The sequence below is a fragment of the Camelina sativa genome, chromosome 2 (genome assembly GCF_030686135.1).
Source record: "Camelina sativa cultivar CO46 ecotype springtype chromosome 2, ASM3068613v1".
NCBI classification, from domain to species: domain Eukaryota; kingdom Viridiplantae; phylum Streptophyta; class Magnoliopsida; order Brassicales; family Brassicaceae; genus Camelina; species Camelina sativa.
In genome coordinates, this window is record NC_141881.1 from 19222961 (window position 1) to 19289497 (window position 66537).

The 66537-nt window shown below is 36.1% G+C and overlaps 9 protein-coding genes, 1 long non-coding RNA gene and 3 pseudogenes across 14 annotated transcripts; 8 read left to right on the forward strand and 5 right to left on the reverse strand.

The window, feature by feature from the left end:
* Positions 1-673: 673 nt before the first annotated feature.
* Positions 674-16384, forward strand: LOC104725563 (nuclear pore complex protein NUP205). Of its 2 annotated transcripts, none has more exons than XM_010444246.3 (45): positions 674-1190; positions 1283-1378; positions 1627-1701; positions 1804-1908; positions 2011-2121; positions 2960-3119; positions 3639-3724; positions 3826-3948; positions 4046-4273; positions 5012-5101; positions 5475-5618; positions 5870-5986; positions 6079-6285; positions 6549-6650; positions 6772-6909; positions 7323-7453; positions 7540-7659; positions 7843-7966; positions 8079-8276; positions 8964-9082; positions 9281-9431; positions 9578-9690; positions 9768-9849; positions 9936-10022; positions 10160-10237; positions 10438-10641; positions 11070-11162; positions 11235-11348; positions 11448-11618; positions 11735-11790; positions 11874-11946; positions 12018-12208; positions 12333-12459; positions 12538-12615; positions 12688-12852; positions 13431-13595; positions 13679-13816; positions 14497-14640; positions 14772-14876; positions 15009-15098; positions 15217-15348; positions 15443-15543; positions 15653-15772; positions 15882-15999; positions 16084-16384. In XM_010444246.3, exons 1-45 carry the CDS (start codon positions 1050-1052, stop codon positions 16162-16164), a joined length of 5592 nt encoding a protein of 1863 aa, XP_010442548.2. In that variant the 5' UTR covers positions 674-1049; the 3' UTR covers positions 16165-16384. The 2 variants fall into 2 exon arrangements, with proteins under 2 accessions (XP_010442548.2, XP_087341965.1); XM_087485839.1 differs by having other exon boundaries at positions 701-1190; positions 15012-15098.
* A 2095-nt stretch (positions 16385-18479) lies between these two features.
* On the reverse strand, positions 18480-20751 carry LOC104725585 (transcription factor bHLH137-like). 2 transcript variants are annotated; one of them, XM_010444265.2, is made up of 8 exons: positions 20208-20649; positions 19959-20102; positions 19798-19863; positions 19631-19699; positions 19465-19548; positions 19242-19352; positions 18987-19113; positions 18480-18861 (listed from the first exon to the last, which is right to left on the reverse strand). In XM_010444265.2, exons 1-7 carry the CDS (start codon positions 20547-20549, stop codon positions 19036-19038), a joined length of 894 nt encoding a protein of 297 aa, XP_010442567.1. In that variant the 5' UTR covers positions 20550-20649; the 3' UTR covers positions 18480-18861; positions 18987-19035. The 2 variants fall into 2 exon arrangements, with proteins under 2 accessions (XP_010442567.1, XP_087341951.1); XM_087485825.1 differs by lacking the exon at positions 18480-18861 and having other exon boundaries at positions 18867-19113; positions 20208-20751.
* A 721-nt stretch (positions 20752-21472) lies between these two features.
* LOC147948861 (uncharacterized) lies at positions 21473-22336 on the forward strand. Its single transcript, XM_087468936.1, has 2 exons — positions 21473-21836; positions 21987-22336. Exons 1-2 carry the CDS (start codon positions 21473-21475, stop codon positions 22334-22336), a joined length of 714 nt encoding a protein of 237 aa, XP_087325062.1.
* Positions 22337-27143: 4807 nt separating this feature from the next.
* On the reverse strand, positions 27144-30052 carry LOC104752510 (chaperone protein ClpC1, chloroplastic-like). Its single transcript, XM_087485850.1, has 9 exons — positions 29743-30052; positions 29508-29623; positions 29303-29422; positions 29040-29225; positions 28693-28914; positions 27845-28062; positions 27678-27753; positions 27507-27596; positions 27144-27404 (listed from the first exon to the last, which is right to left on the reverse strand). The coding sequence occupies exons 1-9, from the start codon at positions 30035-30037 to the stop codon at positions 27159-27161; spliced, it is 1569 nt and encodes a 522-aa protein (XP_087341976.1). The 5' UTR covers positions 30038-30052; the 3' UTR covers positions 27144-27158.
* Positions 30053-30587: 535 nt separating this feature from the next.
* LOC104752518 (chaperone protein ClpC1, chloroplastic-like) lies at positions 30588-35660 on the reverse strand. The gene is made up of 10 exons (XM_087485843.1): positions 35419-35660; positions 34238-34817; positions 33917-34032; positions 33689-33808; positions 33411-33596; positions 32707-32922; positions 32390-32607; positions 32226-32301; positions 32055-32144; positions 30588-31963 (listed from the first exon to the last, which is right to left on the reverse strand). Exons 2-10 carry the CDS (start codon positions 34809-34811, stop codon positions 30770-30772), a joined length of 2790 nt encoding a protein of 929 aa, XP_087341969.1. The 5' UTR covers positions 34812-34817; positions 35419-35660; the 3' UTR covers positions 30588-30769.
* A 1222-nt stretch (positions 35661-36882) lies between these two features.
* Positions 36883-38400, forward strand: LOC104725605 (uncharacterized). Of its 2 annotated transcripts, none has more exons than XR_015580674.1 (3): positions 36883-37143; positions 37235-37556; positions 38265-38400. It is a non-coding gene; the product is annotated as an uncharacterized LOC104725605 (long non-coding RNA). The 2 variants fall into 2 exon arrangements; XR_757941.3 differs by lacking the exon at positions 38265-38400 and adding an exon at positions 37837-38235.
* Positions 38401-40358: 1958 nt separating this feature from the next.
* On the reverse strand, positions 40359-41130 carry LOC104752525 (glutathione S-transferase T3-like). The gene is made up of 2 exons (XM_010474691.2): positions 41106-41130; positions 40359-41011 (listed from the first exon to the last, which is right to left on the reverse strand). Exons 1-2 carry the CDS (start codon positions 41128-41130, stop codon positions 40359-40361), a joined length of 678 nt encoding a protein of 225 aa, XP_010472993.2.
* A 2626-nt stretch (positions 41131-43756) lies between these two features.
* LOC147948862 (uncharacterized) lies at positions 43757-51392 on the forward strand (annotated as a pseudogene).
* LOC147948863 (guanine nucleotide-binding protein subunit gamma 1-like) lies at positions 46762-49729 on the forward strand. Its single transcript, XM_087487603.1, has 5 exons — positions 46762-46917; positions 47467-47519; positions 49386-49430; positions 49507-49549; positions 49637-49729. The coding sequence occupies exons 1-5, from the start codon at positions 46810-46812 to the stop codon at positions 49727-49729; spliced, it is 342 nt and encodes a 113-aa protein (XP_087343729.1). The 5' UTR covers positions 46762-46809.
* Positions 51393-52271: 879 nt separating the features above from the next.
* Positions 52272-53018, forward strand: LOC147948864 (secreted RxLR effector protein 161 pseudogene; annotated as a pseudogene).
* A 1219-nt stretch (positions 53019-54237) lies between these two features.
* Positions 54238-55981, forward strand: LOC104725611 (protein MHF1 homolog). Its single transcript, XM_010444288.3, has 4 exons — positions 54238-54567; positions 54943-55014; positions 55501-55581; positions 55662-55981. The coding sequence occupies exons 1-4, from the start codon at positions 54441-54443 to the stop codon at positions 55814-55816; spliced, it is 435 nt and encodes a 144-aa protein (XP_010442590.1). The 5' UTR covers positions 54238-54440; the 3' UTR covers positions 55817-55981.
* A 597-nt stretch (positions 55982-56578) lies between these two features.
* LOC147948865 (uncharacterized) lies at positions 56579-58257 on the forward strand (annotated as a pseudogene). Its single transcript, XR_015580655.1, has 5 exons — positions 56579-56726; positions 56841-56917; positions 57067-57714; positions 57773-57955; positions 58049-58257. The product of XR_015580655.1 is annotated as an uncharacterized LOC147948865 (transcript).
* Positions 58258-58890: 633 nt separating this feature from the next.
* On the reverse strand, positions 58891-59496 carry LOC147948866 (uncharacterized). The gene has a single exon (XM_087468959.1). The coding sequence runs from the start codon at positions 59494-59496 to the stop codon at positions 58891-58893; it is 606 nt and encodes a 201-aa protein (XP_087325085.1).
* Between the last annotated feature and the right edge of the window lie 7041 nt (positions 59497-66537).

A 66537-nucleotide genomic window follows, 5' to 3' on the forward strand; every position in this document is an offset into this window, starting at 1 on the left:
GCTTTTACATACAAACTAGGTAACAACCCGCACAATGTGCGGGATAAATCTATACAAATAAAATTAGAGTAATGAGTAAAATTATTTTTTGGGATCTAAAATTCATTTGTGTAAAACCAAAATATATAACTAAGTTTTTTTTTATTTTGTTTAAATTTACATTTATTTCAAATATGTTTCACCGTGAAATATTATACCAATAATATTTAAATAGTCAATCCCTTATAATAATAATTACTGTGATAATTTAAATTTTGAATTTTAAATATGTGAATAGTAATCATATTTTTTAATAGGTGAATAATTTCAGGTTTTGAAAATGTTTTAAATATAATAATTATATATTTTAATAATTAAAATAATTATGAGAATGGTTCATATATATTTGAAAATTGAAATATTTTGTTAGATGTTTGATTTTTTAAATTAATTAAAAAGGAATATTTTTTAATAATTAAATGGTACTTATATGTAAATATCCACAAAAAAGAGAGCAATAAATTCATTAGTGTCTCGAGCTTTCTAACCACAATACATCAGCATTTTCTTGAGAATGCTTCTCTATTAATATATAGGAGATAGACTTGGTCTGCAGCGGTCTGCTGTCCGCCCTATTTTTGGGCATACTAAAATGCTGACGGATTTGGCCGCCCTGACCGTAGTCACCATTCATACCCTTAATAATATTTTGAGGTTTTTCGAATATTTTTTCTCGGAGGTCGTCTGTAAATATAGAGATTAAAAGCTAAATGAAAAAAAAGAAAAGAAAAAGAAACCGATTGGAAAAAAAAAGGCCACTGTGTCATTTTGAAAAACCCTAATCGCTCCTTCTTCGTTCTCCTCTGTTTTCTCGGATTCAAATTCAAAATTCGTATATGTCCATGGAGTAAACTCGACATTGAACTACCTACACACAGAGTCGAGTGCTTCGGCCATATCGTTGGAATCGGAATCGGGCGCTTCCTCTGCGCTTCCTCTTTCTCCTTTTCTCCGAGAAAACACCCAAGCTATTGTCTTCACTTCGCCGCCGGCAGACCTAGAATCATAAAATGGTGTCGCCGAAAGAGTTAGTGAGCATAGTACACTCTTCGCTACTCGGAACGTCCCGGCCAACTCCAACGCAGCGTATCGAACTCACTCATGCCATTCGCAACTCATTTCCCTCTATTCAGAATCTCCTATTATTCTCGGTACTTGCTCAATTTCATAGTGCACTCGATGCGTCTCTTTCAATTTTCTGGGTACAGTAACGAATATTTTTTCTCTTTCTAATCTCTGGTAGCCTCCGAAGCCGTCGGACAGAGCGCAAGTTCAGTCCCGAGAAATTAGACTCCCGGATTCGCTGCCTATATCTTTGGATGACCAAGATGTTGCTATTGTAAGTGTTTCTTTCGAATTTGGGAGACGAGTGTTTGTTTCTGAGATATTCTTGGTCTAGTGGATGTTAAGATTTCAAGATTCTGATATGAACATAGCGGAGTGTATTCTGTCTTGATGATTTGTTAAATCTACCAGTGGACTTACAAATAACCTTTTGGCTTCTGTTTAACTTTCATCATCTTAAGTTTAGCTCCTATGGCTGCTATTGACTCTTTGTTCATTATCTTATATCGTTACTGATTGTAGAGCTTGAAACTGAGTGATGAGCTTCACCTAAATGAGATAGATTCTGTTCGTCTGCTTGTGTCTGCAAATCAGGAGGTTCGATTCCCTTCACTTTGCTTCTACTCTCATCTCTTAGCTTTTAAAGCTCTGGAGTTATTTTCTGCGATATTTTCTTATATTTTTGTCCTATGTTTTTAGTGGGGCTTAGTGGGACGGGACCCACTTGAGATTCAACGGCTTGCTACTGGACTATGGTATACAGGGAGAAGAGATCTTACATCAACGTTATACACACTCCTGAGGGTAGCTTACTCTCTCGTTTTATTTCTGGCTTTTATTTTATCTTCTTCTAGTGTTCGTAGCGTTAATGCGTTATCACACATTACCATTTTTCTGGTTGAACAGGCAGTTGTTCTGGACCAGGGGCTTGAACCTGATCTTATAGCTGACATTCAGGGACTCTTAGAAGAACTGATCAAAACTGGGCTCAGACAACGGTTGATTACTCTTATAAAGGTACTAACCACTAAGGTTCTTTTGAGATACATCCTCAATTGGTTTCAAACTCAAGACTTCAGTATATATGTAACTAAAATAACTTCCCACTTTGCTGCATGAATTTATTTTTAAGAACTTATCTTATTGACAACCGTTCTCATTACTGCAAAGACTAATTCTCTTTTTCGTTGAATATCCATGAGCATATCTGTATAGCTACAAACATTTCAATCTACATTTCATTTGTTTCTCATGATCTTAGAGGTAAACAACCTTTCTCCAATTAGTAATTGAATATTCATTTTTCAAATGTGTAACTATAACTTATAGTCACATTGAACCGTTGTGCTAACATACGGTATTGAGACCATTACAAATTTTGTCCGCATCAAGAAAATGGTTGTTTGCTGTTTTTGGCAGCTCTATTATGTCATTGTTGTTACTTTTTAAAATTGTCAACTACACGAGCTTCATAGTTCAAGACACTTTGGTATCTTGTATTTCCTATATAATATTCATCTTTGAGATTCGTTTTCTATATTGTCTCTTAATTCAAAGACAGTTGCCATTACCTTTAGTGTACCATTTGTCATTTACTTCTCACTTTGCATTAACATCAACACTCTGATGTACCTTGACTTCGGATTAAAGTGTTCACATCAAACGAGTCAAGAAAATTTAAAGATTTACTTTTGCAACTTCAAAAAATCAGTGATTGTCCCCCATCCATGTCCATTGTCTTCATAGCTGAACATTTGTAGCAAAAGCATGCTCTAATCTAGTGAAAAATATTAGATGTAAAATTTCTTTTAGATGATCTTTATGACTTGTCATGATACAAATTCGTTATTGTTAGGAACTCAATCGGGAGGAACCTTCTGGATTGGGTGGGCCCTTATGTGAGCGATACCTTATTGACTCAAGAGGTGCTCTTGTTGAACGAAGAGCTGTTGTTCATAGGGAAAGACTGATTCTGGGACATTGCCTTGTTCTTTCAATTTTGGTTGATAGACCTGGTAAGCCTGTTTATTGCTTATAAAGCTTTTGTGCGAAGATTAACAATGCTTCTTGTTATAGAGTGTTTCAGTTGTTGGATACAGTGCTTTCGTTAATGGTTTGATTTTTTTCATGAAAAAGACAGCATAAGTTCCATTGTCCACCATAGTACGTGAAATTATTGATATGTGGTTTACACATTTGCTAGGACACTTCTAATGCCAGACTAGTCAGATCATTTGGTCAATGTGCTGTGAAATATATTATGTTTATTATATATATATATCGTTTTATGTGTGTGTAATTATGCATTGAACATTTTTGACTGAAGTTGAGTATCATATGTGAGTATGGTGTTTGGTATACATCCTCCATTATTCTGATCTCATTTATGAGATTTTTTAAAAGATACTACTTTTTAATAATTAATAAGTTGTTTATTAATAGGATTAAAACACTCTTGTTGTATTATATCTTATGTTATTGCTCTAGGAGATTTCTGTTTCATATTCATTTTTCTAACAAGTTGTTTATTGCAGGTTCGAAAGATGTAAAGGACATATTCTATGTTTTAAAAGACAATGCAGCTCAATTAACTGAAGGAAATGACACCATAAGTTCTCAGGTTCATGCTAGTACTGTTCATGACATAGTGGCTTTTTAAGCTTTCTTCATTCCCTGCTTAATGTGTTAATTTCTGATAAATGGTTGTTATCTTTGTTGCAGATTACTTTTAGTCTTCTGTTTTCTCTCATCATCACCTTCGTATCAGATGCAATCAGCGGACTATCTGATAAGTCATCTATGATATCTCAAGATGCTTCGTTTAGGACAGACTTTCAGGATATTGTAAGACGAGTTGATACATTTTTCTTTCGCTTCTTATCACTGTCACTGACACTCGAAAACACACTTCTGCCTTTCTTACGTCCTGATCACCTTTCAGGTCATGGCTTCTGGCAGTGACCTCACTGCTGATGGGTTCATTGGTGGCATAAGGCTTGCCTGGGCTGTACATTTAATGCTGATATATGATGGAATATCTGGAATGGATACAATTCCCACGGCTTCAACAACAGATATGAGGCACATATGCTCCTGCCTGGAGTCCATCTTCTCAAAAAATGTGTTTCAGTTTTTGCTAGATAATGTTCTTCGAACTGCAGCCTACCAGGTACTTTCATATAAACGTTATCCCAAGTTTCTGTGTGCTCAGTTAATGTCCATCTAATTCGGGGTGCCTATCTGGATTCACTGTTCACTTGATATTACTTGACGAGCTAGTGGAAGAATTTTTAGGCTACTGGAAGAGTTACCTTGATTTCCCAGCTAGTGATGACATGTTTAGCTCCTTAAACTTTTCTTGAAGTTTGAGTCAAAATTATCTCTACCTTGGCTAATAGAATTTTGTATTGATTGAGCTATTATGCATGAAACATGGATCAGAAAAAGAGCTATTTTGTAAAGGTGCATATGGTGTTTATACTCTTTCTTCCTGAAAACTGTAGTGTATATTGTCTGTTTCACTATAATTAATTTATGTGTAGGCTTGTATGGATGCCATTTTATTCCTTCATGTATACAGTCTTTCCTTGATTAGTCATTCCCAAATGTGAGAGTGTTCCCATTTCTTTATGCTGATTGTTCTGCTTCTAATCCCATTATATATTTATTAATTATATATTTATTAATGATTTCATTATTGAGTATATGATTTTACTTTATTAGTATTCGGTGGGTTCCTATTTGGATGCTGTATTCATTCTTGTTAGTCTCTAGGATGTTGCTAAGTCAGATATCAATTTTAAGTCTCTTTCAGGTTTTTTATTATGATCTTTGATTTTCCTGACTCAACCCTTCCCTCTTGTATTGGTCTATCAATGGTTGACAAGTTGTTACTTGCAACATGCAGAATGATGAGGAGGACATGATCTACATATATAATGCTTATCTGCACAAGTTAGCCTCTTGTTTTTTATCTCACCCAATCGCAAGAGATAAGGTTTGTTAAAAAATTCACACTAAAGAAATTCTACTTAGCATTTGTGTATTGATTATACGTTGGTGATCAAAGTTTGACCGCTGCAAGTTTATCATGTAAAGCTTGTAATTTTTTTCCGTACTTCATCGTCTGATATGATGAAGAATTGGTAATATCTGCTTTTCATTCAGAGGGAGAAACTTTTTGATCTATCATCTGGATCGCTATGGGATATGAGTTTCATAAAAACTTCATCAATGGCTGAACTTTAAATCCTTGCTACTTTTCTGATGTTTTGATAGTCTAATAAGTTGAGTAGATGAGCCAAGATGAGATATACAATAGCTTATCCATATGTTTATCTCCTGAGTCACCTGCCATCATTATTTTTCAGGTGAAGGAATCAAAGGACATGGCTATGAGTGTTTTAAATTCTTACCGAACTTGTGATTCACTTGATGGTAGTATGCAAACAGAAGAGGCTGAGAAGCCACTGCCCTTCATTTCTCTTATGGAGTTTGTTAGCAAAATTTATCAGGTTGAGAACGACTACCAAATCGAGCAGTTATTTCTTTATCTTGTTTTTTTTTTTTGTTATTTTACACAAAATGTTTGAAAATAAGTTTGCTTGGTATTTTGAATTTGAGTTCTGTTGATATGTTTTTTGGTGACTTATTTCTTTTTCATAGCACATGTGAGCATTCAGAAACCATGCCGGTCATATCTCGTTTTACATGCCATATAGACCTGTTTTTGTTTTTGTCTTTTGATCTTTACAACCTTTTACAGAAAGAACCTGAACTACTCTCTGGGAATGATGTCTTGTGGACATTTGTGAATTTTGCTGGAGAGGACCACACGAATTTTAAAACTCTTGTGGCTTTCTTGGAAATGCTGTGTACCTTGGTATGAGAAGTCTTTACATTGGTATTTTGGTGGGACCTCATTCACTTGGTTACTGATTGAGTATCCTTGCTGTCATCTTTATTTAATTTCAGGCTTCCACTCAGGAAGGTGCGTCTAGAGTTTATGAGTTGCTCCAGGGTACATCATTTCGCAGTATAGGATGGCCCACTTTGTTTGATTGTATAAGAATTTACGATGATAAGTTCAAGCAGTCTCTTCAAACTTCTGGAGCCATGATGCCAGAGTTCCTGGAGGGCGATGCAAAAGCTCTGGTTGCATATCTGAATGTACTTCAGAAGGTTATAACTATATTCCAAATATATTCTGTTTCAACTTTCATTCCACGTGTAATATTCTTATACGGTGCTTTTTTATCTATGAAAATTTCAGCTTGTATTCCTAGGAATTGGGGTTAACTGCGTATTGTTTCTAGTCTGTGAGTTCCTAGGAGGGGAATGTGTTGTTTAAATGTCCTTGCAAATGATTCCTTGTCTGTGAAACTGATCTTTGAACTTTAGACATTTTTTCTATGCTCATTAAATCTATTTTTCATATTTCGTAGGTTGTTGAGAATGGTAGTCCCGCTGAGAGGAAAAACTGGTTTCCTGATATTGAACCATTTTTTAAGCTTCTTGGTTACGAAAACATCCCTCCATATCTAAAGGTCAGTGGCGTACTACTGCAGATTCTTCTCCTTATACTGTGGACTCACAAATGATAGGTGGAATGCATCTGGTATCGCTATCTGTATAACTTGTGTTCATGGTAACTTTATTTTTCTGTAGGGTGCTCTTAGAAAGACCATTGCTGCTTTTGTTTATGTCTTTCCTGAAATGAGGGACACTATCTGGGCTTTTCTTGAGCAGTATGATCTACCTGTTGTTGTGGGATCACCAGTTGGAAAGAGTGACCAACCTTCTCAGGTAAGTGCTTCAAGGGGATAGTTAGTAGATATTTAACTCTACTTCTTTAGTTAATATTTCTATTATTATTGAGAATTTATTATAATTTTATGTTTCTGCATTTATTTTCTAAACATTTTGTACTTATGCGTTAAAGAGGGGCTGTCATGTTGCAAAGATATCATTGTTTCGCTATGTAAAGTTGGTGTTAGTAACACAAAAAAAAAGGAGTATTTGTCTTTCCTGCAACAACTTCATGTGATGAAAGTTTCCTTTGTCAATTATTTCGCTAAGACTCTCATAACGCATTGTGCTATGTTCAGGATAGCTGAAACTTGTAATATCACGTGTTTTTTGATGCTGGTTTTGCTTTTCCAGGTGGAGAGTATCTTTAGCGATCTTTAAACCTAATGCCAAAATCCGTTTATATGCAGGTCTATGATATGCAGTTTGAGTTGAATGAAGTGGAAGCAAGGAGAGAACAATATCCGTCAACAATATCCTTCCTTAATCTTATAAACGCTCTGATTGCTGGAGAGAAAGATATGACTGATCGTGGGCGTAGGTAGTAGCTTTAGATTGTTGTATATCTCCATGACGCATTAGTCTTTGTAATTTCTTGGTCTAATGTTTATATGTATACTTTTGTAGATTTATTGGCATCTTCAGGTTTGTGTATGATCATGTATTCACCCCTTTTCCTCAGAGGGCATATTCAGATCCTTGTGAGAAGTGGCAATTGGTTGTGGCATGCCTTCAACATTTTCACATGTAAACTCCTGCTTCTGTTTTCAATAATCTGCTCTGTCTTGCGAGTTTTAGCAGAAATGATGACATGTTTCTACTTGTTTAACTTCCCTTAGTGTTACTACCTTTTGTAAATTCCATCACTTTTTATTTAGGGCTCTAATAATGTTGAAGACTGGATTAACATTTTTCTGTATTTCACTTCAGGATCTTAAGCATGTATGACATTCAGGAGGAGGATCTTGATGGATTTACTGAGCATCCACAGTTTTTGGTGTCGGTTGAAACATCATCACTGCAAATGCAGCTACCAATTATAGAATTACTTAAAGTACTAACTTAACTTTTTGATTTATTTTTCTTGATCCACAGGCAATCCTCATCTCAAATAGGCATGCAGTATACAGTATATAATTTGTTCCACGTTTTTGTTTGTTTGTCAGGATTTCATGAGTGGGAAAGCTCTTTATAGGAACCTCATGGGTATTCTTCAAGTTGGAGTCAATTCCATCATCAGCGAGCGAGTGAGTAAAACTTATGGGAAGATCTTAGAAAAGGCTGTACAACTATCTTTAGAAATCTTACTGCTCGTATTCGAGAAGGATTTGCTTGTTTCCGATGTTTGGCGTCCGCTGTACCAGGTATTTGGCTGTTCTTAGGTATATCTGAGCTTTCTTTTTTATATCGCCAAGTCGTTCAAACTCCTTAATATGTGGTAGAGATTGTTATATGTGAGAATGCAGTTATATAAGTTTTTTTTCCTTAGAAAAAGTATTGGTCTACATGAATGCGCTGTCAGAGCTTTCTAGGACCGTAGGTTTGCATTACTCAGTTTAGGTATTTACCAATCTATACGTCCAACCCCATACAAGAACGTGTATTATAGTAAATTCACAACATTATCGTCAAAAATTTAAGTAATCCTTTGTCTCATATCAGAATCACATTCTATTTTTGTTATCCACAATGAATGTAAGTATCTTGTAGTGCACCATTCGATTTAGGTAACTAACTTCATGTCAAAGATGAAGTATAGAAAGCGTAGGAAAATTTCTCTATTGTTGTCAATCATAAGCTACTAGACTAATAGCAACTAAATAGTATTCTTCCCTCCAACCTTAAGTTAATTTATTTTGACCAATATTGGGTTGTGTGGTGTAAAATGTGAAACTGGACTCTATTGTTAATTTGGCTATTGCGTGGAAACTTTTGGTATTAGTGATAGTTTGAACAACAAGTTTTTCTATAAAGCACAATCAGCATGCCTTCCCTGATTTTGTGTTAAGGCACAAGATGGTCAATAATGTTAACTTTTGTTATTGCTGCAGCCTTTGGATATAATTCTCTCACAAGATCATAATCAAATTATTGCCTTGTTGGAGTATGTCAGATATGATTCTCTTCCTCAGATTCAGCGATCTTCAGTCAAAATCATGAACATTTTAAGGTGGTAACAAATTTCGTTTGAGACATCTCTGTAGTTTGTTTAACCAAATGTAACTTATTTTCTCAGATAGCATTAGTAAATACCATTATAAACTGCTTTCAGCTGTTTGATCGCTTTCCTTCGCTTTGTATAATTAGTGTAACCTTATGTTTTGATATAATTTACATGGGTTTTAATTAATGATACGCTTGATAACAGTTCTCGCTTGGTTGGACTTGTTCCAATGCTGATCAAAATTGATGCTGCGAATTCCTTGATCGAGGATTATGCGGCCTGCCTTGAGGTACGACTTGAAGAGGGTGAAGTTGTAGAGAACAGTTGTGACGATCTGGGGGTCCTTATTATGCAGGTTAGTTTCATTATTTGACTGTTTAGCTTAATAGAATATCAAACTATGTGCACTATGGCTTGGGTTTTATATGCTGTCTTTCATCATGATTGATTCTTCCGTACCTCTAATATCATCTCAATGGTATGACTTTTTCACATTTGTAGCTTCTGGTTGATAATATCAACCGGCCTGCACCAAGTATCACACATTTGCTTCTTAAGTTTGACCTTGATGCCCCCGTGGAAGGGACAGTTTTGCAGCCTAAGTTTCACTACAGGTTTGATTGAAATTTGTATGCAGAATCTTATGTAGAACTTTCAACCTATAATCTCATTTTTGCTTTGCAATCTGCAGTTGTTTGAAGGTCATTCTTGAAATGCTGGAGAAACTTCCAAACCCTGATATAAACTTCTTACTCTTTGAGTTTGGCTTTCAGGTGGGACATGCTGATACCGGATGTTTTTTAAAGCAAGTGAAATTCTGTTTGTTCTATTGTCTTACAGTAACTTTTTCCTTTTGCAGCTTTTGTGCGAGTTGAATTTGGATCCATTAACTAGTGGTCCAACCATGGATCTCTTGAGCAGCAAAAAATATCAGTTTTTTGTTCAGGTACGCCAGATATTGCCTCTCCTTATACGAAAACAATGCCATTTTTTTACTTATTGGCTGCCTCATTCAAGTCACAAATAACACTTTTTTATTTACTCGTCCTTACTTTACTTTCTTATTATACTTTGACATTGCAGCATCTTGATACGATCGGTGTTGCTACTCTTCCAAAAAGAAGTGGCAGCCAGGCGCTCCGTATCAGTTCCCTTCATCAGGTACATATTCGCTACTTCTGTGTCAAGTCTATCCGACTCTGATTAGTTTCATGACAGAATCTAAGTGGGTTTACTCTCTGCTATCTAATATGTGTTCCTTAAACTGATCAAGTGACATGATCAATAATTTATCACAATGCTACATAGTCTTTTTTCCTATTGATTCCATAACTTATTTTCTCAATCTCTACCTTTCCTAGAGGGCATGGCTATTAAAGCTCCTAGCTATTGCATTGCATACTGGTTCTGGAAGCAGTTCAGCTCACCTAGAGGCATGTCAGAGCATACTTTCTCATCTTTTTGGGCGGGAGGTAACTGAAGCAGCGAATGAACTTTTTTCGTCCGGTACATATCCTCAGGATGGTCTTGATTACGCTGGAACTAGTTCAATCAGTAAAAGTAAGGTGAGTTTAGAAACACCTCTGTTCAATGTTCTACTATCCTTTGTGGCATATCCTAGGTTTATCCCTATTCGTGCCTATGTTCTGCACAATTGATTTCTAGTTAGTATGTTTATTGCTGCCTGTGTAGCATTGGTCTAAGGTGTCTACCATTCTATTTTTGAAACCATCCATGCATGATACAAATAACTGTACTGACCCCACTCTTTCTAAAGTCAGAAGTATGTTGCCTTGCAAGGTGATGTGCACCGCCTCTTAACAGTTTAATATCCTTGACCACTAAAAAATTAAGATGTCTCCTTTTTTCATGCTACATCATTTTATTTCACTATAAATCTGACTGTTACAATTTTCATCATTACTTGCCTAGTTTAAAGTCGTTTCATGTGTGATGCTGTCTTACTTTTGTTTCTTTTTTGGGTTGAGTTCAGGCATTGGCTTTGATTGAAATTCTTCAGTTTAGATCTCCTGATGCTTCAATGCAGCTTCCTCAAATTGTGTCAAGCCGAAAGTATGACTCACTGGTAAGGCTTGGGGAATATGGAGGTTTGTTTCCGTTAAATTTATTGCTCTAAATATGGAGTTTAAAATTTCAGGTGGAGGACATACTTGGGAACCGTGATACCTCTGTTAGTGGCAGTATCTACTATTATTCTGAGCGTGGTGATCGGCTAATTGATTTATCTTCTTTCAGCAACAAACTCTGGCAGGTTTGTTCTTGTGATAATGGACACCAAATCTTCTCTCTAACAAACATTAATGTTTCTCCTGTAATTAAAATATTTATACTAATTCTATTGTTTGCTTAGAAACTACATTCTGGATTTCCCCTAGTGGATTGTTTTCCAAATGTTGCTGAGCTTAGTGAAGTTAAAGAGACAATCCAACAGCTGTTGAAATGGGGCTGGAAGTATAACCGAAACCTTGAGGAGCAAGCTGCCCAACTTCATATGTTAGCTGGCTGGTCTCAGATTGTTGAGGTTGATTGCTTTCTTAAAAAAAATCAGATCAGCTTTAGTATCATGAGCGTGCGACACTCCTTTATGATATCAAGTATTTATCGTTTGTGTTGTGTTTCATATATTCTTTGTTTTAGGTGGCTGCTTGCAGAAGAATATCTTCTCTTGATAATCGGCCTGACATTTTGTACCGGTGAGTACCTTTTGTACCAGATTTTAGTTGCTTGAGAAGCTTTTTGAACAATGCATGACTTGTTCTTCTCTGGTCGTTGGCAGGATACTTGATGCCTCTCTTAGTGCTTCCGCGTCTCCAGATTGTTCATTAAAAATGGCGTTCGTACTTACTCAGGTGCATTTTAGCTGTTAAGTAACTTTCATTGTAAAATGTGTTGTCTATGTACTAACTTTAGGTTTTAATAGGTTGCCCTTACCTGCATTGCCAAACTTCGTGATGATAGATTTTCATTTCAAGGGGCCTTGAGTTCTGACACCGTGACATGTCTAGATGTTATGATGGTCAAACATTTATCCACTGGTGCTTGCCACTCAGTTCTATTTAAACTTGTTATGGCAATTCTAAGGCATGAGTCATCAGAATCCTTGAGAAGGCGGTACGGTTCGAAGTTCCATTAGTTGTATTTGTACTTTCGTATAATACAGCATAAAGTTATATTCTGCCCAGCTTAATTAATTTCTACTTTTCTCGGCTGCTAACACATTTCCTTTCTTCATCAGCCAATATGCATTGCTTTTGAGCTATTTCCAGTACTGCCAGCATATGATTGCTCTGGATGTGCCAACATCAGTTGTGCAATTCTTGTTGCTTAATGAGCAAGATGGTGAAGATTTGGATATCCAGAAGGCATGTGTCTGCTGATTAACCTGAGGCTTATTTTCTTCAGACGATAAATTTTAATTATTTTTTTTTTTGGTCTTTCAGATTGACAAGGAGCAGGCTGATCTTGCTCGTGCCAACTTTTTAATAATAAAGAAAGAAGCTCAGGGCATCTTGGATCTGGTAATTGTTGCTTCTGTATTGATATGAGCTATATTTATTTGAACTGTTTCACATTGCTAATACTAATTCCAGGTAATCAAGGATGCAAGTCAAGGCAGTGAATTTGGGAAAACAATATCACTCTATGTGCTGGAAGCTCTTGTTTGCATCGATCACGAGAGATTTTTTCTTAGTCAGCTTCAGAGCAGAGGTTTCATACGGTCTTGCCTTGGTAGCATTAGTAATATCTCCTACCAGGTAATTTTCCTCTGAATTTCTAGTGTGGTCATTGCTATGAGTATATCTCATTGCTATGCATTTCCTTGACGCAACTTGTTGTAATTAGTGGTAATAAATTAATTTGGGCTTGACTGATAAACTAGCAGAAGTGGATTAAATTGTGTTTGAGTCAATAATGCCCTTTCAGTGCATAGGACTTCACAAATGCAAATCCGAGTGCACAGTATATTTATAGCAAGTTGGTCAAAATAGAATCACAAACCTGCTAAATCTTCTTAACGAGTGGCATAATGTGTCCAATTAGCTGTTGGTTTGACTTTTTAATCCATATGAAAAGACTAGGCACCGTATGTAACTCGTGTGTGTTTTATGCCCCATTACATAGTAGGTATTGGGGATAATAATCTTCTTATGTTGCTAGTTTACATACTTAAGAAACCTGATTTACATGTGGGTATTATAGTAGGTTGGTATTGGAAATTATAATCTTCATATGCTGCTAGTTTACATACTTAAGAAACCTGATTTACATGTGGGTATTCGTATTTAGAGGACTGACATTCATGCATGTGTATTTATCATATAATTGTTCCCAGGATGGAACACATTTGCTGGAGTCACAACAGCGAGCATGTACCTTAGAATCAGAACTTGCATTGCTACTTAGAATTAGTCACAAGTACGGAAAGTCTGGAGGCCAGGTACTGTTCTCCATGGGTGCGCTGGAACACATCTCTTCTTGTAGAGCTATCAGCTTTAAGGTAATATATTATCTGTAGTTGTCAGGTTTTCTTTATGTGGCCTCAATATTTTCTCTGCTTTTAATCCCAAAAGTGCCTTCCAGGGAAATATGAGACGGGTGGATATGAAACTTCAGAGTGATGTAGGATATGATGTGCAAAAGCAACGAACTATAATCACTGCTGTCCTAAGATTGGTGTTTGCTCTAACCTCATTGGTTGAGACCTCTGAATTTTTTGAGGTCAGCTGCGTTTCTTTGGATGACCTTTTCTTTATGATCTTTTGGGTTGCTAATTTAACACTCTATTCCATATTGATTTGCCTGGTTTAGTAAGCATGAGTTGCCATTTAAACAGTATCTTCCAGATCGTTTAGGGACATTTTTAGACTTTGCAGTTCCTATATTTGACTTGTGATTTATTTGAGTTGTGTGAGAGTAATACAGATATTCTAGAATTGAATGACAGACACATATAGTTCACTTTGTTTGAAATTTGAAATTAGTATATTATTGCGCTTTTTCTCTTTCACTAAAACTAATCTGTTGTTTGCGTCTCTTAGAAACTTGAATGATGTCACTGATTTTCTTTGTTACTTTTTTCATCTTTGAGGCCTCTAACAAGTAGAAGTAGGAAATAAGGGAGTGTCTTCAAACATTCCAACTTATACAAGTATAATCACTGGATGACATTTGTAATATTTCTGCAAGACATAACAATCAAATACTGAGATGCAGAAACATTTGTAAATTTTAGGACAACTAGTATTATTCTTATTATTTTTTCTGGGTGTCTGATCTTTATGATCTAGAATTGTTTTTCACCATTCTTTTCCTATTCAATTAATTAGTGCAAGTCATTGTTGTTGATTTTTCTGGGTAACTGATTTTCTTTCTTCGTTTTTCACCTGGGCGTTTGATAGGGGAGGAATAAAATTGTTCGTGAAGTCATTGAGTTTATCAAAGGACATCAATTTCTTTTTGACCAACTTCTTCGCGAAGACTTCACTCAAGCAGATGATTTATTGATGGAGCAAATTATTCTTGCAGTAGGAATATTGAGCAAGGTAATTCTTTGGCGAGCTATAACTTCTTAATTTTTTTGCTTCTCTTTTGGTAATTGCGTCCTCAAGAGGGCTCATGAAATCCCCCAAGCTATAGATGCGTTTTCTGGAAAGTGAGTTTGCTTGTTTTGTAGGTCTGGCCTTTTGAAGAGAACGATGGATATGGGTTTGTTCAAGGGCTTTTTGATATGATGAGCAAGCTTTTCATCGTCTCCCCCATTAAGTCGATATCATCGCAGGTAGGACAAGTAGTTCGGGGTACATGGATGAGTATATATAGTTTCTCATATGTTATTGGCAGATTGTCATCTAATCCTTGAATTCTTATATTCGTGGGGTTTCTCTTTTTTTGTTTCTCATCTGATGGACAGAAGGGATCAGAGCTCAAATTGTCTCAATTGCGGTTCAGCTTGACTTCTTACTTATATTTTCTGGTGACCAAAAATTCTCTGAGGTTACAGGTAATCTTGTAGCCATTTCCCTCAGTTTCTCCTGTCCACGTTTTCACTGTTCAGTTGTTTGAATGAACTACAAGTAAATACTAATGTCCTTTGTCCACACGCCCACTCCTCCCCCCAGGTTTCAGATGATTCTTTTGATAGTTCCACTAAACTACGCCAACCGACGTTGCTGTTGCTTGCATCTCTTCTTTCACATGTGACTGACTCCCTCGAGAGAGCAGCAGAGAAAAAGTCATTACTTCTTCATAAGGTATATTATCCTAATTCGTACTGTTTACATGTTTCAGACTCTTCTTTCCTATTTTTTTTTTATATATATTCGAAATTGCATGTATAATTGGCAGATTAGAGACATAAACGAGCTCTCTAGACAAGATGTAGATGCGATCATCACGATGTGTGATTGCCAAGAATATGTCACACCGTCCGACAACATACACAAAAGGTTAGTGTATATGCCAAAACAGAAGTGGTTGCCAGCTTTCTTGCTATCAAAGATTAGTAAGACGCTTGACCACTGTTTTTATTTGTTTGTGGCGTGTTACTTACCTCAGGAGATACATAGCTATGGTTGAAATGTGCCAAATTGTGGGTAACAGGGACCAGTTAATCACCTTGTTACTTCAACTTGCCGAGCATGTACTAAATATTATCCTGATCCATCTCCAAGATAGGTAATACAACTTTATCTTTAACAATTGATATCAAGGGAATAAATTTACAGTGTGTATACGGTCTGCTCTAGTGTTTTTATGCTGAACACTTGACATCTGACATCTGCAGATCCGTTAGTTCAAATGAAAGGGGATCATATGGTTCAAAATCCCATCTACAACCAGATGTTACAGTTCTCTGTGGCAAATTGTCGCCTACCATAGAGAGGCTTGCATTACTAAATGAGGTAGCCTAATCGATCTACTATAATTTTTCAATTATGTGTGCTGAAAGTGAAAAATGGTGGTGACCCAACTTCTCTCTATCGCAGGGAAAAGTAGGACATAACCTGAAGGTGTTCCAGAGACTGGCAACGACTGTTAAAGAAATGGCCATCCAAAACTGTATATGATAAGCTTGTCAAGAAATGTATTCTGGTGGTTGAACAATTTTTGTGTGTGAAATGTCCAAATCTAAAATGTAGTGTGGGTTATATTGTATAACTGGTCTTAGCCTCTTAGGTACTTCAGTCACAAAATAGTATGGTGTTATCCACATGAATTCAGATAAATTTACGTGTTTGCCCTATTTAAAGTCGCAAGACACATGAAAGGGATAATTGGTCAGAAAAATTTTAAGAACTTTTTTCTTTTTGTCCCCAAAATTGAAAAGTTGGGAAACTAACATTTTTTGGTGTATGATTACTACTTGAGCCATGTCCAAAACGAACTATCGGGGTGGTTTTCTTTTTTTGTTTTTGTTTTTGTTTTTGTTTTTGTTTTCTACCCTTTTTGAAATTGGATTTTTGAAAGGTTACTTCACCAATTGATCCATTTTGGGAACAATTTTCAAATCATGTATTGAAAATTGATTTTTTGGCTAATGATTCCCATTAACATACATAATTACTGTAAGCTAAGATGAAATCCAAAATCCATCTTATTGGAAGAGTACAATGTACACAACAGTGATCTATCGAATTGCCAATTAAATTTGGCCTGAAACATAGGGTTCCCACAATGTGAACATTGTACTTTCACCTCCAATTCATATCCAACATGCAATATAACTCTTTCATTGTCCAGTCGTAAAATTTTGATAAATTATATATCAAATCAAATGTTTGATGAATTTTGATAACTTCACCGGCCATCATTGGCTACTGTCCTATATATAATAATAGAAGAATGATTAATGTACACGTGGAAATAAAGTTAGATACATGCAAACAAATAAAATGAGTGTAATAAAAGAGATGGGACTAGACATTAGACATGAAAATCTTTGGACGAACGGCCGGACTGCTCATTTAGTCATGCCTTACATTTTTGTTTTGGCTTTATTAGTTGTGTAATTTTTCCCACATAAGGCGTGTGTTATCAATTCAACACGAATCCTTGGGGTAACTTTACAATCATTCTCGCATAAAACGTGTCATCAGATATTTTTTTATAGAGTTCGATACATTTTTACTTTTACCGATTAATTATATTACTAACTACATAAGATGATAATCCGTGCATGCTTTGTCGAATATGTAATTAAAAGCGAGCACTATTCCTTATCAAAATTTTCATCATCCAAATTAAACTATGATATTCTAGTAGATGAAGTCTTGATATATCTTTTAGACTCTTGAAGTCTCAATAAATCAATCGTACCATTCTTCAGCTACATTGTCTATCCTTCATCTTCTTTTTTTTTTTAATGTAAGCAAAAAGTGTGAGACATGGATATCGAACTCATGACTTCAATGAAATTACCTAAACCAATAACCAACTGAGCTACGTTGTTTTATTAAAAAAAATTTTGTTCTTCTTTCACTATGGATTTCGCTATAAAAAAGTAGTATTTCTACATTGTCTACAGGTAGGAAGATTTTTTTAATTTGTGTAGATGAGCTGGACGAAAGAGCCTAGCAATACAAAGATGAGGATATATGATTTGGGGTTTGGATACTTGAATTATGTGATTGTATCAAGTTTCTATCCATTTCAGTAGCATAGGTGGGCTATATATTATTTTATCTATCATATCTATTAGTCTAATTAATTAATTTTGTTTTTATATATTTAAACCTGGATATATATCAAGAAGCGAAAATTATACAAAATTTTCTTTATTCCCATTAATAATTAAAAAAAAGGTTATTAATGTATATTTTATTTGAGATTCTTGCCTATTTTAAATTAGGTGCATACAAATAAATCCTACAATCAACTTAGCATTAAATAAACTGAAGATTGTATTTACCACCTCTTGAAAATGTTATTAGAGTATCAACTAATTCTGAAAATGACAGCATATATCATAGTCACAAATAATTTATTTATTTTCTCTTTTCTTTGACAATACAATACAGTCTCTTTCAACAATTTTGAGATATTAGACATACTTTAAGCTAAAAAATAAAACTCAGAAGAAGTGTGTATGTAACTATTGTAACATATATGTATTGTGAAAAGACAGAGGAATGGGAGTTATCAATGTGTGTGTGACAAGTGATAGCAGAAAAGCATGACCAAAAACTATTCAACAGTACATTAAAAAGAGTTCTCTGGAAGAAAAATCTAATCTTTTCCCCTGACATTATTTTCTAAACATATGAATTGACAGAAAAAGAATCAATATATAAGTTTATATGTTTTAATTTTTTTTTTTACCCGCATATTTTATATTCATGTATGTGAACGCATAACATGAGTGTGCTGATTATACAAGTTAACATTTTCCAAAAATAATGAGGAATATTGTTGGAAAAACAAGAACTAATACAAAGTGTATATTTAATGCATGAGTGAATAAACCCACCAAAATCAAATTTATATGAGAGGTCTTCTTCGTTTGCACGTCTCTTTCTCGTCCATTTAAATTTGCATCTGCCTCATAATTCTCTTTTTCCATTGCTTTTATGAATGATTTATGTTGAAACTCTCGGGCCAAATTGGGGAAAAATGAGCTTTTGTCTCCCTAATATAGTACTTTTATTTTCTTTAAACTCTATAAAAGGAAGGAACAAATAAAGTACACATCCACTTTTACCACCCTGGTTTTACGTAGATTTTATTCCCTCGATCCGTGCATATAGGAGGAGGAGATTAAAACCAACCTATACATCCAATAACGGTAGCAATAATTACGAACCCACAACGTAACAAGCTTTTTAAACAATTATGAGAAATGTATAAAACAATAATTAGGTAGTTGAAGAGACAAGACCAGAAAGAAACTCACGAAAAGCAGGCTTTTGTGTTTGTGTCGTGGACATGTAAATACTAATAAATCAAGGGAAAGAACAGAAGCTGTTGTCGTTGAACCCACTTCTGTCTACAAACTTCTCTCTTTCTTCTCCTCCCCCTTCCTAAATAAAGCAATACATCGTTATCTATTAATGCTCAATAATTGACAATTCTTTTCTATCTTTGAATAATTCTCCTTAATCTATTATTATCTGAAAATAATAACCACTTTTATAGAAGAAATAAAAACCTGAAGCTGTGCATGTGTGTTTACTAAAGAATTATCCAATAGTGAAGGGAAGATAGGAGTAGTTGTTGACATTGTATTGGTTAAAGACGTTCCTACGTCTGGGGATCCCATCTGTTCATCAAGAAGATATTTAATTGAGATCAAAATCGATAACCGGCTTTTCGGGATACATGAAACTGGTTTATTGTTAACCGGACTAAGAGATGGTATGTAGATGAAGTACCTCGGATGTAAGTATGAGGCCATCAAGGTCGGAACCAAAGTCATAGACCACCGGACTAGTAGAAGCTAGCTTCATCGACAGAAACTAATGATACAAAACAACAATATTCATTATATATTTTATATTAATTAACCTAAAATGGTATAAATATATTTTAAAAATGCACCTCAACTTGATTCTGCAAGGTCTGAACATAATTTATAATCTCATCCAACATGAGGGCCTTCCCTGTTACCTAATCGTTTTCAAGTCACATTTGATTAAAAATATTTTCTTGACATATTATAAAATTTAAATCAATTCCTAAATAAAAATAGCTTGTCTCTAGCTAACCTTATCACAGCCCGGAACAAGCTTTTGCAGAGTCCTCATCCGCTCACTTATCTTTTCTCTTCTCACCTTTATATGTACATTAAGCAAGTATTAATTAAAATGTCTTTTACTAAAACATCATTAATGAAGAAATTAAAAGTTAGAGAAAATAACTAAAATACCCTCTCAGCAAGGCTGTGGCTATCAGTAGCTTGGCCTCTTCTAGCTCGAACGTGAATGTAATCTTTAGGAGGCTCTTCTTTGCTTCCTCTCTTCTCTTTGACTTCACTTCTCTGTATTTTTCTTTTTTTTCCCTCTACTCCTTCCTAATCCACAAAACACCCCAACAATTATTAAAGTTTTTGTCTATTAATTACAACCCTGTCATAGTGTCATACATGATCAGTACATTACAAGTTAATTTAACTCACCTTAGAGTTAGAATCGTTTTTGATCTTCCTCCGACGGACTTTACCATTAGTGGTGGTGGTCGATGGCCCATTGTTCAGCTGGTCGCAAGAAGACGAGCCGGTGGTTGCGGTTTTGGTTGTGTTGGCCTGTTTCTTAAAACTATCGCTTTCGGTTTTGTCAACATTATACTCATCAAGAAAAGGGTACACGGAAGTGTCTTCGATTGTAGAAACGTTTGGTAGTGAATGGAGAATATTTTGATCGATTATACCAGTGATATCAACGGAGGAGTTAGGTGTAGGGAAGAGAAGAGGATCAAGAAGGGAATGAGGGTAGTTTTGGAAATAAGAGAAAGTTGCCATTTTAAGAGTGGAAGCTTCTGATTTCTTTATCTTTGTCGATATAGAGAGTGTTTTTGTGTGTGTGTGTGTGTGTGTGTGAGTGAGATGAAGGACTTGAAATGGTTTATATAAGCAATTGTTTTTGTATTCACTATTCAAAGAGACAAGGAGAAACAGAAGAAAGATTATTTTGGGGACCATTTAATTTGTACGTACATATATTGAAAACACCCTTTATTTGACAAGAAGATTTTATATTTTTGGACAAATTATTTGTGAAGAGATTATCACCACATTTTGGCGGGTAATTTCTCTTATGATACTATATATAAAATACCAAGATTGTTTATTGAAGTAATTGCATTGAGTAACCATATGGAAGAGTAAAAATTAAAATTTAAGCAGATAATGATGATTTTACAAAAATTAGGTGACTAGATGATCATCTTTCATCATTAATTCTTAGACAAGTTCTTATTTTTTCCAATGCAAATTCACGGAATACTTGTCTATTTGTTTTTTCGTTTTTTAAGGTAATGAATCCTTGTCTTTTTTTTATCCAACTTTATTACTCTCTCCATATTATTTTATAGTGTTTTAGGAAAGGTTGGTTCAAATTAAGTGATATTAATTTTAAGTAAGTTTTAGTTTTGGAGGTAATTTGTATTCTTCAGAGTTTTATGTTCTTGGTTAAATTGAAAAGATAAGAAAACTTATAATTTATAAGGCTGATAGCCTTTTCTTTGGTGAATTTAGGACTTATTAAAAGGGTCGGCTCGAGAGATACCATCGATATATGGTCTGATCCCTGGGTTTCGGCCCAATCCCCAAGACCAGCATTATCAAACGGATCTGCTCCAGAATCTAATCTTTCTTTAAGTTACTTTATTGATCCTTCCACACGCACTTGGCGTCGGGATTGACTCTTCGAGCATTTCAATCCTATGGATGTTCCTTTGGTTCAGGCTATTCCTTTGAGTAGTTATTCGCAAGCGGATTCTTTGGGGTGGCACTTTACAAAGTCTGGAAAATATACGGTTAAATCAGGGTACGACACAGCGCGCTTGGGTGTTCCCAGCACCTTTAAAGCTACTGGGTCAGGGCCAGATATCACCGCTCTCCTAGCGGGGGTTTGGCAAGTGCGGTGCCCACCTAAGTTGAAACATTTCATGTGGCAAGCTCTTACTGGTTGTATTTCGGTTTTGGCGAACCTGAAATGGCGTGGTGTTGCTTGTGATATTGTTTGTTCGCGGTGCGGAGCGGAGGAAGAAACTATTAATCATGTTCTTTTTCTCTGTCCGCCCGCAGGTCAGGCATGAGCCTTGGCCCATGTACCGGTGGGTCCGCAGAACTTCCCGACAGAGTCGGTTTATGCTAATGTGGATCATTTCCTAGGGAGGAATAACCCGGGCAACCCGGTGGATTTTTTTCCTTGGCTCATGTGGTACATTTGAAAAGCACGGAATGCTAAGGTTTTTGAGAACCGGGAGGAACATCCGGATGAGGTGGTGAGGTTGGCCGAAGGAGAGGCGTCCTCTTGGTTTCAAGCTCAGACGGAGGATGGGGGTTTGGAGGGTCCATCCGCTAGTTCCCCTTCCTCTCGGACACCTCGGGGGAGTTCTGTCTCTCTTCCTTTGGATTTTTCGGGGTATCGATACTTTGTTGACGGCTCCTGGAAGGAGTCCGATGTGTTTTCAGGTGCAGGATGGTGTTGTACTTCTGTACAGCGAGAGTCCCCTCTACTCGGAGCTACCAATTACAGGCGCAGTCTTTCCCCGCTACACGCTGAAGTTGAAGCTTTTATGTAGGCCATGCGATGTATGATTGGACATGATTTCCGGGAGGTGACGTTTCTTACGGACTGTTCCGACTTGGTGAAGATGGTGTCTTCTTCTCACGAATGGCCGACCTTCGCACCGTATCTAGACGACATAAAAAGATAGACAGGGAGGAGTTCTCTTCTTTTTCTTTGGTTTATGTTTTTCGTAATGCTAATGTTAGGGCGGACTCTTTAGCACGCCAATCGCGTGAAAGTTCGCACCATATTTTATTTGTAAACGATTTTCCACCAAATTGGCTCGTTTGAGCTAATTTTCTTGTTGACAAAAAAAAATAAATTATAATTTATATACTGAAGGACACCTTAAAAGGTTAATTAAAAATAATAATAATAACAAGATACAAGTACAGTAGAACCTTTATAAATTAATATTCGCTATAAATTAATAAATTCTTTTGGTCCCAAGTTAGGCCGCTGTAAAAAATGACACATTTCGATAAAATAATAAAATAATATTTTTTTTGGAAATCCAGTGTAAAAATATAGTCTCATCAATATCATAAATTAATAATCAAATAAACTAATATATATATATATATATAAGGAAATCTAGTAAAATATATAATTATATTGTTGTTTGCTTATTATTGAATTTGCATTCTTGTTTGAGTTCATCTCTAATCTTTCTGACTGTATCAAAACTTCTGGTGTTATCTTTTAAATCACATCCAAAAATTGTAGAGAGTTATATACGTGATAATTGCTTCTTTACGTGTATTTGGCTCCAAATGTACTGCAATATATTCTTGAATTTCATCATCACTATGAAAGATAGTACCAGCGATTTCTTCTAAAATATAAACTTCTACATGTATCATTTTCACCTGAATAGTCTAGTAAATTATTGACATCTATCCTATTACAATAGCCAAGATTATTAATCAAATCATCAAGTTCATGAACGTCAATTTCATAAATTAATATTTAATTAATTAATAATTATTAATTTATCGATAAATAAAACTTCTACTCCCTCTGGTTTTTTTAGTTGTCATTCTAAAGTAAAAATTTTGTTGTCGTTTTAGGTTTTCAATGCATATATTTTGTAAAAATACTAACTTTATCCCAACTATTTTAATGTTTTGACCAATGAAAAAATTAGAAAATGTATTAAAGAAAGGGTATAACAAAACATTGATCTATTTTCTTAATTTATGTGCAAAGCTCTAAAACGACAAGTAAAAAAAATTGGAGAGAATATAAATTGATAAAATTTCATGGTCCCGACCTTATTAATTTATAGAGGTTTTTACTAAACCATGTTGTAAAATTTAGTCAAATTAAACAAATGATGATCAATCATTTAGTTGGACTTTTTTTAAAAAAATTCTGATACTAAGAATTATAAGCTCATAACGTGAAAAGAATAAATGAATAAAAGTACCAATTAAAAAGTTAATCAACAAAACCCATTAAATGTAAGAAAGAACGACCACGTGGTTGAACTTGATGAACATGTTTACTAAACCAATTTTGATGCATTTGTGTTGACCAGCCAAAAGTAAGCATTCAAGACTTGTGTGGCCCTAAAAGAACTATATTTAGAAGTAACCTAATGCAAAGGCTTGTTGTACCTCATAAGAGGGTCGGGCCTGTAACACATATACATCAAAAAGTTCATGTACAACAACAAGAAGGCAATTATATCAATCATATACTTTTGATCTTTATATTACCTTGTGAGATTCCAAAACGTACCGCCACAGCTATAGTCCAAAATATTACAGAACTAAGATCTATATGCACAGTTTAACTAATCGGACATAAAGACTAGATTTTAGATACTGTACTATTAAGATTTAAAAATGTAATGCCGCGTGATGTTTCTCATCAAATAATATGTGTGTGGATACCATAATACATATTTGTCTATTTATGTAAGAAAAAATAAAATAAATGTTTTTGTCCGTTTCCCACTTTGGATCGACATAGGAAATTTCCCCTTTCATAAAAGACAAAAGAAAAGATAAAAATAAAAAATCTTTAAATAAGGTGTGCAGTCCAATCCCATGATACCGTTGGGTATACAAAGAAGACAAATAATCATAAATACCCTTTTTGTTCGATATAATCGGGGTACTCTTATAGAAAAATAAAAATCGGACACTTTCACGATAAAGAAAAATACGTATAGTTAACCTCACAAATTTATGGGCAACAATGTCCTTAATTAAGTAGTACTATTATTTTTTATATTTTCTTCTAATTGTTGCCATGACACATAATTTCTAATAATATAATCAGAGCCGTGCCTTAGGTATATAAAAAAAGGCATTTGCCTTAGGCCATCCAAAATTTACATAAATAATAGGCTAATTTTTTCTTAAATTAGGCTGAACATGCATTTTTATGTAATATTATAGGACTTATTTTGGAAACAAGACTCATATCATTTACATTTATGGAAATTTTGTTTATTTTTCCTTTGCATTAGCTACTAAATTTTGCAATTTATTTTGAAAATGAACAATATTTCCTTTTTTATACTAAAATAAGATAAAATTTCTCTCAAAGTTGGAATGTGAGAAGCTACATTTTTATTATTTGCCTTAGGTCTCTATTGACCTTGGCACGGCACTGAATATAATGCGAATCTACAATTATCAACTATAACAAAAATACATTCTTTCAAAGAGTATTGTATTCGTCAATAATGTTGCAAAATATATACAAACTAATTTGTAGTGTAGTTCATTTTTCTACCAAATGCATCTAAATATATATATACGCATGGTTGTATGGGGTTTATGGAGTTTATATATTATGATGTGCACTATGCATGGTTGTATTGTATTTGACATGTTTTTCACGTCAAAGGTCCGCAAGAGGCTTGTAAATTAATAAATATGTTAGACATCATGATGATTCATGCATGTTAATCTCATCCGGATGAGGAAATTAAACATTTATTGGCATCATACTTTCTTCACCAATATCTCTCTCTTTCTGCCTTTTTTTGTTGGAATGAATGTAAAATTTGTTCAACCAAAAAAAACTTGTTTACATTATGTGCATCCTTTAACTAATATGCTGAAAACAAAAGGCAAAATAATTGAAATTCAGAGGAAGTATAGCTTTTGAACTTGAGCCAAACCACAAAACAACCCATCCTGATGCTTCTTCGAACCATGCTTTTGAAGGGAGATTAATTTGTTCCTCACCGTTTGATCAATGTCTTTAATGAGGTTCGTCGGAGACCTTGCGAGCTCACCATGTCTTCTTCTGTTGTGTTCACGCCATATGGCATTATATATCGTGGCCTGGAACACATAATTCATTATGAGTTGAAGCGTATTAGATAGAGTTAGGCTAGTGAGAATGCTAAAGAGTTCACTAAAGTCCGAGGTGTAGTTATTTTGTAGAAGTCCCCCGACCAGCTTCTTTTTCTAATCAAGTACTTTGCACAAAACCTTTATTCTTTATCCAACGCATTTAATTAGCGGCTCGCTGATCTATTATTTGTACTACTCTTTTGAATATTCAAGATTACATTTAATCATAAGAAAAGTACACGAGACTAGTTACGTAAGAACGATTTGAAAAAGAATTTGAAGTGTTATATATTTCCTCCATTAATTAAACATTTGTTACTTGAAATTTACTCGTTCGATTTTTTTTTTTTACTTTCACGTCTTGATGAAATGCTATTAAGAAGATAAAACTTTGTACAACAATTCGCATGTCTATATTCACTTCAGTCGAATCACTATGATCGAACTGTTTATGTTAAATAAAAAAGAAACCAACCAAGAGATAGACTAATAACGTACATTTCAATATATACGATAAATACATAGAGAGGTCTCTATCCGCATGATACGAGAGCTAACATTTACTAAATCAAATATCATCGCCTACAATGCAATAAAATAACTAAAAGACATTTATTAAAATTAAAACTCATATAAGAGTTTTGTAATGGTACGACTCCTCCTTTGTTTTTTTCCATTCATATCACGAATCTATGCAAAATCTACGAAGATCTAATAGTACCTGTGCAACTGGCACTAGCTAGGTTCCACTATGTGACATCGCTTTCCTCTACACTAATACCAAATTCATTATGAAACGTGTTCTCTTAATCCCATGTTATATCAATTTCAGTTTTCCTTAAGCTAGCTAGGTTCCAATATGATTACCAATGTATTCTATTGGATTTTGAATTTAATTTTTGAGTTATGGATAATTGTTGTTGTAATAATCTAAACTATTGTATGTTAACGTATGTGAGTACCCCTTTTCGACAGCAATAGTCCAATTTTATTATATATAATTTGGTTACTCAAAAATTGTTTTAGTTAACATGATCACTATACGTGTCAACAACTGTTAAATCTATCTATCAAATTTCTTAATTACACATATAAAAAACAAACAAATTTCCTTTTAAAAAAATAATTAAACATATTTAGATATGTATATATAATTTTTTTTCTAAACCAAAAAGAAAAACTAACGAAAGAAAAAAAGAATTGCATGTATAAAATGTTATTTAAAAATATTTCTAATTTTTAAAGGATGTATAAAATGTGTATAATGTTGTATATTATTTTTATACGGTTTATATATAAAAAAAAACTAAAATACAGATTAAAAGTGATAATTTTGAAAAAAAAAATTCTTAAATTGAGTATCATGGATAGAGCCACCACTGTCAAATATATATATATTTTTTTAAAAAACAGTAATTAGTATTATATATTTTAAATAGAGAATATATCTTAAACCTTTTTCTTAATGAAATACTTCTTTTTGTAACTAAGCTTGTAGTGAATTATTTCATATCGCCCTCAGAGAGACCCCCTTGAGGATTCGATAGTTTCTTCCATCTTGAGAAGGCGGTGAGACTCATCGGTTGATACTTTCTCTACGGGAATACCAGTCCATGAAGATACGATGTGTTGGATGTCTGACTCCGTGACCATAGGACCTTCCTCACCGGTCTCACTCTCTGCTTTGCTCATTTCCTTTCCTTTTGCTTGGATAGCAGATACCTCAGCTCTAAGTTCAATCTCTCTATCCCGAAGTGCCCCAGCCTGAAACGAAAATTTACATTTCATAAGACATCTTATTGTCCCTTAAATTGGCGAAGAAACGTTATATAATGAGTGAAATACAAACGATATGTACGGATGTACCTTCTCAAAGTCTTGGCCACGGACAGCTTCATTCTTCTCCTTTGTTATCTCCCTAAGCTCTTTCTCAAGCTCCCAAGCTTCCTCCGGGACCTGCATAAACAATCATGTTAAACAATGATCAAACAATGAAAATGGTAACTAACAGACACCTAGCATGTGATTCCACCACACCTGTGAATGACGAAGTCGAACCCGAGAACCAGCTTCATCAATCAAGTCAATTGCCTTGTCAGGAAGGAAACGATCACTGGAATCAAAGGAGAGTCAGATGTAAGTAATACTAATGACACTCTTGTCTCTTGCATAAACTTTAACAAGTAATCTGCGAGAACAGCCACCTTATATACTGGTATGACAACTGAGCAGCTGCTACTAAAGAATATTCAGTGTAACGAAGCTTGTGGTGAATTTCATATCGCTCTCGCAATCCCTTAAGGATTTGAATAGTTTCATCCACAGTAGGTTCAGGTACGTTCACCGGCTCGAATCTTCTTTCCAATGCAGGGTCTTTCTCAATGTGCTTTCTGTATTCATCTAACGTTGTCGCTCCAATGCACTGTCATGGTTACACAATAGTTAAATTACTGATGGTAAATTTGTTAAATTTGAGCTTATCTTGGGCTTCTAACTAAAAACCAATTGGCAATTAGTAGATTGACCTTAAGCCTTTATATATTAATGATAGTTCTTTCAAACTTCAGATGTGGGACTTGGATTGTATCCAACAATCTCCCCTTCAATCCAAGGACCACATGTGGAATATTAACTCGCCTCCTTGAGATGATAACTCCATCTCGAACCGATCCCACTTGGACCGATGATAAACCCCTTCTTGGGCCCCATTACTGGGGTTAACAAGAGGCATATCCATATCCATTTTTCTAGGTCCACCAGAATTTTTAACCTTGGGCTCTGATACCATGTTAAATTTAAGCTTATCTTGGGCTTCTAACTAAAAACCAATTGGCAGTTAGTAGATTGACCTTAAGCCTTTATATATTAATGATAGTTCTTTCAAACTTCAGATGTGGGACTTGGATTGTATCCAACAAAATTACAAAAACTACAGAGCATTGTCATTATAAGAGAGAGATAAATATACAATCCCTAATTACAACATTAGTACACATGTATAACATAAGCTTTCCTTACAGTCATGTAAAACAGATCAAAAAGAATAAGTTACCTGCATCTGCATGTCACCTCTAGCGAGTGCTGGTTTCAAAATGTTAGCTACATCAATTGCACCTTCTTCTCTTCCATCCCCAATCAAAGTATGCAATTCATTGATAAATAAGATTATCTCGTCGCTCTGTCTTACTTCCTCCACAAGCTTTTTTAATCTCTCTTTAAACTCTCCACTATCTTTTGTTCCAGCAACTAGAAGACCCATGTCAAGTTTTATAACCTGAAGTCAAACAAAAAGAAAACGCAAAAACCATCAGATCATACTGACTCGTAAGCATTGATTTATTTAAAATAAGCAAACTTGTCAACAAGATTGAGAACAGGACAAACATTCATGTTGCTTACCTTCTTCCCTTTAGTGGTTTCAGGAACATCTCCACTGGCAATACGATGTAAAAGTCCTTCAACAATAGCGGTCTTACGAACACCAGGTTCTCCAATAAGACAAGGGTTGTTCTTGGTTCTCCTGCCAAGAATTTGCACCACACGTTCTATTTGCGGCTGCCTTCCAACAACTGGGTCCAATTTACCCTAAGGTCAAAAGAAAACATTATGATTTTAAGTCTCTTTCAAGAGAATCTCATACGGTCAGGTTAACAAATAGCTACCTCCTCAGCCAGTTTTGTCAAGTTTGTCCCGTACTCTTCAAGAGTTTGCATCTTATTGTTACTGCTTTCTCCCCCAACGTTAGCTGTTACCTCATTGTTCTCACCCACCATGCGTATCACCTATAGCAATCCAATTCAATCAAGTTATATGTTTTTGATCTAAATTTCAAAAATATTAATTAATTACATAAGATGACTACTTTACCTGAGTGCGAATATTACTCGGATCAGCACCTAACTTCTCAAGGACACGAACTACAATACCTTCACCTTCACGTAGCAACTCAAGCAAAAGGTGCTCGGATGCAATGTAGTTGTGACCTGATAATTCACACAAGAAATTAACACAAGGGAATAGGTACCGTACATAACAATCAATCCACATAGAGACTCTAGACTAAAGCAAAAGACTTGCTATATAGAGGAAGGGAGTAAGTTACCAAGTTGGCGAGCTTCCTCTAGTGAGAGTTCAAGGACATGCTTGGCACGAGGAGTGAATGGGATCTCAACAGCAACAAAGCCACTGCCCCTTCCAATAATTTTCTCTACCTCCACACGTGCATTTTTTAGGTTAATCCCCATGGATTTCAAAACTTTAGCAGTAATTCCAGTACCTACACCAATGAGACCTAGAAGAATTTGTTCAGTTCCCACAAAATTGTGGCCTAGTCTTCTAGCTTCCTCCTGAGCAAGCATAATAACTTTGATAGCTTTCTCAGTGAATCTTTCAAACATTGCTTTTGGGACACACCGGCTAGCTTTCCCCCCCCTTGGACACATTCATTGCCTGCCGCACAAGGAATCCTTGATGGGTATTTCCAAGAATGTCAAAGGCATTTCTCCCACGTAATCCCGAAAATCGTTGCATACTTGGAATGACAGAGATGAGGATCTGTTGTCTTTTGTCAAATACAAGTGGTGAGCGAAGATTTCTTCTAAAAAAACCCTAGTAAAATACACCCCGCTAACTCTTTCTCGTAGATTTAGATAATATGGAATGCTTTCACTCCGGTTTGGTAAGTTGAAATTAGTATCATTTTCTATAGGCCCATTGGCCAATTGTCGGTTACATTCACCGCCCCTCTTCTTTACCAGGGAGAAAGCAGAAACAGAACCAAAAGTACAGACTATTTTTTCAGGATTTGGTATGTTTAACATATATTTCTTCATTTCTCTTAGGTCTTCATGGCCTTGTTAGGGTTTGACCGATACCATAGGTAATTCTTTGTTTCCAACTTAATCCTAAACACTCTTTGGAGTTTGAAACACAATATAAACGCTCCTCTTGGAACCAAAGAAAAGTCCTTAAAAAGCATTGAAAAAGAAGCTACACAATGTCATCTATACATTACATTTTTTTTATATATTTAGAAAATGTATATTAAGAAAGCCCCTCCCAAATTCTCTTGCCATAATTCATTTAGGGGCCAAAGCAAAAGAAGAGAAACGCACTTTTGCCATTTTTATTCAAGCAACGGGGAGAGAATCTTCCTGCTCCTCCAAGGATGTAGTGGGAGTTCCACTTCCACCATTCAGCACAGTTACGGTACCTTCAGCGTCAACGTCCACAATCACTGAGTCTCCTTCTTTGATCTCTCTCGCTAGCATTTTCTCTGCCATGCTATCCTCTAACAGCCTCATGATGGCTCTTCTCAACGGTCTCGCTCCATAGCTAGGGTTGTAACCTTCGTCTACTACTCTCTCTTTGAACCTCTCAGTCACCTGAAGCTCAATCTCTTTCTTCTTCAGTCTCTCGAACACTTCCTTCAACAGGATGTCAGCAATTTCTTTCACTTCCAGTTTTGTTAGCTGTCTGAACACAATCATCTCGTCTAGCCTGTTCAGGAACTCTGGTCTGAAGTACTGCTTCAGCTCCTCTGTTACAAGGCTCTTAATTCTGTTGTAACTGCTGTCTTTCTCGTCGTAGTCTAAGTCGAACCCGATACGTCTTCCTCCTTTCTCGATCACGCTGCTTCCAACGTTCGATGTCATGATGAGTAGTGTGTTTTTGAAGTCCACTGTTCTTCCTTTGCTGTCTGTTAGTCTACCATCTTCAAGGATTTGAAGCATCATGTTGAAAACATCTGGATGGGCTTTCTCGATCTCGTCGAACAGAACGACTGTGTAAGGGCGACGTCTAACCGCTTCTGTTAGCTGACCTCCTTCAGTGTATCCGACGTATCCAGGAGGTGAACCGATGAGTTTGGAGACAGTGTGCCTCTCCATGAACTCACTCATATCTAGACGAATCATGGCTTCTTCAGAACCAAAGTAGTAAGCTGCCAAAGCTTTAGCAAGCTCGGATTTCCCAACACCGGTTGGACCAGAGAATATGAAACTAGCGATTGGACGGTTAGGGTTCTTGAGTCCAACACGTGCACGGCGAATGGCTCGGCTTATGGCTTTGACAGCTTCGTCTTGGCCTATGATACGTTTGTGGAGGGTTTCTTCCATCTTGAGAAGGCGATCAGACTCGTCGGTTGATACTTTCTCTACGGGAATACCAGTCCATGAAGATACAATGTGTTGGATGTCTGACTCCGTGACCATAGGACCTTCCTCACCGGTCTCACTCTCTGCTTTGCTCATCTCCTTTCCTTTTGCTTGGATAGCAGATACCTCAGCTCTAAGTTCAATTTCTCTATCCCGAAGTGTCCCAGCCTGAAACGAAATTTACATCTCATAAGACATCTTATTGTCCCCTAAATTGACAAAGAAACATTATATAATGAATAAAACAAACGATATGTACCTTCTCAAAGTCTTGGCCACGGACAGCTTCATTCTTCTCCTTTGTTATCTGCCTAAGCTCCTTCTCAAGCTCCCTAGCTTCCTCCGGAACCTTCATAAACAATTATGTTAAACAATGATCAAACATTGAAAATGGTAACTAACAGACACTTAGCATGTGATTCCACCACACCTGTGCATGACGAAGTCGAACCCGAGAACCAGCTTCATCGATCAAGTCAATTGCCTTGTCAGGAAGGAAACGATCACTGGAATCAAAGGAGAGTCAGATGTAAGTAATACTAATGACACCCTTGCATAAACTTTAACAAATAAGTAATATGCGAAAACAGCCACCTTATATACTGGTATGACAGCTGAGCAGCTGCTACTAAAGAATCGTCAGTGTAACGAAGCTTGTGGTGAATTTCATATCGCTCTCGCAGACCCTTAAGGATTTGAATAGTTTCATCCACGGTAGGTTCAGGTACTTTCACCGGCTGGAATCTTCTTTCCAACGCAGGGTCTTTCTCAATGTGCTTTCTGTATTCATCTAATGTTGTCGCTCCGATGCACTGTCATGATTACACAATAGTTAAAATAACGATGATAAATTACAAAAACTACAGAGAATTGTCATGTAAAAGTAAAACGGACCAAAAATAATAATTTACCTGCAATTCACCTCTAGCGAGAGCTGGTTTCAAAATGTTAGCTGCATCAATAGCACCTTCCGCTGCTCCAGCTCCAATCAAAGTATGCACTTCATCGATAAATAAGATTATCTCGTCGCTCTGTCTAATTTCCTCCATAAGCTTTTTTAGTCTCTCTTCAAACTCTCCACGATATTTTGTTCCAGCAACTAGAAGACCCATGTCAAGTGTTATAACCTGAAGTCAAACAAAAAGAAAACGCAAGAACCATCAGATCACTGTTGCATTACCCAGCATGATCACAGGGAATTAAGGGTGACTCTAAGCTCTCAAGTACATTTTTCATATCATTAGGGTAAGAAAAACAAATCAGCATGGATATTTTCTCACAAAAACAAGTGCCAGAAAGTTAGTCTACACAAACCAGAATGCACATGTAGCATATTATTCACTAGATACAGCCTCTACATAAATTCTTTCGTTCACAACTTTTGCGGCAAAATCATGTTGTTTTGACCCTTTTGGCATGGAAAGAATCACAACTAACCCAGAAAATTGGACTGTGTAACTCATGAAATGTGCGCATAATGAACCAGTATGCAGTAAACGGAAAATTATAGTCAACTATATAAGACTGGATCTCATACTGACTCATAACCATTGATTTATATAAATCGCAAACTTTTCAACAAGACTGAGAACAAACAAACATCATGCTTGCTTACCTTCTTCCCTTCAATGGTTTCAGGAACATCTCCACTCGCAATACGTTGCGCAAGTCCTTCAGCAATAGCTGTCTTACCAACACCAGGTTCTCCAATAAGACAAGGGTTGTTCTTGGTTCTCCTGCCAAGAATTTGCACCACACGTTCTATTTGCGGCTGCCTTCCAACAACTGGGTCCAATTTACCCTGAGGTCAAAACAAAAGATTATGATTTTAAGTCTCAATTGATCTTTGCCTCTTCAAGAGAATCTCATACGTTCAGGTTAACAAATAACTACCTCCTCAGCCAGTTTCGTCAAGTTTGTCCCGTACTCTTCAAGGGTTGGCATCTTATTGTTACTGCTTCCTCCCCCAACGTTAGCAGTTACCTCATTGTTCTCACCCACCATGCGTATCACCTAGCCATCCAATTCAATTAAGTTAGATTTTTTTAAATATAAATTTCAAAAACATATAAAAAACAAAACTTGAAACTATCAGTTTATTAAATAAGATGACTGCTTTACCTGAGTGCGAATATTACTAGGATCAGCACCTAAATTCTCAAGGACTCTAGCTGCAACACCTTCACCTTCACGTAGCAACCCAAGCAGAAGGTGCTCCGATCCAATGTAATTGTGACCTGATATTCAACACAAGTAATTAACACAAGGGAAGCTGGACAAAAAACAAGATGAGAAAGGTATCTAAAGTATAAATAAAATATTCTATGCCCCACTCTTCACTAAGCCGGGAAAATAATACTTAACTATACACAATCAACACAGTGGATAATAATACACTTCGCAATCAATCCACATAGAGACTCCAGAGTGTTAACAACTTACCAAGTTGGCGAGCTTCCTCTAGTGAGAGTTCAAGAACACGCTTGGCACGAGGAGTGAATGGGATCTCAACAGCAACAAAGCCACTGCCCCTTCCAATAATCTTCTCAACCTCCACACGTGCATCTTTTAAGTTAATCCCCATGGATTTCAAAACTTTAGCAGCAATACCAGTACCTTCACCAATGAGACCAAGAAGAATTTGTTCGGTTCCCACAAAATTGTGGCCAAGTCTTCTAGCTTCCTCCTGAGCAAGCATAATAACTTTGATAGCCTTCTCAGTAAATCTTTCAAACATTGCTTTGACGGTACACCGGCTGGCTTTCCCCTTGGGCACATTCATAGACTGCCGCACCTTGGAATGGAAATCTTGACGGGTACTTCCAAGAGTGTCTAAGGCATTGCTCCCACGTAATCCCATAAACCCTTGCATTCTTGAGCCAGACACTTGTAGCTGACTACACATCATTTTCACCGATCTTCTCGATCTACCAGAACCACGTGAGGGGACATTCCTCTGGTAACAGGCTAAAGAAGGTGGAGTAGATTGAGCCAGCACCCTTGTGGCCATAGCCATGACTTCCTACATCAACAATAAAAAAAGGCGGGTTAGTAAACAATCCAATCACACAACCTGAAGAAACAGCTACACTCATAAAACTGTTACCAAATGAAGCTCAAGACTTCAATGGAACAATTCAGACAAAATACAAAGGATTGACAAACAATTAAATCGAAAAGCAAAGTGAACCCATCACTTGTGAAGCTGAACAAGATAAGCTTGAATTGGATAAGCTCAAGATAAGTGAGCTCCCGATTAACAAAAAAGATGATAAAATTAAAGATAAGTGAGCTCCCAAACACAAGTAAGCTCAGAAAATTAAAAAATTCAACTTAGTTCCGATCAAAAGAAAGCTACTAAAGAAGACGGAGACAAAGCGAAACACTACACAGAAATGAACAAAATGGAATTGACTTTTTTTTACAAACAAAAAGCAAAACCTCCACGAAATTCACGATCTGGAACCTCATAAATCGCACAAATTCGAACTAAAACACACAAACAAGTAAAACACAAAACCCTAGCTTTTTCCAACAAATACAGCTTCAAGAACCGACACAAGAACTACTCTGAAAGAAAAGAATTCGATTACAGAGATTAAGTAAAGAAAGTAAACACTCACCGAGCTCGATTGAAGCGTAACACAGGATCAAAATGAGAAAGGTCGAAGAACGAAGAAGAAGAAGAAGGAGAGAGAGAGAAATGGAAAAAAAAAAACAGATGGATATGGTGTTGTGTGCTTGATTTTTTTTTCTTTGCTTTTCACCCTCCCTTATCTCTCTCCGGTCCGATTCTTTTTTTTTTTCTTTTTTTCTTTATACGGTGCGAGTCTACAACACTTGTTCGGTGCACCATCGTACACGCTATTAATTCTTCCACGCTCAGCTTAAAAAAAATATCATACGAGGTTAACCGACTTACTTAACCATTCGGTTTACGTAGTCTATTAACCGACCCGTAATTAAATAGTTTAGCTCGGTATTTTACCAGTTTATAATAAATTTTCTTAACATTAGTGGATGGATGGAAGTTGTTCTATTCATGAACAAAATGCGTATGTTTCAATTTTATTCGGTTGAATTAAAACATGTGTTCCTTATCGGTTTACAGAACTAAACCAATTTTTGAATAGCGAAAAGAAACTTGACCACCCCCACCACCGTTCGATATAGAGAGTCTAAGATTCTGGCACGTGACGCTCTATGAGTGGCTTAAGTACGAAATGACGCTTGTACCATGCGAAATTGCGAATATTGGTCTTTCGCTATTTTTGTGGACAGAGGACTCAATGGTCAATATGTTGGTGTTAAGAGGTTCCGTGTACGAGACCAATTTTTGTTTTTTTTTTTTTTTTTGTTTTTCTTCAATTTTGATTACTTATCGCTGAGGAATCTTTCTGATAATAAATCTTAGACGTTGCCACTTAGGCACACTTGTGTTACTCCGACCTCTCATTTCTTCCAAGACGAGAGCGTGACATGGTACTTGTTCAACCTCTTATTTTTTTCTCTGTGTGGGAAATATCTTCTGTTTATAGACCAAAATAAAAACACTTAGGCGTTATATAAAGTAAGACATTTCCATCTTAGGTAATGGACTTTGAACATTATTATAAAGGAAAGGTGACTTTTTATCCTAGAGAGCATTCGCGTGAATGAATAAAACAAAACAAAAACATCCTAATTTGTGTCCTCTAATCCTCTATAGATTACTTGCATCATGTATCGGTCGCTTGTCGATTATTTGAGAAGCCGACTTTGTAAAATCCTTTTTGATGAATGAAATCACTAAAGAAAAATATGTAGAAATGAGGCTAAAATTATATTGTCGCATTAAGACATTTACTTAAAAAGATTAAAAAAAAAACACAACTATATTAAAATTGTCTAGCCATAGAAAAATCTATCCTATAATATTTGTTTCCAGTGGAAAAAAAAAATTATGTCCGAACAAAATATTCCTACTCTATATTATTTTAAGAAAAATACCGATAGCACAACTTTAAGTTTTTTTCCTAAAAATAGCACGCATAATTAATTGTTCCAAATCTAACATTTTTAAATATTGAGTATTTAATTTAATATTCAGGAAAAATCATTGTTTAACTCGACAGTATTTGTCGTTGTGCTCCATCATCTCTGGTGAGCGCTCCCATGACTCCAATCTCTAATATCTTTGAAACCTCCGACGGCTCCATCGTCACTGGTGAGTTCTAGTCTGCCGAGTTAGTAGATCGAGATCGACAACAATGACCATTCTAAGGCCATCAATGTATCTCGACCCGACAGTGCTCCTTACAAAGACAACAACGATGGTGATTCAATTGGCAATCACACATATGAACTTTGTATGAGTTTCCAACCAAACTCTCGATCCAATCCAATCTGATTACTACTTGTCTCAATTTTGAATTTTGAATTAATTAGTTGGTCTCCCAGCTGCTTACAAGGAGCGATTCGTTCATTTGGGGTGAGATGAAGACCAAGTATTTGATCATCATCGACGGTGAAAACTTCAGATGCGGATCCTCTCGTGAACACGTTCCGGTTTGTCTTGATGCTGATGGAGCTAAAGCAGTGGTGGTTAAATCTTACGCTAGATTCTTTTTCAGAAATTTTGGTTACAGGTGATGAGTGTAGAACAGGGGATGTTGCGAAACATGAGTTGGGGAAGGTGATAGTATTCTTATCAATCACACAACTGGGAAAGAGTATTTGTTGATGCCTATTGGTGATGTTGGACTAGTCATTGATGTTGGAGGTATATTTGTTTATGTTACAAAACCTGGAATGATTCCATATGTTGATGCTTGTTTTGCTTTCATATATGTTCGATTGATTGAGAATTGTGAAATAATTGGAAGCTTGACATTAAGAATGGGAAACGTAGTGTTCTAATAAAGAAAGATAACATAGTAGTAGGTATTATAGTTTTGTGTGAGAAGATGATAATGACTTAACCACTAATAAAGTATTTCAAATTTTGTTTGTTTATCCACTTATAAAGTGATATTGAAGCTGATGATTGACTTACTCTTTAGGCAACAATAAGTGAATGGAGGATATTGAGTTTTATGTTTCCCACATACATACAAAGAGAAGCTATACCTACTTTGTTAAAAGGATGTGCTTGCATCATCTATGCTCAAGTCCTTTTTTTTTTTTAGAACAAAGTAGAGAGTTGATGATGAAGATGAGAAAATAGGCACTTGAGTGGAAGTTTGAGTTCATGTCATTATGGAGGACCTTCCTAAAATTCAAAAATGCCTTTCTAAAAGCTACATAATCCTTCCTCAATTTTTGTTAAATAAGTTTTTAATCTCTGTATATGTTTTTTGCTTTATTGTATCACATATTACTCCATTAGTAGTGATGTATAATGATTTGATTTTGTGCATATATATGTGTTTTACAATAAAGGTAGCAAACATGAATATTCAGCATGATGTTTTATTTTATTTTTATGCAGGTCTTACTGAAATGCGAGATATCCTTCCTAAACTTTTTGTTGTGCATAAAAATAGTGTAATATAACTCAGTTATGAACAAAAGTTAAAACGTGTCGTAGTAATGATAGATGTTGTTGGTTTTCCAAGTTACAAAAAGAGGAGAAGGTACTCTACATGCTATCAACGAACCATCTATGAATAATGACTTTATGAAAATAAATTTGAATTCATAAAACATAGAAAAGTTCATCATAAAAACTCAGCATTACTAAAAAAAATTGTAAAACATAGAAAGAAAATTTCATTAGTTAAGGGTAATGGTATCATTTTTGCGTTACCCTAGTGTTTACCCATATCCAGATTTTTTATGAAAGTCATCCTGAAATCTAAACTTGTTGTGAAGGTCATCATGAAGTTCTAAGAATCCTTCCTAAATTGCGTGTAATCCTTCCTGAATTTCACCATTATCACTACCAAGAGACATCCTACATTTTCTTGCTGCAACAGTTGATGATCCTCCTAATGAACCTCCTGGTATGAGTCAAATCCCACAGATTCTCAGTTACCTTTGAACACAATCTAAGCACTCCCTTGACTAAACACAATCTCAACCACAATAAAGAAAAAATAAATCAGAAGTCAAACCTTCTCTTCCTTCTTCTTCTTCTTCTCCCGCTCAAGTTCCTCAACTATAAGGATCTTCTTCCCTGCTTTGGACTGCGAACTAAGAAAACAAAAACATTCCATTCTTAGAAGAATTTCAAAATTCAGTGATAATCAATGACAGTGTAAACAGTGAGAATATAAGCATACCATGATTCTGGAATCATATGCAACAAACAGAGTAGCTGATTCGTAAACGTCGGGACTAAGAAGCTGCATAGGATACAAGACGATAAGCAAGTCTAACCAGCTCAAATAAGTGAATTCAACAAATTGCAAGAGAGAGGGAGAGAGAGAGAGAGAGAGAGAGAGAGAGAGAGAGAGAGAGAGATTAGACAAATGAATTGGCTGAAAATATTGTGTAAAATCGAACTAGAAACCAACATAAGCAATCATACAGTGATCTTTCGAAAGGGAACGCTAACGCCTCTCTCGATATCTAGCTGCTCAAACGCAGAGCTGTCTCGATTCGATTGCGCCGGAGAAGAACTCATATACTTTGTGTCGCTCTTCGTGTCCAGTGATGAATTCATAGGTGGTGTTCAGATTGAGATCTGGGTAAAGGATGAATCGTGTCAGTGGAGGCAGAGAATAAACGATATAAACTCTATTTTATTAATAATTTAGTTTTTTTTACAAAATTAAAGATATATAAATTTGTGCTAGTTTTGGAACATTTGAAAACATGTGCTAATTGTGGAAGAGAAACTTAAAATTGTGCTATTTTATCAATTGCCCAAAAACTGGGGTCCTAGTATAAAAGTTCTGAATTGAATTATACGACATTTTGTTGGTTAATAATGTTTTTGCATCATTTTAATCGGCTGATTGGCAAATTGCTTCCATCAAATCAGCAATATTGATATATGCCTTTCTTTTACACAATTATAAAAAACATGAAGTATGTCATGATCTTCCAAAATTCATTTGTAGTGTCACGTACTAGGGGACTTATACTCGTATCTTAATTTCAGTTTTGATGAATTGCTTTGAGTTAAGTCAACATGGAAATAAGACAGAGTTATTGACATGCTTGTGGTGGGGATATCTACGGTGGTACAGATTCTTTCTTTTTCTCGGCGACGACGACAACGAAAATTCAAACTTGTACGGACTGAATACTTTCTCGGCTTGTGGTGTCAGATCTGCGATGCGAATCGGTGATTATCGGTGATTACACTGCTTAGATACATCGGTCGATGGAGGAAACGCCGGCTTACGAGCAGGACGCTGTTTCTCTCGGTGGCGGCAAGCACAAGATCCTTGCTGACCTTGCTCGCGTTCAACAGGAACTTGTCTTCTTAGAGGTATTATTCGTCTAGGGTTTCAACAGGAACTTGTCTTCTTAGAGGTATAAGCGCTTTTTCATCTTCGTCTAGGGTTTCATTCTTGGCAATGAGAGTATCAAGAATGGACATCTTTTGGAGTTGTTTCATGCCCTCCAAATCCTTCTATTTTATCTCCCACATGTGACTAAACTCTGCAGATGGTGTAGCCTTATCTTTGCCTTTGTTCCTTAGTTTTTTTGTTGCCTTTATGCCCGGAGGTCTGCTCTCGTGCTCACCAACGACAAAACTTGTCGATCCAGCAGCATCATCAGCTTTCCTTTTGTTCGAACTGGTTGTCTTTGGAGTGGGGTTCATAGTCTCCAGGTTTGCCCATTTCTGTTCAAAGCGTAGCACAGTCCAAGCATACTCCAAAGCAAACTTCTTCTTGTACAGCTTCGTGTAGATTTGGTGAGCATTTTGTAAAACGTCTACATCGTTCATGCCACTAGCTTTCTCACCCTCTGCCTCTGCAAAAGCTCCACAGAACCTGCTCACTTCCTTACTGATTTTTTGCCATCTTTGTCTACAATGGTGAGGACGCCTAGGCTCAGCACCACCACATACATGACTACTTGTTTCGTAATAGTATCCTATACGGATCCAAAAGGACCCTGCCTTTTGGCTATTCCCAACTACTGCATCCTTCGATGTGTTTAACCAGGCACTTATCAGGACTAAGTCATCTTGTGAAGACCATAACCCTCTCTCCCTACGCTGTTCTGCTGTCTCTTCTGATTGACTAGGAGGTTGAGGTCGGTTGTGAACTAGTTTGCGAACTAAAAGCAGGGATTTGAGACGAATCAGTGTTTACATTGGGAGCAAAGCTGTCATATAGGAAGTTAAGAAGGCTAAAATAGGATTGAGACTGACTGTTAGGAGTATTGTTTGATGCCATAGCAATCAGACTTAAAGAAGGAAGAAGCTTACTCGAAAGGTCTTAAAGAAGGAATAAGCTTATTCGAAAGGTCTTAAACAAGGAAGAAGCTTATTAGAAAGGTCTTATACAAGGAAGAAGCTTATTAGAAAGGTCTTATACAAGGAAGAAGCTTATTAGAGATTGGAAGAAAGAAGTAAACACGATGGATGTAATATAGAGAAGGTAAGAGGATCATTAAATCAAAAGTTTTTTGTTGTTAGAGCCTTTAATTTCTAAATAACCATTACCTACTTCAGTCAAATCCAAAGTAAATAAAGGTCATTGAGTGTTTTTTTAAAAGTTTTTAAAGTTTTTAAAGTTTTAAAGGTTTTAAAATTTTCAATTAGGTTTTCAAAGTTTTAAGACTAAAGTTTTAAAAGTTTTAAGACTCAAGATTCAATCACACAACACTTACACATCTAACTTTAAGACTCAAGACTAAAGTTTTAAACGTTTTAAGACTCAAGCCTCAATCACTCAACACTTACACTACTAACTTTAAAACATCTGAGATAAACAACCAATCACACAACACTTACACTACTAACTTTAAAACATCTGAGATAAACAAGCAATCACACAACACTTACACTACTTACTAAACCACAACACCACTCAAATCATCCAAGTTTCAAAGCTTTCATATATAACTCAGTTTCAAAAGTTTTAAAAGTTACACTACTACCTAAACAAAAACAACACTCAAATCATCCAAGTTTTAAAGTTTGTTGATGGATATCCAATTACAAGAATTAAACCTAATCAAACAAGCAACAATCACAAAACTGTCAATATACACTTACCTTGTGATTACTATCGTTTGATGATGCAGGTTTGATGATGGATATCCAATTTAATTTCCCATGTATAACCTCACCTACAAGCCTCATAAACAAACAAGCAAAATCGATTAATGTTCATCACTGTAAATTGACTCAAACATAATCGAAATGGACTCACAAGGTTTGACTCAAACAACACACGACACTCAAAATAATCTCTAATTCAAAGACGCGACATTATACTCTAATTCAAAGGCTAAAGCATAATCAAAATTGACTCAATCAACACATGACACTCACAAGGTTTCACTCAAACAACACACGACACTCAAAATTGACTCTAATTCAAAGACACAACATTATACTCTAATTCAAAGGCTAAAGCATAATCGAAATTGACTCAAACAACACACGACACTCAAAATTGACTCAACCAACACACGACACTCAAAACCTAATTCAAAGATTTCAATACCCTAAATCGATGAAACATCGATGAAACCAAGGAGATGAGATTACCTTTGCCTTTGTTCGCCAGAGATGAGATTTGCGAGCCAGCCGAGACAGAGGAGACGAGGAGATCTCTTGTAGAGGAGCTGAGGAGCTTGGCAAGACAGCGGAGACAGTGGAGACGAGGAGCTTGGCGATACGACGGAGACAGAGGAGACGAGGAGATTACCGAGGAGACAGAGGAGACAGCGGAGAAAGTGGGCTTAGACGAGGAGACAGAGGGGATGAGATCGGCACAATATCAAAGAGAAGAAATTGAAATCGCCGTTTCGCCGTTTGGAAGAGAACAAAAATAACCCTAGGTCGACAATACCGAAAAAGATGAAACGAGAAAAATCTCTCGACCAACCAAAAATATCTTTCCAATTAAAAGTGAACACGTCACACAAGAACAACACAAAAACAGTTCTCAAATAAGATCAGTTTTTGTGATCTAAGCCCACTTTCTAATTTTTTCCAAATAAAAAAAATCCAAGAACATCCCATCTGATATGCCTATAAAGATGGCCTCATATTGTACTCTTCTAAAAGATCAACCAAGTGTAAACTGCCAAACAACCAGATAACACATCTGATATATGAAATGTTTAATCTTTAATAGTCCTTTATTCCTAAGCTTACACTTTTACGAAAAATTTTTTTTTGGTTATTTGATCCTTTCCTTGCTCTTTTATTTATAAATTTTTTATTAATGTTCCAACTTCCAAGCTTACGTTAGATTCTTTCAGAGACCAAAAAGACCCCCCTTGAAGGAAAAAGCTTTTACCCATATATACAATCCATAAAAAAAATGAGCTTGAGTAAAATTGCCAAATCAGACGGAACCGTAAAGGTAATGAAATTGTCGAACAACCTATTAGAGATCATGGTTTACTTTGGTTATGTAGATTGGTTAAATCTAGTTATGTCAGTTCTATTACTTAGCTGATATATAAACTAAGAAGTAGATTAGGATGAGGTTAACAGCTTGTAACAAACTTTTGATCGGATTAATAAAACCGATGTCTCTCTCTTTTCTCTCCTCCGTCATTCAACTATTTTCCGATTAACCGGATTTAATATGGTATCAGAGCTCGTTTAATTGAGTTTCTATTTGCTTCCGCATCTCACGACGGAGATGAGTTTTCCGATTTGCGTTTGTTTTCAGTTTGTTCAAGAATTTATCGCCGTTGTTTGCGATTTTATCATCGGAGTCTTTTTCACTTTTCTGCTTCTTTCAATTCTCTTTTGATTGACCTTTGTGAGTTCGATTCTTGCTTTTGATTCCTCTTTTTGTCTCACTTTCTTTGAATTTTCTTGTTCTTGCTTTGAGAATGGCTTCTACGGGTAATTCGACTGCTCCGGTGAATCGTCCTCCCACTCCGAATCCTGTGAATGTTCAAATACAGTATCAAACTGATCAGTATGAGCATCCGTATCATCTACATAGCGCTGATCATGCGGGACTTGTGCTTGTCTCTGATCGCCTCGTCACTGCTTCGGATTTCCCTTCTTGGCGTCGATCGATGTGGATGGCTCTCAATGTCCGGAATAAGCTAGGTTTTATCAATGGTACGATATCTAAACCTCAAGAAGATCATAGGGATTTCGGTGTATGGTCTAGATGTAACGATATAGTCTCGACTTGGTTGATGAATTATGTGGATAAGAAGATAGGGAAGAGTTTACTTTTCATCCTTACTGCTGAAGGAATTTGGAAGAACATTTTATCTAGGTATAAGCAAGATGATGCACCTAGGATTTTTGCTATTGAGCAGAAGTTGAGTACGCTTGTCCAAGGTTCAATGGACGTCTCTGTTTACTATACTTGTTTGATGACATTGTGGGAAGAATATCAAAACTATGTTTAGCTCCCAGTTTGTACTTGTGGGCATTGTGAATGTGATGCAGCCCCGAAATGGGAGAGATTACAACAAAGAAGCAGAGTTACTAAATTTCCTATGGGGTTGAATGAAGGTTATGATCAAGCACGGAGACATATTCTGATGCTAAAACCTATTCCCACGATCGAAGAAGCTTTCAATATGGTGACTCAAGATGAACGACAGAAGGTTGTTTTACCATCTACTGGCCTTGGGAATGTTGCTTTTCAGGCTACACCTTCTATGAATGATGGCGAAGCAGCATATATAGTAGCTTATATTACTGCTCGTTCTGTACAGAAGCCTATATGTTCGCATTGTGGTAAAGTGGGACATACTATACAGAAGTGTTATAAACTTCATGGGTTTCCACCAGGGTATAAAACTGCAGCTACAGGGTATAATGCACGACCTCCTGCTTCATTTCAGCCAAGGATGCCAACTTTGCAGTTACAACCGAGGGATCCTTTGGGACAGCAGATGGCTCCTTATACGTACCCGATGCAGAAAGCCAATGCGGTAGCTCAGGTTTATTCAGATATTGGAATGTTCCCGATGGAAGATACATCTTATGGACAGTATCCGCAATATGCAACGCCTAGCTCGAGTGGTGGATCTAATCAGATTCTATAGGGCTACACTCCACAACAAATTGAACATATGGTGGCTCAGTTCAACAGTCAAGTTCAAGTTCCAGAGCCTGTATCTACTTCATCAGGTTCTAGTATTCCTAGTGCTATGGCTACTATCACTGAACATGGCTTGATGGCTAAGAATTCCACATCTGGTACCACTTTACCCTTTCCTTCTACTAGTTTAAAATTTCAAAACAATAATCTTACCTTTCAGAACCACATTTTATCCTCCTTACAACACCTATTACCCAATGATGCTTGGATTATTGATAGTGGTGCTTCGAGTCATGTGTGTTCAAACTTAGCCATGTTTACAGCTTTAAGACCTGTGTCGGATATCACTGTTAGTTTGCCTAATAATGCTAGAGTTTCTATTACGCATATAGGCACTATACATATTAGTTCACGATTGATTCTTCATGATGTTTTACATGTCCCAGATTTTAAATTTAATTTGATTAGTGTTAGTAGACTTGTAAAAACATTAAAATGTTCTGCTCATTTCTTTGAAACTTGTTGTTTGATTTAGGAACTTTTTCAGAGATTGATGATTGGGACGGGTAGAGTCTTTCAAGATCTATATATTCTGGCTACTGAGAATACATCCCTCTCTCCATCGACTTCTGCAGCATGTTCTTTCTCTGGTTCCGTGGTTGCTGATGGTTTACTTTGGCATCAAAGACTAGGTCATCCATCACGTTTAGCTTTACAAAAACCTGTTAGTAGCATTCCTTCTTTAAAGAATTTTACAAGAAAAGCCCACATTGATAGCAGTAGATTATAGCTCATTTTCTCCAACTGCTATGAAAGATAGACTTTTTTTTAATTACTATATAATAGCACTAGAAAAACGCTAAGATAAAATTTCATTAACCAAGAACCTAAAATCGTTTATTCCGCCAGTACTTAGATGAAAATTTTCATTTAAGCGCGTCTCAGATCTAATTTTTTTTTTTGTGTCAACAGAACCAAAAAAATATAAGCGCCACATTTACAGCAAAAATAAAACCTTATCCCTTCTCTGTACGACGAGACAAACAAAACATCAGACAAATTTTCTTCCCCCAAATTGAAATCTAGGTTTTTTTGAGTCCACCATAGACTCCACCATGAAGCTCGTCGATGGCCTCATTTTGCGTCCATTTCGATGTCATTTCTCGGCAAAAAAGTGATTAACACGAATCGTTATGTCTCCCTCTACCTCAATTTTTATTTGCTTCCTTCTCTTATTATCTTTCTCTATCCAGATCCGAGTTTGCGAGATTTCAAGCTACCTTAACAACAAAGTCCTCCACTTTTTCAACTTTCTTTCAACTACTTAAGCTCCAGGTTCGTATTTATATGTTTCTTCTTCTCTGTGATTTGTTCCTTTTTGTGTTTAGAAGAACGATTAGATCTCGAGTCTGATTTAGTCTCTTTGCGATGGATATGTTTCGGATTCGGTTTCAAAGTTTTAGTATTTGATTGCTTGTAACTCAATAGATGGGTTAAGCTTTTGATTGTCAACATTTCTCTTTATTATATGCTTTTCTTGAGAGGTCGATATATTGAATGGTATCTATCATATCTATGACTTTTTAGTTAACTCTATTCATGTTTGTAGTTTCCTCCTTGCCTGAGTAACTATTAATCTCTTAATTTCAGTTTTGATGAATTGCTTTGAGTTAAGTCAACATGGAAATAAGACAGAGTTATTGACATGCTTGTGGTGGGGATATCTACGGTGGTACAGATTCTTTCTTTTTCTCGGCGACGACGACAACGAAAATTCAAACTTGTACGGACTGAATACTTTCTCGGCTTGTGGTGTCAGATCTGCGATGCGAATCGGTGATTATCGGTGATTACACTGCTTAGATACATCGGTCGATGGAGGAAACGCCGGCTTATGAGCAGGACGCTGTTTCTCTCGGCGGCGGCAAGCACAAGATCCTTGCTGACCTTGCTCGCGTTCAACAGGAACTTGTCTTCTTAGAGGTATTACTTTACTAACATCTCTTTCGTCCTCCTTTCGCCTTCTTTGCTTGCTTGAGACCATAATTGAGGATTTGACACTTGTGTGTATGTTATGTGTCTTCTTGGAAACTAGGTAGGAATTGTTTTAAGTTAGTTCACCTTTTCCGCTGAATGCAAATTAGTTCTTTCATGGAGAGTGAATTAATAGATGCGCAGCAGATCTGTTCTAATCTAAGCTTTTCATATACCTTTGTTTTTTTTGGGGTACAATTCTGATTTCTTTACTCTTTTATGCTCAAAATCAAATCTATGGAAACTTTCTGGATTTCTCTTTGGATCCACTATTTTTTAACGGTTCTCTTATCCTGAGGGATGTATAAGTATTACTCATCTCATAATGGTTATGTGTTCTAGTATATACTTCTTCAATCCAGGCCTGTTAAAGTTTAGACGATGTGCTTGGACGCTTTTACACCTATGCTTGCTTCTACTAGTGAGCTCTAACCGTTATTTAAGTTGTCTTACTCCTTTCTTTTCATTTTTATTTCATGCACTGTATATTGTATCCAGAAGGAGTTGGTAGAGGTCGAGAAGACATATATAGTATCAACCGTGTGTGAAGAGTAAGAAGATGTTCGTTTCGTGATCTAGACGCAATATCTGGATGTAGTATCTAGACACAGTATCTAGACGCAGCATCCAGATACTGTTCGTTTGCGTTTTTGGTTTAGTTCATCCAGAAATTGTATCTGGAACAAACTTTGTTTGTTTTGTAATCTGGTTTAGATATCTGAATGCAATACATGAAAATGACCAAAATATCCTTCATTTTGTAGGTTATTAGTTTTAGTGAATTTGGTTATGTTTATAGCTTAATAATTTTCACATTAAATTTAAATAAACATCTAATAAATATTTAAAAATGAAATCATCTTTTATAACTTAAAAATACACTATAAATAATATTTTGGTTATATCAATTAACATTAAACATGTATTTTCTAAAATAACACAAAACACATTAGATTTAAAATATTTTGGTTATGTTTAATCAACATCTAGAATCTTATAATAATCATTCGAAACAAACATAATTCAAAATTAAACAAACACAACAGATTATGTTTGCAATTAATTTTAAACAAAAATAGAGTGTGCTATCAATTTGAACAATAAGTGTCCACTTCTCTCAATGTTCCATGGTTCCCCTGCAACAATCACAACTCATGTCTATGGACCCATGAGTGATGATCCTCCTCCTTGAGACAAGAGTGCAATGGTTCCCCTGCAACAATCAGAACTCATCATAAGCCATCAATTAGACATTAACAAACAAAACAAACACAAGAATCATTGAAAGGAGTGTCGTACCATAGTCTTTTGTGAAACTGTTGTGATGCTAATACGGAAGTTGACGTCCTCTTCCTATCTTTTCAGTTATAACATCACGTAGAGTCTCCATTGCTCTATCACCAGTAGGAATCACGTAGATTCAGATGCAGCCTCATCTTCATCTAACATCATGTTGTTGTCTAAATGGCTTTCACCCTGTTGAGCACTCCAACCCTCGGCTCCAGTTATATGAATTGACCCTAACATTTGTTCCATTAAATCAGCGTTTGGCATTGGTTTATCCTTTATCTTTCTAGCTCCAGGCCACTCCTAAAATAAAAAGGATACTTAATAAACTAGAGACCACAGAAGAAGAAAACAAATTCTAAAGAGGAAGCTATATACCATATAACGCTCATCCCACCAATCATCACTCATGTCTATGGACCCATTGGGATGATAGCTCATTCCAGTTCTATGAGTTAATTTCTTAAAACCTGAGTATTGCTTCTTACAAGTATTAAACTTGTTCCTAAATTTTATCCAAGTATGCTTCTCTCCAAATGTATCATAGAACTTGGATATAATCGTTTGTCTCCCTACTTCATTCACTATGTGTTTTCTTATATTGCCTTTAGATTCTCTTCAAGTCGAAGTTCAAGGTACAACCGGGTTTCTTCATCACTCCATATTAGATTCTAGAAACACATAAAGCAAACAACACAGCTCATAAAGCAAACGAAGATTTATGCACTCTCAATGGCATCAACACAGCTCATAAAGCAAACAAAGATTTATGCACTCTCAATGGCAAACAAACGAATACTTATAAGCAAAGCCATATTACTTGGCCAGTAACTAGACTAAGCGACACTTCAACAACAAGCAAAGCAAACAGGTAATCAAACTAAACAGAAGCAAACACAGCTAAGCTAGTAAGAGGGAATGCAGATAGAACCATAAATCGCAAGGGCAGAAACAAAATAAATCAGATCACAAATCACAAACATAAGTAGCAGAGAAGTAGAAGATGATACTTACATCAGTGCTGTGAAACTCAGTTCTTTATTAGCTCCTCTAGGTTTATTATTATCTGTATTTGACTGAAACTTTTGCTGTTGATTGCTGATCAAACTGATATTTCCCTTGATTCACAGGCTGCTCTGTGCCATCGAGAAAGAACCCGACCCTCTGTTGCCACTGTGAGTGCTTCTAAACCTTGCAACTCTAGTCTTCTTTTTGACTCGGAATAACTGACTAATGCTGTCGGGCTTGCAGAACCATTGGACCTTTGAACTTAGGATGGGACCGGTGGTTTATGGTTTATATATCTCTATGTGATTGCTATGTGCTTATAGGGTTAATGCATATTGTGGCTTCTCACGATTCTTTTGTTTCATATGAGCAGATACATATGGAGATGATAACTAACATGTCTTTTTCATATATTCAAAGTGAACTAGTAGCTGTTCATTGGACTGTTTCAAGAAACGCTAAGTGAGCAGCTAAAAGAGAGCCTTTGCTACAAGTTTTATTTTGTTTAAGACTTGGTGACACTTTGTTATGTAAGACTTATTTTGGTTAATGTAATTTATGTTATGTATGTTGATTATTTTATGAAATGTAAAAATATAAATCTATTTAAATAAATTTTGAAAAAAAACAATAATAAATAAAATAGCATTAATTTTGTGATACAATAAAATATATTATAGCATTTGATTAGTGATATGATATAGCTACGGTAGAAGCTCCTAACATAGTGTGTAAAATGACTTATAACATGATTTTAAAAAATTAAAAAAATGCGATAATAAAGCATTTCGCTACTGCTATGGTAAATGACTCTGCCATAGCAAATGTATTTGGCGCTATCGTATTAGTGGTATCTACAATAACAGTGGCCTAATATAGCGTTTGTGAAAGAGCTATAAATGACGTATTATAGCGTTTCTCTACTGCTATCAATGTAGATATTTGTTGTAGTGAATTCTGTTATTTCGCATTGTTCCATATGTCCCTTAGCTAATCAACGTAGATGGGCTTATGTCTCTCATGGGAATTTAGCAGATAACCCTTTTGATTTAGTTCATATGGATGTATGGGGTCCGTTTAATACTGAGTCTGTTGAAGGATTTCGTTATTTTCTTACTTTAGTTGATGATTGTACAAGAAATACTTGGGTTTATATGATGCGTAATGAAAAGGATGTTCATGTTGTCTTTTCAGCTTTTTGTAAGTTTGTTGTTACACAATACAATACAAATGTTAAAGCAATTCGATCAGACAATGCACCTGAACTGGCTTTTAATGAGATTGTTAAAGAACAAGGCATGATGCATTATTTTTCTTTTGCTTACACACCACAACAGAATTCTGTAGTAGAGAGAAAACATCAACACTTACTTAATGTTGCAAGATCTTTGCTTTTTCAATCTAATGTTCCCTTACAATACTGGAGTGATTGCATTTTGACGGCTGCATTCTTAATAAATCGTTTACCATTTCCCTTGTTGCATAACTGTTCTCCATATGAGCTTTTGAATGCCAAATTGCCTGATTATTCATTGTTCAAAAGCTTTGGTAGTTTATGTTATGTTTCCACTCATAATCATACTCGTCATAAGTTTTCACCTAGAGCTACACCATGTGTCTTTTTAGGATATCCATTAGGATATAAAGGATATCAAGTTTTGGATTTAGAAAGTCATTCTATCATCATTTCTAGAGATGTAGTGTTCCATGAAAATGTTTTCCCATTCAAAACTAGTGATAATCTGTCTTCTGTGTTAGACATGTTTCCCAATACGATTTTACCTTTGCCTGTTCCATTGCATTATGTAGAGACAATGCCTATTATAGATGAGGATTCATTGATACCTACTGATCCATCTACATCAATACCATCGTTGATACCATCTTTAGTTCCTTTAGATAATCATAATAATACTAGTACAGAGACCACTGATACAGATCTTTCTACTGTTCCCATTGCTAGGCCTAAACGCACTTTGAAAGCACCTAGTTATCTATTTGAGTATCATTGTTCTCTTATTCCTTCCATGTCCTCCTTACCACCTACAGATTCTCTTCCCCTTCCTCTTCCTCCATTACCTAAAAAGACTACACCATATCCCCTTTCCTCTGTTTGCACTCTCGATTGATATACTCCTCTGTTTCAATCTTATATCTTCTCTTATAGTCTCGAAACTGAACCAAAAACTTTCCATCAAGCTATGAAATCAGTGAAGTGGACTAATGCAGCAAATGAGGAGTTACATGCTCTTGAACTTAACAAGACTTTTGTTGTTGAGTCATTACCTGCAGATAAGCATGTGATCGGATGCAAATGGGTGTTTACGATAAAATATAATTCTGATGGCTCTGTGGAACGCTACAAAGCGAGACTCGTGGCGCAAGGCTTTACACAGCAGGAAGGCATCGATTACCTGGAGACATTCTCCCCTGTTGCTAAGCTTACGAGTGTTAAGTTGTTGCTAGGTCTTGCTGCAGCTCGAGGTTGGAGTCTTACACAGATGGATGTATCTAATGCCTTTCTCCATGGGGATCTCGAAGAACAGATATATATGAGTTTGCCTCAAGGGTATACACCTCCACCTGGTACTGTTCTTCCTCCCAATCCTGTGTGTCGTTTACTCAAATCCTTGTACGGATTGAAGCAGGCATCATGACAGTGGTATAAATGCTTATCCTCGGTTTTACTTGGTGCTCACTATATTCAATCACCGACTGATAACACTCTGTTCGTTAAACTCTCTGTGGCATCGTCTGGTGATTTCTCTCTTGTGGCTGTTCTTGTATACGTTGATGACATAATGATTGCCAGCAATGACGATGCCGCTGTAACGATATTAAAGGACTTGTTGAAAGCTGCTTTTAAGATCAAGGATCTCGGACCTGCCCGTTTCTTTCCTGGCTTGGAGATTTCGCAATCATCACAAGGGATCTATGTTTGTCAACACAAATATGCTCAAAATCTTCTTGTGGATGAGGGGTTACTTGGCTGTAAACCGAGCTCTATACCTATGGACCCTAATCTACGCCTTACTAAGGATATGGGAACCTAGTTACCTAGTCCTACTTCCTACAGAGAACTCATTGGTCGATTGTTATATTTGACAATCACTCGACCCGATATCACCTTTGCAGTTCATCAGCTCAGTCAGTTTATTTCAGCTCCGACGGATATTCATCTTCAAGCAGCTCATAAAGTTCTTCGTTACCTCAAGCAGAATCCAGGCCAAGGTCTCATGTATTCTGCTTCGTCTGAACTTTGCCTGAATGCTTTCTCGGATGCAGATTGGGCTACCTGCAAGGAGTCTAGACAATCAGTGACAGGTTATTGTGTTTACTTAGGCACATCATTGATCTTTTGGAAGTCTAAAAAGCAGGCTGTGACTAGCCATAGTAGCACTGAGTCTGAATATAGGAGCATGGCACAAGCTACTTGTGAGATTATTTGGTTGCAGCAGCTTCTGAAGGATCTACATATCAACGTCACTTGTCCGGCTAAGCTCTTTTGTGACAACAAGTCTGCTATGCATATCACCATGAACCCTGTGTTTCATGAACGGACAAAACATATGGAGATTGACTGCCATACCGTCCGGGATCATATCAAGGCTGGTAATCTCAAAGCTCTACATGTTCCAACCGAAGAACAACATGCTGACATCCTTACTCTCCATCTAGGTCCCTTCCATAGTTTACTTCAGAAAATGTCCTTGTCAAATCTTTATCTTCCACCTTCATCAGAGATAAAGATTTGAGGGGAGTGTATTAGAGATCATGGTTTACTTTGGTTATGTGGATTGGTTAAATCCGGTTATGTCAGTTCTATTACTTAGCTGATATATAAACTAAGAAGTAGATTAGGATGAGCTTAACAGCTTGTAACAAACTTTTGATCGGATTAATAAAACCGATATCTCTCTCTTTTTTCTCCTCCGTCATTCAACTATTTTCCGATTAACCGGATTTAATACAACCAACATATAGTCCAATATCTATGTACCTTTAATAGTGGCTCACAAACACAAACATCATCCCAAGATACTTTAGATTTATGTTGGTTATGGCTGTCCTCGAATCAAAAGAAAACGTTAGTGTTAATTGGGTTTGACAAACACACAACATTGGCCTTAATTTGGCCATACGAAATTGACATTGGGAGACAAGATGAGAAGGTTCTTGAGCCCATGCACTCAATACATATTGTGTCGTTGGGATACAGTGCCGGCGCTGACCCAGTGCATTTGCACCATGTCACAATATTTTGGAAAAAATTATAAGGTTTTTAGGCTCTTCAATGTTTCATATTTTGATTAAAAAAACCCCAAAATACTGAAAATTTATAAATAAGACCTGTAAATTAGGAGAAAAAAAAAATTTGGCACAAGGTGCAAGAAAAGTTTGAGCCGGCCCTGTTGGGATATGAGTGGTGGTAGGTGAGAGACAAGACATCAAAGTGTGTTCTTGAGAAGAGAAGAGAAAGAGAAACAAAAGCTTCTCAAGCAAGCTTTCTTCTTGTTGTTGTTGTATCCCTTTGATCTGTAGTTCTCCTTGTGCCAAAATCTGTAAACGAAAAAACATCACAAGTTAGTGGTGTGTGTAACCTCTTCATAGAGTGGAAGTTGTGGGAGACGGTTCCCACCCGAGATGTACCGGTTAGAGGCCGGGAACTCGGTGATCAAAATTCTCTTGTATCATGTTCAAGTCTTAGATATATGAATCTTTAAACCGGTGTGAGGCGATGACGGACCAAAGCAACAATTATCCTCACAGTTAGAAAGAATTATATTCTCTAAACACCTCTCTTAGAGTTGCAATTGCAAAGCATATATATAGCCAAAACTTTTGGCCCAAAAGTACTTAATTAGTGTTTGATCAAGAATGAAGACGACTTCTAAGTTCTGACTATGTTGATAAGGACTTAATTCATACGAAAAGCTGGAATATATATAACTGGTACACGTGATAGAGAATCCTGGAACACATTAGTTTTAGTTCTGTAGCTTAGTAACAAAAAAAAAACCTAAAATTCATTAAGCACAAAAGACTAAAGACCTCTTTGGAGGCAGATTATCAAAACGGTGCGTTTTAATAATATTTTCCCGCGTATTTTTCTCGCTTTATTATCGGATAGCCCAACAAATTCTCAGGCGGAAAAAACCTAGCTGTCTGCTTTCACCATGGACGTAGAAGGAGAAGACAAAAGCGATTATCTCCAGATCGACCAAATCGTTGAAGAAGATACCATGGACGATCTCATCAGAGACCGATTCAGACTCTCTGCTATCTCTATCGCCGAAACCGAAGGTTAGACTCTCCCTCCTTCTCCTCCCAATTTTCAATTCGATTCTCAACATTTCCAGCGAATCGACGGTGGTGGTTTATGAATCGGATTCTGGGATTTCGATTTAATTTTGAGATTTGTGTTGATTTTGATTGATGATTCAATTTTAATTTCCACTGATTCCTTCTTCCGAGGATCGAATTTGGCTTCCGATTAATTTGGGAATTTTCAATTTTTTAGAATTGATGAATCAACATAGTAACGAGAAGCTGCTTGAAGTAGTTATTTTCTACAAAGTTGAAATTTAGAATCTTCTTGGTAAAAGTAAAATAGATGGAAAAGCGTTGAATTTGATTGATTTGAGTTTCTCTTTTTTTTTTTTTTTTTTGTTTGAGCAGCGAAGAAAAATGGAATGGAAATAGCTGGACCTGTTGTGGCATGTGTAGCAGATTTAGCCTTCAAATACGCAGGTGAGAGTTCAGTATTTCAATGCATTGGAACACTAATCCTGCAACTCTCTTTTCTTATGGTTTGAAGAACCTTATTGTTGTTACTATTAACTTGGAAACTTAATCTAGCTTCAGGGGAATACAGAGTGGTCAATATGCTTTGGAAGTGATCTTTTTTTTAGAGGAATCCTGCTTTACTTAATTTTACATTAATGAAATGTGCAGTGTTAGTTTTACAAGTTTTTTAATCATTTCATTGCTACTATAGACTTTGAATATCGATCTTGCTTCCGGGAAACACAGATGGTCAGTGTTTTGGAAGTAGTCTTTTGGTTTGTGTTGTGAATTTATCATTTGGGGAACAAGGGTTTTCTTCTTAGGCCAATATGTGTGTGTTACTTTATAGAAAATAGCAAAAAGTAAAAGTAATATGTGGGTGTTAGTTTACTGTTTTAGTTTCCAGAATAGCTTTGTCTGAAAGTTTTGCTTATTTGTTATGAGTAACAGAAAACGTTGGAAAGGACCTTGAACTATTTGCGCATCATGCTGGACGCAAAGTTGTGAACATGGACGATGTTGTTCTCTCCGGTATAAACCATTTCTCTCTCACACGTTCATGTTAGTGTTTTCTTAGTTATGGATTTCTTATCTGTTTTTGAAATTCGCAGCGCACAGAAACGATAACTTGGCTGCATCTTTGAGGTCACTGTGCAATGAGCTAAAGTCAAAAGAGCCACAATCTGACAGGAAACGCAAGAAAGGATCAGCCAAGAGAGAAGACAAAGCCAGTAGTAGCAATGCCGTTCGCATCCCCGATTTGTAACTCTTCAAGTAGCGCGTAAATACATGCATTCCTATATTCATATACATAGAGGACAAACATTGAGGAAGAAGCCGTTAAATGGCCTGGAACTTTCGTAGAAGTTTATTAAAGACATTTGCATCAACCCTCTTATTTTAAAATATCAAATGACAATACTTGCATCAATTCTCTTTATTCACCTCTTTATAAATTAAGAAAATAAAATTTGTATACATCATTGTAAAATTATAAACAAAAACCATTTTTTATAAACTAAGTCGACAAATGATTTATAAACTCAAACCGATATATAATTTCGTTCTAATTGTAAAATTTAAACCCTAACCACCTAATTTGTAAACTCAAACTAACATATAATTTCGTTTTAATTATAAAATATAAGCCTTAATCACCTCATTTGTAAAACCAAACCTAGAGATAATTTTGTTCTAAGTGTAAAATCTAAATCATAATTCTCATTTATAAACCCAAACCTAGAGATAACTTCGTTTAATTGTAAAATATAAACCAAACCAGTATTTAATTTTCTTTAATTAAAAGTATACAAAATTTGTTTCTTTAATTTGTTTTAATTTTTAATTTAATTTTGATTTATTTTTAAAGAAAATATTATATAGTAGATTTTGATTGGTTGAAAAAAAAGAGGTGAAATAAAAGTGAACCCAAGTATTTTTCAGTATTAAATATCCGAATAGGAAAATTTAAAATATGCGTATATGTCGAGAATATATTTATATTCTCTGTTGATTTGCATATAAATTTTAGCCATTTAGGGAATTGTTCTCTGTTTTTTGCTATATATATACTAGCCACTAGGCACTATGTATAAGAATTCCCTAGCCGGGTTAGATAACAATGTCACAATCTGACTCTTCTCCGATGAAGAAACAGAAGCTGGAGGATGAATTAGGTATAGATTCGGATCCATATTTTGCTTGTTACACAGTGAAGATTATATATGAGGGATCCCCGATTTGTTCTAGGGTTAATGTAACAAAGGCGTTCTGATTGTTTCGTGTCGTAGGTAAAGGAAAAACTCAGAACGAGATTGGTGCTGTAGGGATTCGAGAAGAGAAAGATAATGAAATTGAGAATGATAAGGTATTTCTGTTTGATTCAAAGATCTAAAACGTTGATCCTTTACAGGGATACAAACTTGTGATTGCATGTAAATTCTTGTCTTGTTTTTTTTTTGGTGTCTTTCTATGCGCTTTGTGTGAATGTCTCTCAAGATAATTTCATTGTTGTAGGATAAAATTCCACACTATGATCCTACTGAAAATGGATGTGGTGCGCCTACCCCTCCTGGTTACATCCCTCACTCTTACGGCCCTTCCTCTCCTTACAACCCTAACTCTCCCCCTACATCTCCTAGTTACTACCCTTGCTCTCCTGATCACATCCCTTCCTCTCCTTACAACCCTAACTCTCCCCCTACATCTCCTAGTTACTACCCTTCCTCTCCTGATTATGATCACTTCTCTTCCAATCCTTACACCCCTCCCACTCCTGGTCGTCGCACCCCTTCCTCTCCTGATTATTATCACTTCTCTTCCAATCCTTACACCCATCCCACTCCTGGTCGTCGCACCCCTTCCTCTCCTAGTCCTAGTTACAGCCCAAACTCTCCTAGTTACAGCCCAAACTCTCCTAGTTACATCCCAACCTCTCCTAGTTACAGACCTACCCCTCCTAGTTACTCCCCTCAATACGTCCCCCCTACCTCCCCTCAATACCTCCCTACATTTACTCAATACACCCCTACCATAAGCGACATGGAAGCTGAAAACAAGACATCTGATCATCTCAAGGAGATTGGTCATGAAAGTAGCCAAGTGGATGGTGGAAATTACCATGATGCTGAGGGCACTCGCATAATTCATGTCCCATGTTTAAAGGTTTGGTTTTACCTTTTGACTATTGTTTCAGTATCACCTACTGATGTTTACTCTGCAGGTAGCTCTACTGGTTGGTGCTGCGGCGACTTTACGGTTTCTTCAGCACAGCCTTTGTGCTCGAATCCGTATTTTGAAGGATTCAGAGGTTGACTTGAAGTCTGCACTAAGACCAGTGGAACTAACTGGAACTGTTTTACAGATCGAGTTTACTCAGCAGCTTATCGACTCTGTTCTAGCAGAGGTTGTCATAATTATCTCAAATATTCTTCTTTTTGTTTACTACTCTCAACTATTCTGTTTTTTTTAAAAAGAAATTTGGTTACTATAATTTCAGGAGAATCATGATTAACCCATGGAAGAGGAAACTAAGAAACCATCTTCTCAGAAAGATTGTGAAGCTCTTACCGAGCAAGTCCTTACCGAGTCTGAACATCTCACGTGTGATGCAGCAACCTCTCCAAGATATGAAGTTGTTCATGTGTTGATATCTATATTTGCAAGTTTTATCAGATTTTTATGAAACCTCTCAAACATTTTATAACCATTCCGGCCGGAGACTATTCTCGGTAATTAAACAAGCCGTGTATAAGGATTTTATTATGTCACTGAAAGATATTGAGAACTTAATTGGATATGATTGGTAACATTTAACCATTTCAAAAGCTTATGATATCTATCATTCTGGTGCATAGCATAAGATATTACTAGTCTTATCTAGACTCCGAGCCGGTTAAGATTAGTCTTTGGTCTTGTCTATCACTTAGTATTATGTTACATTCCCTAGATTAAGTTATGTAGCACAACAGAGTGTTACTAATCCTAAAATAACTGACTCAAAACATATTGTTCTTCCAGTTATTGTTAGAGGAGAAAATGTTATGGTCTATGAAAATTGCTCTTTATAAAGTCGAAACTCTAGAGATTCTATGAAGGTTGTAACAAATATGGAAGCTGAAGAGACATTCACCAGAAGTCCAAGTGGTACTAGCACTTCTACAGTATACGTACGCTTTGGATTCTTAGATCCTTGCAACTTACTCTTATGTTGAAACTGACATAGATTGTGGGATACTTTCAAAATCTTTTTTTGGGAATGTTATTAATCTCAGTTATGAAACCAAAAAGGCACCAAATAATCCCCAGCAAGAAGGCAAAACATTGGTGAATTTTAAATCATTATGGAGACAAAATAATTTCTCGACAAATAGGACATGAATTGTTGTGATTCAGCCACTTAAGAATACAATCCTCGTGAAATTTGTGGAAACAACGCAACTCCATGATCTTCCTCTCACCATCCCACAACTGATCTATACAGATTGCGCAGCAGTCATAAAGTTCTGTTGGTATTGGATGACCCTCGAGCCCATTATCATTGAAGCATAGCAACACAATCTCTTTTACAACTTCAACTTCAGCTTCCACCAAGAAACCATCTTCTTCTCCAAGTAGATGACTCATGTTAATCGCGTCTTTGGAGAGTCTATGAACGATGTGGTGCTGAATCCAGCTGCAAATCCTTGCCTTGGACAACATGTTAGCCACATATCTATTGCATGTTTCTTCTTCAGCAAGGAAAAAGGGTGGGATCTCAGATACGACGACTTCCTTCTCTTCTAGGGTTTTGTTTTGCTTAACTAGGATTTCACGACCGTTACGATTCTGGATAATACACCGCTCGATTCCTCGGAACTTTATTGTAAACGACCCTGAATATTTAGAATCGAGTGCTTGCATCTTAGAGAAATAGTTTACATCCCACGCCGTTGAACTGGTCTCCATAATTAAGGCTATGATCATGACCAAAAAGAACACAAAGTGTTTGTGTTCTCTTGCGTTTTAATGACCGAGTAGCTTACAAATCCATCTGGTCGCGTATTACTTAAGCGAACTTTTTCCATAATTTTTTAAAAAATCAATGGACAAAAAAAAATCTGACAAATATAATAAAAGATTTAATTTTATTATATATTTTTTACATCAAATATAAGAAAAGGTTTAATTTCATACACGATGCGAGACAATTACGATAATAATATAAAAAAATACCGAATAATCTATTCACTGGATTTTTAAAATAAATTTAAAGTATAACATCATTTAAACTTGCTTCTTTTAAAAAAATGAATTTTAACCTAAACTTACAAGTATGAATATGGAGTAAATTTACTAATCGTATAGAACATAGTAATTTTTTTTTTTTTATAAGTTTTTAAACGGACTCTAGTTTTATGGCACATCACACATGGATTCTCTTCAGGGTCGAGATGTGTCACCTGTTAATATTTAACTTATTACGTTTTTTATTTATCTGTTAGTTACTTGGTTTAACAAACTCACATATGAAAAACATCCAAAAAACATCACTGTTTGACAAATTTTGTTATTTTTATTTTCCTTTCTCTCCCCATTAATGAAGTTTTGGACTCGCATACCACTTTTCTACTTCATAATTTGAGTCAATTATTACAAGCTTGAAAAAAAGACTCCTTACTGAAGTTGAGTAAGAATTAAAGGCTAAGCATTTTCATCAATAACTAATTTTCCCTTACCCTATACGATTTCGATTTACATTATCTTATATTCTAAATTATTGTTTACTAAATCTCAAGGGCTCTACAAAATGCGGTCGATCTATTGATGCTCGCAAGATAGGATGGCTTTGGCCAATACATCTATATGGATTATGGTATATATGTTTAACTGAAGGTAAGAAAAATATACTTTAAAAATCGTGGAGTTTGATATTTTTTTAAGAAGGACCACTTATATATATAGAAGGACGACTAAAAATTGAATATTGTCGTTTTTGAATTATTTTGTCGGATCTCATAGAAGAATGAGCAAGTAGAAAAGAAAAATGTACACCATATGGCTGATCGCTCTATAGTTGCATGTACCTATCATCTATATTCTATTATTTATATATGTTTCTCTATTTGTATTATTGTGATTTGGAATCTTTAACGATAATAATTAATTACCAATCTTTGTTTCACACCCCAAATTGTGGACCACTTTTGTTATATTGAGTGAAGGCCAAGATGAAAACATAATTATTTGCTCATCCGGAACAGCGGTACGCTGGGTTATGTTTCCGATTACGCACATGTTACCCTATGATATCTACCCTTCAGCCTAGAAGATTACTATTAAGCTTATGCTGTATCGTTGAATGATTCAGAAAAAGGTTTCGGTTTCCGACGATTGATATTGCAATGTTTGTTCTGTTTATGTTTGTGTTAATTTTTCTAGTAAAATTTTGTGAAGTCTTTGTATATATTGGCCTTTTGAGTTTATATATACCATATTAGTGTAGATTACTTTGGCCTTCTAGTGGTTCTTGAGATTGTTAAGCAAGTCAGATTTGACGCCTTATAAATTGAGGTTCCCATAGCCATGTGATGTCTATCAGACAGTCAGTCCGGTTGAGAGATTTAATTTTTAAGGTTGTCAAAAGAAATTATTATATCTGTTTAGTATGACTTGGACAGGAACTTGCATGCTTTACATATGGATGAGCTAAAGCGAGAGAAAAGGTTCTGATACTAGTAATTTCCAATGAAAAGACATAATTTAAATTTCATTCTTTAGTTTTCAAGGTTTGTTAGAAGGACATAACTGATCAGAGAACTAGAGTTGGTCTAAATTCCCTAGGTTTCGAGTAGAATCTGAAAAATATAACAAAACGGTTCCAAGTATTTCGATTTTGGTGTATAGCCTAATATTGTGCAACTTGTTGGTTGGTTGCTTTGAATTTTTTTAGTTTGTAACATTTAAACACAAAAATAAAAATGATTGGATGGAAGATAAATAATATTAACAGTTATATATGATTATGACGGCAAGACGTGGGGCCGTGGGGACAAATTAAGAGATTCCAATCAGTTTCACAACAATAACTAAATCGCATGCAAATAGGATTTCATAGAATGATAGAAAATATGTAAGGTTCACGTAACCCACCCTCTCTCATGTGGCAATTGGCATCAGATTCATTGGTTCTCAATTCCCGCACGATGTAATTATTATGCAACTGTGGATAAGGGTTTGATTGATAAATTGAAGTGATCTATTATCATTGGTTGTTATTCAATGATGATGTGGAAGAAGGATGCACTATTAAAAAAAAAAAAAGCTTGTCATTCCTTCTCTAAACATATCAAACACACAAAACTAACGGACGTCAGAAAAAAAAAAAAATCCTAATTTTTGCAGAGGTATTATAGAGAACAGCTATTGAATTAATGTTTCATGATGATCCCTTCAGGAAATGAATCTTCCGCCTTAAAACGATTCTTGTGGAATATGAATCTGAAAGGACTTAAAGATCAAATAGCTTAAGCTTGGAGCAGCGTGATATAGAGACAGTGGGCTTACGTGCATTATCGAAGTTGAGCTGGGACACAAGGAACCATATTTATATACTTCAAAGTAACTGAGTACTAACTTACAACACTTTAGGCAAGAAATCAGTATAAGAAGATATAAGTAAAGATTTGATTGGTGGCAATATTATAGTTAGGGTGTCGCAATCACGTTTTAAAAAAAAAAAAAAAAAAAAACCATTACTTCAATCTTTAAGGTCAGTTACGCTACTTATTGGGATATTGAGTGCGTATCCTATATGCTCGTGAGGTTCATAAGAAAAAAAGAAATGAAAAGTAGATATTGCCCGTGAGGTTCAGAAGACAGATCTTAAGAAACTGTATTTGTCACAAGAAAGTAGTCACAAGGAACAAATTAAAATTTTGTTTTGGGTTTGTGTAGAGACCAGTGTGTTAAGTTACACGTACGTTGTAAAGATTGCTTAATTTTTTTTAGTAAAAACGTGAGTGGAGTGTATTAGTTAAATAATGTTATATCTGAAGGTGTGATCTCTGTTTTATTGGATTGCATTATTCGTTTTTTTAGAATTGCCATTATTGCTAGCTAGCTATAGGTCGATGTGTCGGTAATCTCTATCTAGCATTTGTCGGTATCGACGGTATGTAACTATATATGTTTGAAATAATTAGGCGCTACTATGTTCAAACATCATCTTCAATGTGCTCTAAAACCAATGATTGACTTATTGTTATATTAACCTTTGCTATATATGACCAGATGCATTATCGCTAGAGACCGTAGGAAAGGAACTAGGCCTGGGCCTTGTATCCGAAACCGATTACCCGATCCAACTTCGATCTGAAAAACTTGGATACGGATATAAACCGAAACATAGATAATAACCGAACGGTTATTGTTTTCTAAATCCATCGGTTATCGGATCGGGTCGGATAATAACCAAAATCCGATATACATCCGAACACATCCGAACAATTCCATTATCTCTCTCGATTCTCTCTGATACACCACCACCTACAACTTCCCTTATCTCTCGCGATGCTCCTTCTATTTCCCTTATCTCTCGCGATTGAGTTTGATACACGATCTTCCAATTGCCTTATCTCTCTCGATTCTGTACATATAAATAAAGGTAGAACCCTAAACTTTCAAGCTGGAAACCCTAATACCAATCTCGCCGCCGCAGTCTCCTCCATCAGAGGCATCAAGAAATCGATCTCAGGTATGTCTATGATTCAATTTAAACCTTAGTTATCATCTTCTTCTTCCTTACTTATTCTAGGATTCTTCTTCTTCCTTGTAACGAATTTAATTATAGTGAAGTCCGAATTTTTTTGCTGATTTTGTGTTTGATCAGCCTTAGTTATCATCTTCGACCTTAGTTATCATCTTCAACCTTAGTTATCATCTTTTTGCTGATTTTGTGTCCGAATTTTTTGCTGAATTAAATTATAGTGAAGTCCGAATTCTTCTTCCTTCTAATGGTTAGATTAGCTAACTTAGCTATGTATTTGATCTTAGCCATAAGTTGTTCTCGTTTATAAGAACTATAGTTTAGGATGCGGATAAAGTGTATAGTTTACAATTATAACTTTAGATAGAAACAAAACTTTAGCTTATTAACTTTGCATTATGTTCTGTTTAGATGGATTCCTCACCATTTCCAGACAACATTGACAACGAGAGAGATGTCCCAAATCTGATACCTGGGAGTGGGAACAAAAGAAAAGAAGCTTCGGTTCCGGCAGATGGTCCGACAGATGGTCCGACAGATGGTGGAGTTGCTTCACAACCAGCTCAGCCAAAAAGAAAGCCAAGTACAAGATCTACTGTCTGGGGACACTTCACGAGATTTGATGATAATGTTAAGCGATGTAAGTGCAATTACTGCCACAAGTCTTACGGTTGTGATTCAAAATCAGGAACTTCTCACTTGAAAGCTCATATGGAGAGCTGCAAGCATTTTCAAGCATGGACAGAAACAATCACAGACTGTGATTAATAGTCAGGGACAGCTTCAGAGTGGAAAAGTTACTGAAGAAGTGTTCAGGGAGGCTTCGAATGAGATGATTGTGCTGTCAGAGCTGCCACTTGCTTTCATTGAAAGCATCGGTTGGAAACATTTCTGCAACAAAGTCAACCTCTACAAACCACATTCCAGAAGAACAGCTACAAAGGACATTGTTAGAATGTATGTGGAGATGAAAGCATCTCTGAAAACTTGGATTGTTGCTAGTAAGCCAAGAGTTTCGTTGACAACTGACATTTGGGTTGCTAAAGCAACAGGTGCTAGTTACATGGTCATAACTGCACACTTCATTGATGTATCTTGGCGATTGAGGAAGCTGATTATTGGGTTTAAGTATATTACAGATCACAAAGGAGCAACAATATCACGAGTTCTGCTTGACTGTTTGGCTGAGTGGGGCATAGAGAAGCTTTTAACTGTGACAGTTGACAATGCAACTGCAAATACTTCTGCTTTGAAAAAAATCAGGAGGCATTCAGCTTAATGAACAGTGAAGCATTTGTTTTAAATGGAGAGTGTATGCATATGAGGTGTTGTGCGCACATACTCAATTTGATTGTTAGGGATGGGTTGCATGAATTGAGTGACAATGTGGCAGCCATACGAAATGCAGTTCAGTATGCGAGGTCTTCTACTTCAAGATGTGATTCATTTGAACAAAAAGTTGTCTCAGGGAAGATGACTAGAGGGAGCCTACCGTTGGACATCAAAACAAGGTGGAATTCTACTTACTTAATGTTGTCAAGAGCTATTGATTTTAGATTGGCATTCGATAGAATGGAGGCAGAAGACAAGATGTACAATGACTACTTTAATGAAGTTGAGAATGGGAAAAAAAAGATTGGAACGCCAACAAGAGCTGATTGGAATGCTGTAGAAAGGTTAGTGAGATTTCTAATCATATTCTACAATTCTACTTTGGTTGTGTCTGCTTCAACTTCAGTTGCTTCTTATAAGTGTTATGGAGAGATAGTGACTATAGAGAGGAATTTGATGACACTAAGCAATAGTATTGATAGTGACTTGAAATCAAAGGCGGATGCTATGTTATTGAAGTTTGATAAGTACTGGGATGGAATGAGAAACATCAATGTTTTTCTGATTGTTGCAAGTGTGTTTGATCCACGGAAAAAAATGCAATTTGCTAAGATGTGCTTTGACAAGCTTTATGGGAAAGATACATCCGATTCTAAGGAGATGAGTGATAGGATCACCACTTTTTTGACATCTCTGTTTAAGGAGTATAGCAATCGGTTTCAAAAAGTATCAAGTGGTCAGTCATCACAGTCCACTCAGACATCGACTTCTGCTAGCCAAGGTGAGTCTACTGATTTAATGTCTGATAGTATGGGTTATGAGAGAATGGACTTTTCTTATAAGGAGTTGGTTGATGAGATTGGGGTTGACGATGGTAGGGATGAGTTGGATGTCTATTTGAATGAAAAAGTGGAAAATCCTAGAACTATTGTTGGATCAGAGTGGGATGTATTGTCTTGGTGGAGGCTCAATAGTGGTAGGTATCCAGTTTTATCAGAGATAGCTAGGGATGTTCTTGCAATGCAGGTTTCATCAGTTGCATCTGAAAGTGCATTTAGTACTAGTGGGAGGGTCATAGAGCCACACAGAAGCTACTTAACGCATTATATGGTGGAAGCTTTGATATGCATGCAATAGTGGATGAAGAACGAGAATCACTTTGGTGAGAAAGCAATTGTTACAAATACACAATTGCTTGAGGACATTGAACTGCTTGATAAACTTGAAAAAGGTATGCCCAAACCTATTTACTTGATTCTTACTTCTTAGTAGTTACTAGTTTTAATAACTGACACTTATCAATTACTATTTTTCTATCTTTTCAGAGTTTGAATGTCAAGACTTAAACTAGAAGCTTGCATAGACACATCACTCGGATGTAAGGTAAATGTTTAAAATTTGATGTTTGATTTATGTTAAGGACATGAAGTGAAATGAAAAGCCGATGCTTACACTGGTTTTTTAACTAAGAATTTGTTACTTTGTTGTATTAGGGGCATGAAGAAGTTGAAGTATGAGACTAAGAAGAAGCTTGAGGGGGTCGTTGTTGGTGGCTTGCATTGGAGGTTGTTATTGCAAGATCATCTGTTATCTTTCTATTTATCTTTGTTCTTTAGGATGGTGCTCTACTTTGGTTTTGAAATTTACGATGGTGATTTACTTTTTTAGGATGTTATTGCCTTATAGGCTTGGTTTTCAAAATTTTAAGCTGTTATCGACATTCACATGGTTTCAATTTAAGATGTTATGAATTCTTTAAGATGTTATTGCTTTTATTTTTCTCATAAGTCTCGGATTGCTTTAAGATGTTATTGCTTTACTAAAACTTTCAAACATTTTTAGATGTTGTTGCAAATAATAATTGGGTCTGAAATATCCGAAAACAAAACAATATCCGATACATGAAAAAT

What these genes read in the sequence shown, in the direction of transcription:
- LOC104725563 (XM_010444246.3), top strand. Translation starts at nt 1,050, where the DNA reads ATGGTGTCGCCGAAAGAGTTAGTGAGCATAGTACACTCTTCGCTACTC. An exon ending in ACATCCCTCCATATCTAAAG is followed by an intron (nt 6,651 to 6,771) that starts GTCAGTGGCGTA and finishes ATTTTTCTGTAG; the next exon opens with GGTGCTCTTAGAAAGACCAT. An exon ending in CGGCCTGACATTTTGTACCG is followed by an intron (nt 11,791 to 11,873) that starts GTGAGTACCTTT and finishes GGTCGTTGGCAG; the next exon opens with GATACTTGATGCCTCTCTTA.
- LOC147948861 (XM_087468936.1), top strand. Translation starts at nt 21,473, where the DNA reads ATGGATGTTCCTTTGGTTCAGGCTATTCCTTTGAGTAGTTATTCGCAA. An exon ending in TTTTCTCTGTCCGCCCGCAG is followed by an intron (nt 21,837 to 21,986) that starts GTCAGGCATGAG and finishes ACATTTGAAAAG; the next exon opens with CACGGAATGCTAAGGTTTTT.
- LOC104752518 (XM_087485843.1), bottom strand. Translation starts at nt 34,811, where the DNA reads ATGGCTATGGCCACAAGGGTGCTGGCTCAATCTACTCCACCTTCTTTA. An exon ending in AGAGGAAGCTCGCCAACTTG is followed by an intron (nt 34,033 to 34,237) that starts GTAAGTTGTTAA and finishes GTTGAATATCAG; the next exon opens with GTCACAATTACATTGGATCG. An exon ending in TTCGACTTCGTCATGCACAG is followed by an intron (nt 32,145 to 32,225) that starts GTGTGGTGGAAT and finishes TTGTTTATGAAG; the next exon opens with GTTCCGGAGGAAGCTAGGGA.
- LOC104752525 (XM_010474691.2), bottom strand. Translation starts at nt 41,130, where the DNA reads ATGGCATCAAACAATACTCCTAACA. An exon ending in ATCAAACAATACTCCTAACA is followed by an intron (nt 41,012 to 41,105) that starts GTCAGTCTCAAT and finishes CCCTGCTTTTAG; the next exon opens with TTCGCAAACTAGTTCACAAC.
- LOC104752510 (XM_087485850.1), bottom strand. Translation starts at nt 30,037, where the DNA reads ATGTTTGAAAGATTCACTGAGAAAGCTATCAAAGTTATTATGCTTGCT. An exon ending in AAACCACTAAAGGGAAGAAG is followed by an intron (nt 28,915 to 29,039) that starts GTAAGCAACATG and finishes GTTTGACTTCAG; the next exon opens with GTTATAAAACTTGACATGGG. An exon ending in TTCGACTTCGTCATTCACAG is followed by an intron (nt 27,597 to 27,677) that starts GTGTGGTGGAAT and finishes TTGTTTATGCAG; the next exon opens with GTCCCGGAGGAAGCTTGGGA.
- LOC104725585 (XM_087485825.1), bottom strand. Translation starts at nt 20,729, where the DNA reads ATGGTCCCCAAAATAATCTTTCTTCTGTTTCTCCTTGTCTCTTTGAAT. An exon ending in GCCACAGCCTTGCTGAGAGG is followed by an intron (nt 19,864 to 19,958) that starts GTATTTTAGTTA and finishes GTACATATAAAG; the next exon opens with GTGAGAAGAGAAAAGATAAG. An exon ending in TTGTTCCGGGCTGTGATAAG is followed by an intron (nt 19,700 to 19,797) that starts GTTAGCTAGAGA and finishes GAAAACGATTAG; the next exon opens with GTAACAGGGAAGGCCCTCAT.
- LOC147948866 (XM_087468959.1), bottom strand. Translation starts at nt 59,496, where the DNA reads ATGGAGACCAGTTCAACGGCGTGGGATGTAAACTATTTCTCTAAGATG.
- LOC104725611 (XM_010444288.3), top strand. Translation starts at nt 54,441, where the DNA reads ATGGACGTAGAAGGAGAAGACAAAAGCGATTATCTCCAGATCGACCAA. An exon ending in CTCTATCGCCGAAACCGAAG is followed by an intron (nt 54,568 to 54,942) that starts GTTAGACTCTCC and finishes TTGTTTGAGCAG; the next exon opens with CGAAGAAAAATGGAATGGAA. An exon ending in GGACGATGTTGTTCTCTCCG is followed by an intron (nt 55,582 to 55,661) that starts GTATAAACCATT and finishes TGAAATTCGCAG; the next exon opens with CGCACAGAAACGATAACTTG.
- LOC147948863 (XM_087487603.1), top strand. Translation starts at nt 46,810, where the DNA reads ATGGAGGAAACGCCGGCTTATGAGCAGGACGCTGTTTCTCTCGGCGGC. An exon ending in GTATCAACCGTGTGTGAAGA is followed by an intron (nt 47,520 to 49,385) that starts GTAAGAAGATGT and finishes CTTGATTCACAG; the next exon opens with GCTGCTCTGTGCCATCGAGA. An exon ending in CCCGACCCTCTGTTGCCACT is followed by an intron (nt 49,431 to 49,506) that starts GTGAGTGCTTCT and finishes TCGGGCTTGCAG; the next exon opens with AACCATTGGACCTTTGAACT.